The following is a 71,734-nucleotide window of genomic DNA, read 5'->3' as shown; positions in this document are numbered from 1 at the left end:
CGCGTCCGGAGCCTGTGTTCTCAGCAACGGGAGAGGCCACAACAGTGAGAGGCCCGCGTACCGCAAAACAAATAAATAAATAAATAAAAGACGGCTGCTGCGTGTCCTTTGGAACTACTGCCATCTTGGATTATGAGAATCAGGGTTCCACCCTTGGGATGGAGCTGGAAGGAATCTAAGACCCTGAGGTCCTCAAGCAGCAGAGCTCCCCTAACAACCCAGGACTGCATACCTCTGGACATTTTCATGGGAGCAAAATAAACCTCTCTATATTTTTAAGCTACTTATTTTAAATTTTCTGTCACTTGCAGCCAAATCTACTTTAACTAGAATAGTTTTTTCCCCAAGGAAGATGAGGTTGGAATACTGGGGGGTGGCGGAGGGGGAGTCTTCGCATATCTCTGTTTGATTTGTTTGATTTTCTACAATGTGAATATATTCCTTCTATAATTAAAAAAAAAAAATCCCTGAAATTATGGCCAGAAGACCTAGAGTCTAATTACAGCTCCAGTATTAACTGGTTATGGCCTTAGGCAAATCATTAAGTTTCTCAATATCTCAATTAAAAAATTTTTCCAAATGAGAGAAAGTAATTCAAATATTCTCTTAAAGTAGTGGAAAAAGACAAAAGCAATATTCTGTATTACATGTAAAGTTTTGCAAAATTTCAGCTAAGAAAATTCCTTGAGATGCTCCATGAAAAATTAGTCCAGTGGTCAAATAAGTTGAGGAAATGGTGTATATTATATCCCCTTTCCACTATAGAAGAGTTTTAATGTACGCCTGGAAGTTAAACATCTGAGACTTCCCACAGGAGAAACTTGTTTTGTTTCACTTATCCAATCAGATTAAATGAGGGCCCGAGATTTCAGATTTTAGGGTCTGGACTTTCAGGAACAGGTCAGTTTGGGAGTTTGAAAACTGGTTCTGCAACTTACTGGCTGTGCATCTTGGACAAATTATTTAACCTTCCTATGTTTTAGTTTTCTCATATATAAAATGTACTAATATTATTCTCATTTTACAAGGGGCTATTGCAAAAATAAGTTTAAAAACTTTGGCTTTACTTTAATTGCTCAAAAAATTTTGATAATTGTGAGAATAAAAACTCTGATCTAGACTTTTTAGGAAATTACTGACTGTGCCTTATTTCTGACAAACAAAGAAGGAGAGGGTAAAATTTGGGAGTAGTCTGAGGCAATATGTTCTCAGAGAAGAGGTATGAATGATGATTGAGTGATTTATGTATGTAACAAGGAGGGACACAGAACTCTGGAGAGCTCTGGTGTTCCTCTTGGTACTTGTTAAAATGAGACATGAGATCTTATCCTAGCATCATTCATCGGTACCTATTTTCATTACTTGGCAGTCTTCAGTGAAGTTCACATTACACAACAAATTTTTTTTTTCTTATTGTGGTAAAATACATATAAAATTTACCATCTTAACCCTTTTTAAGTGTACAGTTCAGTCATATTAAGTACATTCATATTGTTGTATGACCAACACCCTTATCTATTTCCAGAATTTTTTTCATCTTGCAAAACTGAAACTCTGTACCTATTAAACAATAACTCCCCATCTCCCCCCCCACCCCCAGTAGAATTCTACTTTCTGCCTCTATGATGTTTGATCACTCTAAGTACAGGTACCTCATATAAATAAATCATTCAGTATTTGTCTTTTTGTAACAGGCTTATTTCATTTAGCATAATGTCTTCAAGGTTCATCCAAATGTTGTAGCATGTCAGAATTTCATGCTTTTTTAAGGCTGATAATATTTCATTGTATGACGTTCACATTACTTCTTGTTATATTAAGAACTTTGGCCTTTAGCAACATGTTTCTTATATTTTGCCCACAGGAAGTGTCACCACACCTAGTTAGGACAATTTTTTCCATCTAGGATTTCAATTCACCTTTTAAAGGGAGGAAGTGAAGGCAGAACAAAGAAAGGTGTGGGAATTGGCTGAAATAGTCATTCAAATGAGTAATTTCCTGGACAGTATTCTTAGGCTAGATATGTAGAAGAGCAGGCCCCCAGAACTGAATTAAGGAGTTAGATCTGGCGGGGGTAGGGGGGGACATTTACTTATTTATTTATTTAGTAACAGATTTATTGAGATATAATTTATAGACCATACAATTCACTCATTTCAAGGGCACACTTCATTGACTTTTAGTATATTCACAGAGTTGTGCAAATATCACCACAACCTTAGAAAATTTTCCTCGTCCCTGAAAGAAATCCTGTAGCAAGTTGCCATCACCCTCAGGTCCCTCCCTCAGCCTTATGCAACCACTAATGTGGGCCAGTCTCTGACTCTCCTCTCCCTACCAGGAACTGAAGAGACCGTGCCAGTACCTTTCCCCATGATCAGTTTCCAAGGAGGCAAAGCTTTCATGCATCTGACCTCAAGGGTCAGTGGGACTCTGGGAGAGTCCTGAGGCATGGGAGAGATGCCTGGAATTGACTCCCATCACTCTTTATCTGGCTCAAGAGAATCACTCTTCATCTACTCACCACTATTTCTCACCCAGGTTTCTCCCTAAAGCAATGCCTTAGGGGGAGCTATTTCCCTGAGTACACAGCGACACTGACATATTAATCAAATCTTTCTGCGCAGAGGTGGTGGCAATCCTCCAACAACAGGAAGTTGGAGTTCCTTCCTCATTCTGGGTTGAATAACCAAATTTTCTTGGCTCTTAGAGTCTCTCCTCCACCCCACTTCTTTTTAAAACTTGACTCTGTCACTGACTCTTTGCTATCCCATTGCTCAATATCTTCCACCACATCCTCCTCCTCATGACTCTACACTTATGTAATTTAAGGATTTGGTGGCAGGAGACAATGGGCAAAAGATTTCTTCCTTTGTAGTGTAGGGGGTAGGGGACTGGTTGTAAAACTAATCTCCACTAGAGGGAGACTTAGTCTTAAGAAAGAAAACTGGTTATGAAATTTGTGACGTTTAGTAGTAGAGGTATTAACTCATTTATATAGCTGTTGTATTTAGCCAATTATCTCTTTAAAAAAAAACTGTTGTGAAAATAATGAGAATTCATTTGTTTTTTATTTTAGGAATTACCTTTTTTTAATCTTAATTTTATAATTATGTAAAATATTTACAAGGTTCTAAAATCAACTCTGCAAAACAAGGTATATTCAAAGAAGTTTATCTTCTACCCCTATCTTTTCTGCATTATTTCTCCTCTCTACCTAAAGGTAATCACTAATCATACCACTTATTTTTCCATCATTTTTCTATTAGAAACACATATAATTTATATCTCCTTTTTAATATAAACAATAGCACACTATTCACATGTCCTACACCTTGCTTTATTCACTTTAAAGTATTTCCTGGAGATCATTCCACAGCAGCATCTTCCTCACTGCTTTTCACAGCTGTGTAGTACTCCACTGTGTGGAGATACCATATTACTGACAGTTGAGTTGTTTCCAGTCTGTAGTTATTACAAATAATGCTGCATATAATAGTTGATACTTTTCATATTTTTACTAGAGTATCTTTGGGATAGATTTCTAAAAATGGAATTGCTTAATCAAAAGGCATTGATAACTGTGCTAGCTAGATACTGCCAAAGTCTCCATCGTGGAGGTTGTACCATTTTACATTTCCATACTCAACATATTAGAATGCCTGTTTCCTCATAGACTGACCAACAGAGTACATTATCAAACTTTTAGATTTATGCAGTCTCGTGGGTAAGATGTGGTATCTCCATGCAGTTTTAATTTCAATATTTCTAAAATTATGAGCAATACTGAACAATTTTCATATGGTTAACAGCAATTTGTATGTCTTTCTCTGTGACATGCCCCATTATAACCAGTTTTCTATAGGGTTATTAGTCTTTTTCTTCTGTATTTTAAGAAGTTTTGTTGTTGTTTGTTTTAACATTTATTTATTTATTTTGGCTGTGCCGGGTCTTAGTTGTGGCACGCAGGATCTTCGTTGTGGTGTTTGGGCTTCTTAGTTCTGGCATGCGGACTCTTAGTTGTGACATGTGGGATCTAGTTCCCTGACCAGGGATCGAACCTGGGCCCCCTGCATTGGGAGCGTGGAGTCTTACCCACTGGACCACCAGGGAAGTCCCTGTTGTTTTTATCAAGGATGCTAACTCTTTGCCTGTGGTATAACTTTTTCCCCCAGTTGTCTTTTTACTTTTTGGTGGTGTTGTTATGTATTAAAATTTATCAATGCATCTGTGGAGATGAGCATTTTATTTTTTACCTTGGATCAATTAATATGATAAACTATATTAATGGACTTCCTTTGACTCTCCATCTTTGCATCCATAGAGTATTATCCACTTGGTCATGATACAATTTTCTTAACATACTATTGGATTCTGCTTACTAATATTTTATATAAGATTTTTGTATCAATATTAATAAGTGAAGTTGATCTAGAGTGTTTTTTGTTTAGTCTTTGTCATGGTTCCAAAATTCAAGTTTGGGAATCAACGTTACACCCACTTCATAAAGTGAATTTGCGAATTTGCTCTAAAATAGCTTAGAAAGTTAAGGATTTATTTTTTTTAATTTGATAATATATTCTATGAAACTATCTGGATCTGTTTTGTTTTGTGGGGTAACTCTAACCAGTTTCTCTAATTCTTTTATATTAAATGGTATGTTTTTACTCTGTCTCCACAGGGGTCAATTCTGTTAAATTGGGGTTTTATGCAACATTATACATTTAATGTAGATTTTCAAACATATGTACATAGAATAGATAAAAATTTTTCTTTTCTGTGTCTCTTTCTTTCTAACATTATCTATTTGTGCTGTCTTCCCCGCCCCCCTTTATTTTGAGTAGTTTAGTTAAGAAGTTATCAATTTAATTTTTTCAAAGAAACAGTTTTGGATTTTAAAAGTTTTTATTTTAAAAGAGAATTTTAATTTCCAGTTTTAAAAGTTCTACTTTTTGTTGTCGTAGTTTTCAAACCCATTAACACTGCCTTTCTTTTACTAATTTCTTTCCTCTCCTGACATTGGTTTGCCTTTTATTTTTATTTAAAAAAAACACTTTATTATGAAAATTTTCAAACATACATAAAAGTTGAATAGTGTAAATGAATTTGTATATATCCCTGTCCAGATTGAATATTTATCAATATATTACCACAGTTGCTTCATCTATCCTTTTAAAAAAAATTTTCCTGAAGTACTTTAAAGCAAACCTCAGACATCACAATCCTAAACTCTTCATGGTAAATCTCTAAATATAAGATCATTATCCACCTGTATCATCCATCATTATCCATCAGTACCATCCAATAGCCAGTCCATATTCAGATTTCTCTAAATGTCTTTATACATTTAATTAGAATCAGGATCCAGCAATATTCATACTGTGGTTAGTTCTTATATCTCTTTTAATTAAAAACAGTCCTCCTTTTTTTCCCCATGCCATTGTCTTGCTGAAGATACAATCATTTCTCTGTTATTTTCTAGTTCCTTCCTTTGGCCATGTTCAGTTTGATATGACTGATGTCTCTTTTTTTTTACATCTTTATTGGAGTATAATTGCTTTACAGTGGTGTGTTAGCTTGCCTTGTTTTTTTTCTCCCTAGTTTTTTGAGTCATAATGTTCATTTATATTTGCTTTTTAACTCCTATTCATTTAATATTAAATCTCTAATAGCTGTTTTAACTATTTCCCATAGATTCTTATTTTCATTATTAATATTTTCAATTGGTTTTGCATTTCTCCTTTGACCCAGAAGTGGTTAACAGCAAGTTTTTAAATTTCCCATATGGAAATTTAAATTGGAATTTATTGAGATTTTTTCTGTGGCCTAAGATGTGAACATGCCACATTTTTGTGATATTTGTGAATCCTTTATATGCATTTGGGGGGGAGGAAAGCCATATACTCTATCATCAAGGTTCAGAGTTTAATATATATTAAATCCATCTTATTTATTATGTTGTTTACGTTGTCTGTATCTGTACTAATTTCTTGTTCACTTTATCTCTCTAGATCTGATTTGTTAAACTCTCCTATTATTAATGTGCTTCTATTTCTCCCATATTAAGTGTAATTCTTTCTCTTTTTTTAATTGTGGTAAAAATTTCTTTATCTCAAATCCTGCAGCCTGTGGAACAAAAACCACATTCACAGAAAGATAGACAAGATGAAAAGGCAGAGGGCTATGTACCAGATGAAGGAACAAGATAAAACCCCAGAAAAACAACTAAATGAAGTGGAGATAGGCAACCTTCAAGAAAAAGAATTCAGAATAATGATGGTGAAGATGATCCAGGACCTTGGAAAAAGAATGGAGGCAAAGATAGAGAAGATGCAAGAAATGTTTAACAAAGACCTAGAAGAATTAAAGAACAAACAGACAAAAATGAACAATACAATAACTGAAATGAAAAATACACTAGAAGTAATCAATAGCAGAATAACTGAGGCAGAAGAACGGATAAGTGACCTGGAAGACAAAATGGTGGAATTCACTGCTGTGGAATAGAATAAAGAAAAAAGAATGAAAAGAAATGAAGACAGCCTAAGAGACCTCTGGGACAACATTAAACACAACAACATTCATTTTATGGGCTTCCAGAAGGAGAAGAGAGAGAAAAAGGACCCGAGAAAATATTTGAAGAGATTATAGTCGAAAACTTCCCTAACATGAGAAAGGAAATAGCCACCCAAGTCCAGGAAGCACAGAGAGTCCCATACAGGCTAAACCAAAGGAGAAACATGCTGAGACACACAGTAATCAAAATGGCAAAAATTAAAGGCAAAGAAAAAATATTGAATGCAGTGAGGAAAAAACGACAACATACAAGTGAACTCCCATAAGGTTAACAGCTGATTTCTCAGCAGAAACTCTACAAGCCAGAAGGGAGTGGCATGATATATTTAAAGTGATGAAAGGGAAGAACCCACAACCAAGATTACTCTGCCCAGCAAGGATCTCATTCAGATTCGATGGAGAAATCAAAAGCTTTACAGACAAGCAAAAACTCAGAGAATTCAGCACCACCAAATCAGCTCTACAACAAATGCTAAAGGAACTCTTCTAAGTGGGAAACACAAGAGAAGAAAAGGACCTACAAAAACAAACCCATAACAATTAAGAAAATGGTAATAGTAACATACATACCGATAATTACCTTAAACATGAATGGATTAAATGCTCCAACCAAAAGATACAGGCTCGCTGAATGCATACAAAAACAAGACCCATATATATGCTGTCTACAAGAGACCCACTTCAGACTTAGGGACACACATAGACTAAAAGTGAGGGGATGGAAAAAGATATTCCATGCAAATGGAAATCAAAAGAAAGCTGGAGTAGCAATACTCACAGCAGATAAAATAGGCTTTAAAATAAAGAATGTTACAAGAGACAAGAATGGACACTACATAATGATCAAGGGATCAATCCAAGAAGAAGATATAACAATTATAAATATATATGCACCCAACATAGGAGCACCGCAAAACATAAGGCAACTGCTAACAGCTATAAAAGAGGAAATCGACAATAACACAATAATAGTGGGAGACTTTAACACCTCACTTACACTAATGGGCAAATCATCCAAACAGAAAATTAAAAAGGAAACACAAGCTTTAAATGACACAATAGACCAGATAGAGTTAATTGATATTTATAGGACATTCCATCCAAAAACAGCAGATTACACTTTCTTCTCAAGTGCGCATGGAACATTCTCCAGGATGGATCATATCTTGGGTCACAAATCAAGTCTCAGTAAATTTAAGAAAACTGAAATCATATCAAGCATCTTTTCTCACCACAATGCTATAAGATTAGAAATCAATTACAGGGAAAAGACTGTAAAAAACACAAACACATGAAGGCTAAACAATACATTACTAAATAACCAAGAGATCACTGAAGAAATCAGAGGAAATTAAAAAATACCTAGAGACAAATGACAATGAAAACACGACGATCCAAAACCTATGGGATGCAGCAAAAGCAGTTCCAAGAGGGAAGTTTATAGCAATACAAGCCTACCTCAAGAAACAAGAAAAATCTCAAATAAACAATCTAACCTTACACCTAAAGGGACTAGAGAAAGAAGAACAAACAAAACCCAAAGTTAGCAGAAGGAAAGAAATCATAAGGATCAGAGCAAAGGGCTTCACTGGTGGCGCAGTGGTTGGGAGTCCGCCTGCCAGTGCAGGGGATGTGGGTTCGAGCCTTGGTCCAGGAGGATCACACATGCTGCGGAGCAACAAGGACTGTGCACCATGACTGCTGGCCCTGCACTCTGGAGCCTGCAGTCCACAACTACTGAGCCTGCGTGCCACAACTGCTGAAGTCTGTGAGCCTGGAGTCCGTGCTCTGCAGTTGGAGGAGCCACTACAGTGAGAAGCCCGCGCACCACCACAAAGAGTGGCCCCTGCTCAGCGCAGCTAGAGAGGGCCCGCCTGCAGCAATGAAGACCTAACACAGCCAAAAATAAATTAATTAATTAATTTAAAAAAAAAAAGTTCAGAGCAGAAATAAATGAAATAGAAGCAAAGAAAACAATAGCAAAGATCAATAAAACTAAAAGTTGGTTCTTTGAGAAAATAAACAAAATTGATAAACCATTAGCTAGATGCATCAAGAAAAAGAGGGAGAGGACTCAAATCAATAAAATTAGAAATGAAAAAGGAGAAGTTACAACAGACACTGCAGAAATTCAAAGCATCTTAAGAGACTACTACAAGCAACTCTATGCCAATAAAATGGACAACCTGGAAGAAATGGACAAATTCTTAGAAAAGTATAACCTTCCAAGACTGAACCAGGAAGAAATAGAAAGTATGAACAGACCAATCACAAGTAATGAAATTGAAACTGTGATTAAAAATCTTCCAACAAACAAAAGTCCATGACCAGATGGATTCACAGGTGAATTCTATCAAACATTTAGAGAAGAGCTAACACCCATCCTTCTCAAACTCTTCCAAAAAATTGCAGAGGAAGGAACACTCCCAAATTCATTCTATGAGGCCACCATCACCCTGATACCAAAACCAGACAAAGATACTACAAAAAAAGAAAATTACAGACCCATATCACTGATGAACATAGATGCAAAAATCCTCAACAAAATACTAGCAAACAGAATCCAACAACATATTAAAGGATCATACACCATGATCAAGTGGGATTTATCCCAGGGATGCAAGGATTCTTCAATATATGCAAATCAATCAATGTGATATACCATATTAACAAATTGAAGAAAAAAAACATATGATCATCTCAATAGATGCATTAAAAGCTTTTGACAAAATTCAACACCTGTTTATGATAAAAACTCTCCAGAAAGTGGGCATAGAGGAAACCTACCTCAACATAATAAAGGCCATATATGACAAACCCACAGCAAACATCACTCTCAAGGGTGAAAACTGAAAGCATTTCCTCTAAGATCAGGAACAAGACAAGGATGTCCACACTCACCACTATTATTCAGCGTAGTTTTGCAAGTCCTAGCCATGGCAGTCAGAGAAGAAAAAGAAATAAAAGGATTACAAATTGGAAAAGAAGAAGTAAAACTGTCATTCTTTGCAGATGACATGATACTATACATAGAGAATCCTAAAGATGCCACCAGAAAACCACTAGAGCTAATCAATGAATCTGGTAAAGTTGCAGGATACAAAATTAATGCACAGAAATCTCTTGCATTCCTATACACTAATGATGGAAAATCTGAAAGAAAAATTAAGGAAACACTCCCATTTACCACTGCAACAAAAAGAATAAAATACCTAGGAATAAACCTACCTAGGGAGACAAAAGACCTGTATGCAGAATACTGTAAGACACTGATGAAAGACATTAAAGATGATACAAACAGATGGAGAGATATACCATGTTCTTGGATTGGAAGAAACAATATTGTGAAAATGACTATACTACCCAAAGCAATCTACAGATTCAGTGCAATCCCTATCAAATTACCAACGGCATTTTTTACAGAACTAGAACAAAAAGTCTTAAAATTTGTATGGAAACACAAAAGACCCCGAATAGCCAAAGCAGTTTTGAAGGAAAATAAATGGAGCTGGAGCAACCAGATTCCCTGACTTCAGACTATACTACAAATCTATAGTAATCAAGACAATATGGTACTGGCACAAAAACAGAAATATAGATCAATGGAACAGGATAGAAAGCCCAGAGATAAACCCATGCACTTATGGTCAACTAATCTATGACAAAGGAGGCAAGGATATACAATGGAGAAAAGACCATCTCTTCAATAAGTGGTGCTGGGAAAACTGGACAGCTACATGTAAAAGAATGAAATTAGAACATTCTCTAACACCATACACAAAAATAAACTCAAAATGGATTAGAGACCTAAATGTAAGACTGGACACTATAAAACTTTTGGAGGAAAATATAGGAAGAACACTCTTTGACATAAATCACAGCAAGATCTTTTTTGACCAGCCTCCTAGAGTAAAAACAAAAATAAATAAGTGAAAAAATAAAAATAAACAAGTGGGACCTAATGAAACTTAAAAGCTTTTGCACAGCAAAAGAAACTATAAACAAGATGCAAAGACAACCCTCAGAATGGGAGAAAATATTTGCAAATAAATCAGTGGACAAAGGATTAATCTCCAAAATATATAAACAGCTCATGCAGCTCAATATTAAAAAACAAACAGCCCAATCCAAAAATGGGCAGAAGACCTAAATAGACATTTCTCCAAAGAAGACATACAGATGGCCAAGAAGCACATGAAAAGCTGCTCAACATCACTAATTATTAGAGAAATGCAAATCAAAACTACAATGAGGTATCACCTCACACCGGTTAGAATGGGCTTCATCAGAAAATCCATAAACAACAAATGCTGGAGAGGGTGTGGAGAAAAGGGAACCCTCTTGCACTGTTGGTGGGAATGTAAATTGATACAGCCACTATGGAGAATAGTATGGAGGTTCCTTAAAAAACTAAAAATAGAATTACCATATGATCCAGCAATCCCACTACTGGGCATATACCCAGAGAAAACCATAATTCAAAAAGACACATGCACCCCAATGTTCATTGCAGCACTATTTACAGAGCTAGGACACAGAAGCAACCTAAATGCCCATTGACAGACGAATGGATAAAGAAGATGTGGTACAACGGAGTATTACTCACTCATAAAAAGGAACAAAATTGGGTCATGTGTAGAGACGTGGATGAATCTAGAGAGTGTCATACAGAGTGAAGTAAGTCAGGAAGAGAAAAACAAATATCATATATTAACGCATATATGTGCAACCTAGAAAAATCGTACAGATGAACGGGTTTGCCGGGCAGAAATTGAGACACAGACGTAGAGAACAAACATATGGACACCAAGGGGGCAAGAGGCCAGGGGGAGGGGTTGGTGGAATGAATTGGGAGATCGGGATTGACATATATACACTAATGTTTAAAATGGATAACTAATAAGAACTTTCTGTATAAATAAATTAATTTAAAAAATTATTTATCTCTTTTAAACCATTTTGTCAGAATTCTACTTTCTTGGATAATTACAATTGCAACCCCTGCTTTAATTTAAGAAAATAATTCTGGTACTTTTTTAGTCATTTATTTTTAGGCTTCCTGAATCTCTTCAATTTAGATATATTTCTTTTATACAGCATAGTGTTGGAATTTGCTTTTGTAGTCAATGTGAAAATCATTTTAACAGGTGTGGTAAGCCCATTTATATATTTGTTGATGCAATCAATATTTCTGGACTTACAGCTGCCTTACTGATTTAAGTTAACATTTTTTTTTAATATATGTAGGTCTCTCACCATGTGATCTATTTCATATGCTTCCTCCTCTCCCCACCCCAACTTTTTTTTAACATACCTTCTGGTATTTAAAAGAGTTTGTATTTTTGTTCTAATGGTTAACTTTATCCCAATACTTTTATACAATACATAAGTTCTGTCTCTTTTTTGCTATTGTCTATATGAGCACGTGAGATGATAGAAAACACATATATTGGTCTCTGCCCCTTGTTCATGGTACAGAGCTCCTGAAACCCTTGTAAATACCTAAGTGATAAAAGCACTAGGAACATCTTTTGTGCTAACATTTGGTCTTTGACCCTGGTTACTGACACAGTGCTTGGAATTTCCTGGGTAATAGGGTGGGTGTGTCTTTTGTTTTAATGAGGTGATTATTGGTGGGCTCCTGGATGGAAGCTAGTCACCAGAAAGACCAAGTCATGATTAGAAGCTTAGACTTCAACCCCATCCCCCATTCTCTGGAGAGGGGAGAGGGGCTAGAAATGGAATTAACGATCGATCAGGCCTATGTGATGAAGCCTCCAGAAAAATCCCAATAAGATAGGGTTTGGAGAGTGTCCAGGGAGAGTGGCAGACCCAGAGAGGACATGGGAGCTCCACGCCCCTTCCCACATACCTTCCCTAAACATCTCTTCTATCTGTATGTTCATCAGTATTCTTTATCATATCCTCACAGATATCCTCAAGTATTTTGTTGAGTTCTGTGAGCCATTCTAGCAAATTAATTAAACTCAAGGAGGGGGTCATGGGAACCTCTGACTTACAGCTGATTGATCAGAAGCACAAGTAACAACCTGGACATGCAATTGGCATCTGAAGGGTAGGGGGGCAGGCAGTCTTGTGGGACTGAGCCCTTAACCTGTGGGATCTGATCCTATCTCCAGGTAGATAGCATTAGAATTGAGCTAAATTATAGAACACCCAGCTGGTGTCATGGAATTACCTGATGTGGGGAAAACCCCCTTGTCTGGTGTCAGAAGTGTTGTTAATGAGACAGTAGTGTGAGAGTAAAGGAGAAACACAGGAGGACTGGAGTTTTTCCTAATATAGAGCAACAATGAAACTATCTAGGAATCTCTTAATCAGTCACTCCCCCCACCAGCCCCCATTGCTTTCCCCTAGCACCTAACTTGAGGCAAATCCTTTATTTTTAGTTAATATCTGTATATGATAATCAGGGCTTATTCTATTGATACTTCTCACATACTACCTAATCTACCTCACATATCTAATCTCTCATTGTTATCTGTACTATATTTACAGGGTTGCCAAGAAATCTGGAAACATAAATGAATACATATTAATGGTTTGTTGGTATTATATTTCAATACAGAACAAAATAGTATCTTTTCCCAGACTTTATGGCCACTGTGTATATCATCAAAGCACATAGCTATCACATAACTACACTCTTTCCATTAAAACCATCGTTTATTCTTGGATATTCAAGTAAACATAAATTTAATTCTCTCCACTAGTGAGAGATACTGATGTCTCCTCAGTAACTGTGGTTGTCTACAGCTTGTTCTCTAGATTCCTCAGGAAGTGTTCTTATCAACAATATTCTTCTTTTATGGGGTATGGGAGGGGAGACATAATAGCAGTCTCCAATAGAGGGAGCCTTAGGTTCCTCCAAGGAAAGAAAATAGGATAAAAAATTTGTAATATATAGAGAAATTTTGAAATAGTGTCTATATATGCAGCCATCCATTTCTTCAGTGCTTACTGTGTACAGAACTGTCTTCAGTTCCTATAAAGGAATACAGAAAACAGGGGGGTGTAAAGTTCAAAGTTGGTCCAGTAGCTTGGTTGTATAAGATCCTGTTAACTCAGGAAAACAGGCAAAAGCCAGGTCTCCAATCCAAGACCCACTACCACCTGCCCCAGTGAACTAGTATGCAGGGTACTTTGGAACTATCTGGAAGAAAACATGGAGAGCTGTTGGTCAAACTATGTAATAGATGAGATGCTCAAGTTTTTACTAATGAGGTTACTAATGATTTTTCTGGTTTTAAAATTGCCATGGGGGGGAATTCTCTGGCGGTCAAGGGGTTAGGACTCTGCGCTTTCACTGCCGAGGACCTGGGTTCATTCCCTGGTTGGGGAACTAAGATCCTGTAAGCTGCATGGTGAAAAAGAAAAAAAAATTGCCATGGGAAGAAAAATACATTGAAAGTTCAGGTTGCTAACTTTTGGCTATTATAAATTAGAAATCACTAAATGAGGTAGTTTACCTAACAACGCAGATTTTTGAGGGAGAAGTTGCTGTGAATCTCTTTAATGTCTGGGAAGAGATGTGGGATAAAAGCAAACTTGGAGATCTCATCAATCTATCAAGGCTTCAAGTTCTGCCAGAGAACTCTTGATACATGGCTGGAGGGGATATAACCTCTAGAAGGCAATATGGCAGTATCTATCAAACTGCACATATCCTTTGACTTCACAATTTCATTTCTATAAACTTGTCTTACAAATATACTCACACAATGCAAAACAACACATGCAGAAGGTTATCCATTGCTGCACTATGATAGCAAAAGTTTAAAAACAAACTAAATGTTCAACAATAGGGAACTGATTATAATACATCATTAATGTATACTATGCAGCTATAAAAAAAGCAAGGAAGCTCTTTATGCACTAATATTTAATGATATTCAAAATATATTTTTTAATCTTAAAATGAAAGTAGTATGTTATGCTACAATTTGTGTAAAATGTAATGGTGATGAATAAAATATATATTTCTATTTATTATATCTATTCTTGAATATGCACAAAACCTTGGAAAACTGATAACTGATTGTGGGAAAGTTATTACCTATTTTTAAAAAGAAGATCCACTGGTTCAAAGCAAAAGCTTTACCTTCTATGGTCTCTTTCCGCTTAAACTGACCAGCATTCTTTTTGTTCTTCCCATTCCCTCCTATTGTAAGACTCTTACTAGGTTGCAAGAAAGGTACAAGTCCAAGTAATCTCAGGATGGAGGCTGTCAATGAGGAAGCAATCATACTGGCTGACTTGCAGAGAAATAAGAACAAGGCATTGCTGAGAACAATGAGATGGAGAAAAAAAAAAATCCCTCTTCTTGGTCATGTTCTATCTTCCAGATTCTAGTATCCTTTAAGGCCCAAACTATACTTCCGACTTTGGGAATCTGTTATAAATATCCCATAACTTTACAATAAATTCCCCCCTTTTCTGTTCCAGGTAACCTGAATAGGTACTTCTTTTTACTGGGCAGTCTCGAGCTAATACTAATGCTAAAATTATTGAACACTCACTATGCATCACGTACCCTACTAGGCACGTTACATATGTTTAACACTCAAAACTCAGATTATCCGCGTTTCACACCACAAGGGTTCTCAGACCCAGAAAGACCAAGTAACTTGTCCAAGGTCACACATTTAGGCAGAACCAGAAGTTAATCCAGGCAATCTGACTCCAGTGCTCAGGTTGGTAGTTGCCCTCAATTAGGTAGTTTATACACTTCCTATAGACACAAAGTAAACTTGTAGTCCAATGGCAGATGATCTCAACCCAAAAAAAAGATTTCCTAATGGTCTAATTTCAGGCATCAGAGAACTGAATCAAATGATGAAAATATCGTGAGGCATATTTTTTGAGTGGGGCCTTTATGAGCCCTTCCAACTTTGAAAGAGTTAAATCTGGTTCGATGAAAGAACAACAGCTGTACCTAAAGTCAACCAGTCAATCTGAAGAAAGGCTAATATTCAATACAATTTTGTTAGAAGCTCGAAATTGCCTGTTACTATTTATATTAAATTTCCTAGTGTCTGTGAAATTCTAATTGGAGAATTCACACAGGACCCAGCCAGGATTGAACCATGGATTTTAAAAAGACACAAATAACCTAAAATGGTCACCTCTACCTGCAGAACAATGGGTTAGAGGATCCAGAAACAGACCCAAATATATTAGGGAATACAATAAAGGTGGCAATTCAAATCAGTAGGGAAAAGATGGCTTATTCAATAAATGATGCCAAGACAACTAGTTAGGTATCTGGAGATTGACTTCAGTTTAGTCACCAAAATAAATTCCAACAGAATAAAAATTTAAATATAAAAACTGAAACCAGGGGTGAATTATTTTTCAAATATTGGAATTTACAAAAAGCCTTCAAAGTATAAGATCCAGAAGTACAGAAAGAAAAGGGTGATAAGTTGGACTACATAAATTTAAATGACAAACTGGGGGAAAATGTTTGCAACATAACTGACAAAAGGGCTGATTTCCTTAATACATAAAGTTCAAATAGATTAATAAAAGTGATCAACAGCTCAATAACAAATGGCAAAAAACATGAAAGGCTATTTTCAGGGGGGAAAAAAAACATAAAGAAAAAACCTTGTAATTAAAGAAAGTTTAAAACAAGGATACACCATGTTTCACCTACAGCTTAAGAAGCAATACAGTGTAATGGTTAAAACTGATCACTCGGGCTTCCCTGGTGGCGCAGTGGTTGAGCGTCCGCCTGCCGATGCAGGGGACACGGGTTCGTGCCCCGGTCCGGGAAGATCCCACATGCCGCGGAGCGGCTGGGCCCGTGAGCCATGGCCGCTAAGCCTGCGCGTCCGGGGCCTGTGCTCCGCAATGGGAGAGGCCACAACAGTGAGAGGCCCGTGTACCGCAAAAAAAAAAAAAAACTGATCACTCAAAAAAAAAAAAAAAAACTGATCACTCTAGAGTCAGAATACTTGGGATTAAATACTGGTTCTACCCCTTACTGTGCATGCCCCAGTTTCCTAGGCTGGGGTTCTTGTGAGAACCAAATGAGAAAATATAATAAAAAGCAATTAGGACTGCGCCTGGCATATAGTAACTACATTAGTTTTTATTATTAGATTGACAAAAACAGGAAAAACATTGGTAAGGGAGTGGAGAACTAAGCACTCTCATACACCGTTGGCAGATGTATAAACTGGTACAATGTCTCTGAGTGGCAATTTGACATTGTCTACTAATGTTCTAAATTCATAAACCCTTTGACTTTACACTTCACTTTTAGAAATTTATCCTACTAATCACATATGTTCCTAAAGATATATACACATATTTCTCTCTATATATCTTTATATTCATAAAGATATATATGTAGATATAGATTTTCATTGCAGCAATGTATGTAACAGCAAAAGTCTGGAAATAACCTAAATGGTCATCCAAATGAGACTAAATACATGATGGTACACCCTAAAATGAAATAATATACTATCATGAAAAAAAAAATCCCCAAGATAGTCAAAAAAGCAAATCACAAAACAGTGTGAACGGCTTGCTCCCATTAATCTTAGAATGTATAGAATATTTCTGGAAGGAGACACAAGAAAATAATAACAGTAGTTGCCTCTGAGGAGCAAGACTGGGAGTTGAAGTCAAATGGAGATTTGCTTTTCAGTAAATACCTTTCCGTAAACGTGAAATTTTTTTCCCGTGTACACTTTTTTCAATTAAACAAAAACTAGTTAATTAAAAAAATAAAATTGAAGCCATCATATAACATTACATCTCTATCAGAAAAGCATACTAGCTAAAGACAGAAGTTCCAAGAGATATGATGCTTGCTTAAATATCACTGTGGCTTTAGGAACCAAAATGTTATCACTCTAGAGACTAATGAGAACCACAGGGACTAAGCACATGAGTCCCCTTTCCAGACCTCACATAAGCACATCTGTTAACTGCCAGAGTCTGTAAAACAAGAGCTGTTTTTTACCTCCATCTCTAGAAGTGTAGGAGTGTTCTTGTACTTGGTGTGTTGGTTGGGATGAGGACTTTGGAAGAAGGAAGGGAGAAGGGATTGACAATCATCCATTAAAATGCTCTCCTGGTTCTCAATGATCTATTTCTTTGGACAACTTATTTCTTAGTTTTTTCCTTTCATTTTAATGCCTTATGTATAAACTTTATAATTCAGAAAACACAATTCCACTTTCTCCCTAACAACCCAGTAGATGGTTCTGATAATACCATTCTAGATTAGTCTCAGAGAGGTTTCCTAGTCCAACAAATATTAGGTTTGTGTCATAGCACCACCACTAAATTTTCTAAATCTGATGCTTTCCACACTACAGCTTTCTTTCATCATCCCTGCTCAATCTCCTGGCACCAGCTCCTGATTCCACCTCATCCCAGCCAACATCAAGCACCTTTGTTTTTAGGCTCTGTGATTCTAGAGAGTGATGGAAGAGACAGGAGTCATTTAAGGACTAAGGACATGTTTTTCTTTCTGGGGACAAATCTGAATCAGCTGCTTTTAAAAACATCATTCCTGGATTTCCCTAGTGGCGCAGTGGTTAAGAATCCGCCTGCCAATGCAGGGGACACGGGTTCGAGCCCTGGTTCTGGGAAGATCCCACATGCCGCAGAGCAACTAAGCTTGTGCGCCACAACTACTGAGCCTGTGCTCTAAGAGAGCCCGTGAGCCACAACAACTAAATCCCACACGCCTAGAGCCCATGCTCTGCAACAAGAGAAGCCATCACAGTGAGAAGCCCGCACACCACAACGAAGAGTAGCTCCCGCTCGCCGCAACTAGAGAAAGCCCACACACAGCAACAAAGACCCAACGCAGCCAAAAATAAATAAATAAATTTATTTTTAAAATAAATAAAAACATCATTCCTTTGTTATTCTGAGAAAATGAAGTAGTGGACCCTGTAAACAGGGTCTTGGCAGTACTGAGTACCTACCATGGTATGACATTATCTAGATACTTTATTCACCTCACCTCATTTACCCTGTAGTTGTTCTATTATTTCCACAATACAAATGACTATAGAAATTCAGTGGAGGGACATCAGTTATTTAATGCCATACAGCTCCTATGTTCCTGTGTTTAGTAAGGACTCAAACCCCAGTGTCTGGCTCTAAAGTCTATGATACATTACACCACACTGCCCAATGAACACAGCTCTTGGGGCTCCATGGTTTGGTATGGTGGTTAAAGACCCCAGTCAAAGACAACCTGGAAGTTCTTAAGCAGGGGAAGTTATGCTAGAAAAAAGTCTGGGCCACTATTCAACCAATTTTCTCACATTTATTTACTCTGTCCCTCACATCTCTAAAATGAAAATGAACCTAAGTTTCAAGGGGAAAGATTGGGGGCAGTGTCAGCCAAGAAAGTGATTAACAAGAAGGAAAAGGCAGCCCCTGCTAATTAGGAGGTAGTCGAGGTCTGCCTTCTTGCGGTTGCCAGGCAACACAGGTAAACAGAGGAAGTGGCAGGATCATGGCCACTAACTACAGCGCCAACCAAGTAAGTACTCTTTTCCATTTCTTTAACGTTAAATGTTGCGTTCCAGATTCCACCTTTGGTCTGACCCCTCCCGTAGGATTCTGATGACTGAATATATGGCTGAGAGTGGGGTGAGAATATTTTTTTACCTCCTCAGCTCCTCAGGGGAGGGAGGGCCCAAGGACAAGAAATAGGTATCTCTGGGTTAAGTTTGTAGGCCCTAACCCAGAGGTCAGCAAACTTTTTCTGAAAAGGGCCAGAGAGTAAATATTTTAGGCTTTGTGAGTCGAGTGACAAAATCAGAGATATATACGTATGAGACAAAACACTTTTCCATAAAATTTTGCCAAAATTCAAAATACAGTAACTAAGTGCAATTTTTTGTAATATTAATGAAAAGCATGAAATTCTTATAGGATGAGAAAATATTTTGGTTAATTGGGGTACAAAGTTAGTGTTCCCCTTCATCAAATCAAGTGCAAATGTTCATCTATAAAAACAATTCTTAGCTTTCTCAGGCCATCCCAAAACAGACAGGAGGATGGATTTGGCCCAGGCCAGAGTTTGCTGACCGCTGGTCTAGACCAGCACTGCAATAAAAAGATAATGTGAGTCACAAATGTAACTTTAAAATTTCTAGTAGCTACGTGAAAAAAATTAAAAAGAAATAGTTAATTTTAATAATTTAGCCCCAAATATTATTTCCAACACTTAATATTTTAAGTTATAATCAGATGTTTCATTCGTTTTTGTACTAAGTCTTCAAAATCCATTGTATTTTATATAGTTGACCCTTGAACAAGGCAGGGATTAGGGTACAGATCCCCACACAGCTGAAAATCTACATATAACTTTAGAGTCGGCCCTCCATAACCAGTTCCACATCCACAGATTCAACCACCTACTGATCATGTAGTACTGTAATACATATTTATTGAAAAGTACATATTTATTTATTGTAAGTTAACCTGCACAGTTCAAACCCCTGTTGTTCAAGGGTCAACTGTACTTACAAAGCACCTCAATCTGGACTAGTCACATTTCCAACGCTCAACAGCCACATGTGGCTAGTGGCTCCATGTTGGACAGCACACAGATGAAACAAATCACATCCTCTCTAAAGTGAGTTAAAGCTTACTTAGCATGGTTGTTCATGCCTTTGGTCTTCAAATCTGAAGAACTGTGCCTGGCTATCATTTCCTGGGCTTGGGGCCTTTGAGTCTCATAGGGATTCTCATCTTTTTCTCCACAGTATGAAAAAGCTTTCTCACCCAAGTATCTGCAGAACTGGTCTCTCGCCAAGCCAACAAAAGAGGTATTCCACATTCAGCACACCACAATGCCAGTTTCTGGTTCTTTATGTCACACTGTGTAATTCACTGGTACCTAACTTCTTTCAGCCTTCTTGGAATTCCCACATCCTCCTCTCCCTCAGTCCTTAATTCAAGCCCTTCAGATACTTTCTTCTACTTTTCCACTCCATGTTCACAAGCACTTCTGTCCCCACCTCTACCCCAGAGGATTTCTTCCCATGAAGGCTACACTCAGATTATCGCCAATGATCGTGGTCATCTGTTGCCTTCAGTGCCCCGTTCCGAGGTGAGATACTCATCTCCATTCTCATCTTGAAAGGTAAAGAACTGAGGCACAGAACTGGAGTTACAGAGCAGGGAGACTTGCAATCTCCTGCAGCTACTATTTAGAAAATTAAAGTGCAATCTAATTCACGTTGTAACACGAGTGCCCCCAAACTTCCAGCCAGCTTATCCAACAGAACAGGGTCGTGTTTAACACCCAGAATTCCTTAAGCGGATGAATGATCTGTATAAAATGAACACCTTCAGGTGATAACATTTATGCAGTGGGTACGCTGCCAAACTTAACCTAAGGATGTGGAATTTAAGCCAGCAGAGATAAGCAGATGAAAAAATTAGGGTAGCCTAAATGAGAGAGGGGGAAAAGGAAGAGTGGGGAAATTATGCTTTCATTCTTGTTTCATGACCATGCATTCCCAAAGGTAAAGGATGGAAATAAGACAAACGGCCCACCAATAGGTCAGTTACTGGGAGTGAGAAGCCCTGTTGAGGAATCCCATTTTTCCTTTTAGGCAAGTCCTTGGGGTTCCTTCATGGGCACCTGGCAAATGCCTCTGAAGGTACCCCCTGCTCGGGTGACCCTGACCTCCCGTACAGCTGCTGGTGCTGCCTCCCTTACCAAATGGATACAGAAAAATCCTGATTTACTCAAGGCCTCCAATGGGCTACATCCTGAAATCTTAGGCAAGGTATCTATCTGTTCCTCCCATCTAACTTCAGTCCTGTTGTCTTCACTTCTTTTCAATCTCAAAAATGCCTAATGTTATACTACCACAATCCCAGCAGGGGGCTAACCAATTCTGTCTTACCCTATCTAGTCCTTAAACAACCTCTGAGGCCTGAAGGGATAAGCTAAGGGGATCTTATCCATACCCTCCCACTCACACCCTGTCCACACAGTACAGAATGAGCTGATCTCAAGGGGAAGTTAACAGTATCAAATTTAACTCTTCTTATTTGAAACCTGACCTTTTGTTCATGGAATGGGGAGAAAGGGATCTAGAATTCTGAGATGGATTGGGAATGACCTAGGCCTAACCTGAAACATAACTGTCTCTTCTATTCCACCCCTGACAGCCCCATGATCCAGACAGTCAGAAGAAACTTGGGAAGTCTATCACACAGACTGTACAGCAAGCAGCACCATGTGCAACCATAATCCCAAGCTCCCCAGCACCAAATCTCAATTCCCTAGATCAACTCCAAAGCTCACACCCCCCTGAAGGTCACACTCCAGGTCCCCAAAGCCCACCCAACTCTCCAAAGAGTCCACCTGGAAGCCCATGTAAGCTAGAACACTGTGCAGGTCCTAATTTAGCTGAGGTCCAGAAATGCAAACCTGGAACTCCATAAGGGACTAAGGGACCACACTGAGAAAACCTGTCTAGAGATTGAGTGATGTAAGCAAGACCCCCCAGTCAGGGAAATTATGGATGGGAATAAAGGCAAATTTGGAAAATAAACATTGTTTGTTGAATCTTTTACTGATTTGGATTTTTCCCTCCTGCTATATCTGCCTCTTTTAACCCATAACTAGGAGAAGGGTTGGAGGAAATAGAGCAGGGAAAAGAACATGACAGTGGCTTGGGGGTAGAACACATTTTTACAAGGACTGAGTCATTTCCAGAAATGACCAGGAGGAAGTTGTTCTGAATCACAGCAAAAGAAACCTCAAATAACCAGTCTGTCACCCCTACTCGCTCACTTTTCATCCTGAGCATGAACTACAACTTCAAAGTCAGAAGTACAATCATTTAGAGTGTGTATATGTGCATTTGGAGAAGGTGGGAAAGAAAAGGTACAGGAAGCCAGAGTAGAAGACACAATCCTTGTCTAACACTTCATTATCTGATGACAGAACACACAGGGAAAGCAAATTAGAGTTATAAAAGCAAAACTCAAGCAAAAATACAAATATAATTTGAAAACTGAAGATAAAGAAGTGATTAGAAGACAGAGAAGAGAAATAAAGGGAGACAACAAGTAGAAATTTAGGACAGAATAACATACATGATGACCACACTGCCACTCCCCTCACCCCAATCACCTGAATGATAAGAAGCCACCAAAAAAGTCCCTTATCTATTTCCCAGCCTCCAATTTCTGTTTATCATTATCCCCATTCTGCATCTTCCTGGCACTGGCGGTTAAATTTAATGCCCTTGCCAAACCTTTCCCAGTTCCATTGCCCAATTGTTCCCTCATGAACATGTATGCCTAACTCCAAGGACAAGTACAGAGGACATTTGTATATGCTGGAGGAAGGCTACAAAGACTTCCCAGGGCCAGTGTAGCAAAAAGGGAGAAGTGATCATCACTTAAAGCCAAAGACTACTTGGGAGCTGGGATGAAGACTGTTGAGGCAACTAAATAAGGTCTTCCTCTCTAACTGACACCAATTACAGCCACTGTTACTTCTCTCCAACCCACAGCTTTAACTGGTTGGCAAAAAACTCAAGAGTGATAGACAAGATAGACCTGTCACCCCAGAGTTTCCAAATACTATCAAAACAGCACTCCTGTCAAGGCAGTTAGGGACCCAAAAGCCTGGCCTACATGGATTATAAAAAGTAGCAAGTTTTCTCATTAAACTATAAATGTTTGCCAGGTTTCCAACAATCTCCCCTTTCTAACCTCTACTCTCCTTTCTCCCCAAATGGAATACTTAGTTCATATTCATAGTCCGTTGGCTGTCCCCTCCATTGTTCCACTGGATCATAATTTGCTGAACTGTACCTTAAGGCTTATAATAATCAGTTCTCAGTGGGATTTTGGAGCCTGTAATAACCAAAAAGCTCTCCACATGCTTAACTTCCTCTCTCTTGCTCCTTCCTTCTCTGAGGTTTCGGCAAAATGTTAAATCCATGGCTACTTGCATTTGATTCCCTGAAAATTTTTCCAGTGGTCACTTGTAGGACAAACTGTTTCCCTCCTGAGAAAGGTCAGATTGGGGGATGTAATCGCCTGAGACCAGAGGGAGGGGGAGGAAATTGGCTCCTCCCCAATCACCATTGTCTTGGTTTCTCAAGATATCAAGGAGAGTCAAAGACAAAATAATAATTTTAATTCTGTTTCAGAAAAAGCTGTCACATGAATTTGGATTAGAAAACATGACAATAAGAGGCTTGGTTTTTCTGGAAATGCAAGGAAGAGAAATAATCCTTAATAGGTTCAGTGATAGTTTTCTGGATCTTCCTCTTGCATCAAAAGCTATATATCTTCTTCTCCCCAAAGCATGTGCTCCAAGAGCCAACTTACTCTCTTCATCTCCCTCTAGCCAGGACAGGCTAATTCCCCTCCACCCCCACCCCTCTTCTTTCAGTCACGTTGTGTGGGTGTTAAAGACCCTGGGCTCTGACCAATTAACAGAATTGTCCTTTAAGCCAGCAACCCACAGGCAGTGGCAACCCAAGCCCCACTCCCAGTCCCCATGGCAGAGGCCACAGAGTGGCATTGTTTCCACTGTCTTAGGAAGAAGCCAAAAGCTGACCCTCAGCACAAATCAAGGCCTAATATGGAGAGAGAATGAGGGCTCCCAGGCCCAGAGTAGGCTGCAAGCTGGGGGCAGGAAAAGGGAGTCTTTAGAGTCATTCCATCTTTAGAAATCAGGGGAAAACTGGATCCTTTTCCACTACTCTGGTTCTATACGGTACTCTTACTGCTGAGCTCCAAGGGGATCTGCAAGCACAAAAGGGTCTAAACAAATCAAGATAACTTTGCCCTGGCTTAAGATAAGAGTAACAAACAGGAAGATGGGTCAATGCAATAACTGGTAGGAAGATGATGCTGGGAACGTCGGCTCTTCACATGGCTGCCAGCCCTACAGAGGACAACACGGTAAGAACCAAGACAATCACTCCAGACTGGTATAGCTGGGAAATCGTCAGGCCTTTTCCTAGGTCCCACATCTGTAGAAATAAGAAAAAAAAAATTTCTTTTCAGCAATCAGGGTCCTGGTCACTCTCACAGCTCCTTTCTCAGAAAGGAACTCCACCTAGGAACAGGCAATTTCTCTCAGCATGATTCTAGAGAAAAGCTCTTCTCCCCTTATTCCTGACCTTCACTTTCCTCAAAACCCACAATACAGTAACGACCACCCACTTATCCCAATGACAGTAAAGGGATCCATCCTCAGCCCATAAGATCTTCCAGAATGAATAAAAAGTTCTCTCGTGACAAAAAAACTGATCAGTGTTTCCCAGAGTGTGTTTCTCCAAAAACTAGTTCCTCAGAATGTTAAAAGGCATTACACAGGGGAAAAAAGTTCTGTAATCAAATTAATTTGGTAAAAGTTTAACTACACGACTTCTCAAACTATTAATGCACACTGTTAATCTCCAAAATGGGGATATAATATACATGGTTTCCTAGCTATAGCCAACCACAGAATCCCCTTTGAGAAGGAACATTTGTCCATCAGAGGACTAGTTTTTTTTTTAATAAATTATTTATTTTTGGCTGCATTGGGTCTTCATTGCTGCGCACGGGCTTTTCTCTAGTTGCAGCAAGTGGGGGTTTCTCTTGTTGTGGAGCACGGGCTCTAGGCACGCAGGCTTCAGTAGCTGTGGCACAAGGGCTCAGTAGTTGTGGCTCATGGGCTCTAGAGCACAGGCTCAGTAGTTGTGGCACTTGGGCTTAGTTGCTCCGTGGCATGTGGGATCTTCCCAGACCAGGGTTCAAACCTGTGTCTCCTGCATTAGCAGGTGGATTCTTAACCACTGTGCCACCAGGGAAGTCCAGGACTAATATTTTTTAAAAATACTCTTTGGGGTCTAGAACACTATTTCTCAATTTTGTTTTGACTGTGACCCACACCCCCAACTAAGAAATATCTTTTTAATTAGTATCCAATGTGTGTGTGCGTGTGTGTGTGTGTGTGTGTGTATAAAATATATAATATATAAAAGTTCATGAAACAATAAGCAATATTTATCATTACCATGTGTGTTATATTCTATATGTTGTATTCTATTTAAATTTCTTTTTTTTGTTGGTAGCAACCCACTGTATTGATTTTCTACCCATTGAGTCTAAAAAACACAATTTAAAAAATACTGATCTAGACTCTCTTGTGCTCTAGGGACATTAACATATTGTACTCTAAAAGATCCCCTAGGGCAAAAGTAGAGTCTTCAGGTTTCACACTTTCCACATATGACTGTCTCAACACACACATATACCTATACCCTGAATGTAAAACTGAATAAATTAGGATTGTTTCAGAGAAAAATTAGATAGCCCCCAAAATAATCAAGATGAGAAGATGCCCCTACCTCAGCTGCCAAAGAGCTTCTACCTAGATAAGATTAGGAGTCAAACAGATTCCACAAAAAGCTGTTTTGCTTATAAAGGCACAGTGTTTTACCAAAAAATCGAGTCCTACTGGGTGGTGGTGATGGGGGAATATTCTCTAGCATACCAGAGACCTTGTCACTTCCTACTCTCTTAATATCAATTCCACCCTCCACTCCCCCACTAGATCTTCTGGCAAGGCAATTATCAAGCTGAGAGTGCAAGAACTATGGACTGTCACAGAGAACAGATAAAAATCCTGTCCCACACTCAGAGCCAGGACTTGCTAAAAGAACAAACAAAAGCAAATTTAAGGGATTAAGAAAAGCCTTGACTTAGTTCTGACATTTTATAAAATCTCTTCCCCTTCCCTCCCCCCCATACTGAGACAAAAGCAAATATATGGCAACTCCCTGCCTGAGCCAGGATGCCAACAAAGGAAGCTGATCAGCTGATTCCATTGGAAAGCTTTGTTCTGTGGAATAAGAAGTCATTAATGGAAATGCCCTCCCTCTCCATCCCCTCCTCCTGAGGGAAGTGAAGTCATTTTGAATCAAACTGAACACTGCCCCAGGGAACAGTTGATAGATGCACTTAATTTAATAGATCATTTAGTCTCTCACTCTTCTGATTCCATTAAACTGTCTATTGGACCAGAATACAATTCAGAAAGTGCTTATCTCTAGGCTCTGATGTGGAAGTTATGAAAGGTCAAATTAAGGCAAGAGCATCCAACTGACCGATGGCTTAGGTTGAGAAAGTATGGAAAACCAGAAAGAATAAAGCTGTAATTATCTTCCTGGGAAAGGAAGCAAGACTAGGGGTAGGGAGACCACGAAATATAAATCTTAAAATGCTGTAGGAGAGATTCATCTCTGACCTGGGGCAGGTTTGATTAAGCTTTAATTCCTTAATAAATAGAAGGAGACACCAGTTTGAACTGACCCCAAGGTCATGTAGGAGGCAAAATGGTCAGATTTCAGGCTATCAAAAGATTCCTAAACTCAATATTGGGATCCTAGCACCCAGTTGCTTGTTAAAGTTGGCCCTATTCTCTCTAATGGTTCAAAACAAACAAAAAACAAAAGCAGTTAACACAATCCAATATCAAGATAATAAACGTCAGAATATTTGACTCCAGCCAAATTTGTCACTCTGTGTTGACAGGAAGTTTAGACTGAAAGCAGTAACTATTATTTGTCTGATAAATATGCCTTCTATGCCAGATGTATGGCCTGGCTTCATGGGTCTCTTTTAGTAACATCCCTCTTGAAACTAAAAGAGTTCACTGAGACCCTGCAAGAATCTGCCAGACCTACATCCAGTCTCAGCTATATCACCAGCTGGGCTACCTGGGCTAAACAGAGCATCTAGTTTAGCTTTCCCCAAGAGGCCCCTGAACAAAGGTCCAGCACAACTAACTTTAAGAACAGCACTAAACCCAGACCAGGAAAGAGAAAATCCTTCCAGGCTCTCCATTCCTTTCACCCAGAAAATGTACAAGCCTACAATTAACTTACCAAGTGTCGGATCCCATTCCAGGTGTGATACGTGAGAGGGAAGACAAGTGCAAATTTGGCTGTGTGGATCAGCGCTGGCCCCAAATACAGGGACTTTACAAGTTCCAAATGAGACTCAAAACTCCCAGGGACCAAGAGGGCTGACAAGCCAAAAAGAGAGACCCCTGCGGAGAAACAAAGTAAGCCCGTCACAGCTACACACCAGCTACAACCAATGTAACACATAAAACTGGGTTCTATGACAGCCCCTAGGACTTCACACAATTCTAAACCATTTTAAAATAGGGAAGATTTAAACTAATGTTCACATTCACAGTGGAAGATACGTTATTTGGAATCTGACCCTAATCTCTTAAATTTGCCATATATTTTAGCATATTGCTCCTTCTTTCAACATCTCTCTATAAAAACTCTATAAAAACTTCACCCATCATTTTAGAAGCCACCTCTGGCTGCATCTATATCATCATCTCAGTAAGAAAAAATAATAACAGTACATTCAGTCCAAGGAGAAGAATGGGAAAAAATTTTAAATCACTCAAATCTCTACCATACAAAAATTTAACTCAATATGGATCAGAGACCTAAATGTAAGAACTAAAACCATAAAACCAAGAAAACATAGGAGTAAATCTTTACGACCTTGGATTAGCAGTGGTTTCTTAGATATGACAGCAAACCAGAAGCAACAAAATAATAAATTGGACTTCATCAAAATTAAAAACTTTTGGGTGCCGTCCATTTCTCCATCAGTCTGGAAGAATGCTGGTGCTGAGAATAACTACCATGGCTTGCAGCTCTTTGACGAAACCTCAGATGCGTCAGAATTTTATAGCATTCATAGGAGAAGCAAAGGCTGAAGGAAGACATGCTGTTCACACCCTAGGATGAGGCAGCCACGTCAGAGTCTGGTCTCCTAGAGGTTAGTGTTGCTGAGTGGCTATTCCTAGGACTCAGTTGGTAGACTGCTGTCACATTTGCTGCACAGATCAAAGCTGAGCCTGGTATCTGAGGCATATGTGTGGCTGTCGAGGTTTCGGAACTTCAGGTTTGCACTGAAATTCAGAGGATAGTGGGGAGCTCCTGTGATCGTCTAGCTTCCTATCTATCCAGGCTGTCAAAGATCCTTGAACGCTCTTGGGTCATATCTTCCTCCCAAACCTTCTCAAACTATCTCAGTTCCATGGTACCTCAGTGTTTTCAGGAATTTTTTTCATGATGCCCCCAAGCCAAAAGAAAAACCTAACAGTTCTGTTTATTAAGTAGTTAGATTCAAACAACTCAAATATTTATGTCCTAACAATTTAGTAGCTATGTGAAAAAAATTATCCTTGTAAACGGAAAGAAAAAACTTTTATTCTTAAATAACCAGAATTACCTACTAATATGTTGTTGGATATTGTACATCTCAAACCTCAGAAATTAAATTGGACATTACCATGCTCATTTCCTGTTCCACACTGATATTCACACAAGTCGGATTAGAGAATCAGACCTTCAGTGAGAGACCAGGCAAACCTAGTGCTCAGGCAGTCAGCTTTGTTTCTAGAAAAGCCAAAGGACTTACAGATTTATAAAGTAATTAACGGAACTCTGAAATTACTGTTTTATTCTCTTGGGCTTCCTGTGAGATGGGACATGAATTATTGATTCTCAAATGTGATATGTCACATGTTAGGAATCCCAGTCATTCCAGACAGAGGCAGTATAGAGAGAGTGAAAAGTGCACAAACTTTGGTTAAGACAGATCTGAGTTCAGTTCTGTCACTAACTAGCTACTATATCATCACTTCCTTCTCTGCTTATAATAATGCCTAGTTAGGACTGTGAGAATTAAATTAAATACATATATATAAAGTTCCTAATACAGGCCTGGTAGTGATTATTATTTACATTAATAGTTGGAATATTTAATCTTTTACCTCTCAGAAAATGTCTGATCATTTGTAGCTAAAAATCTCATTCTCAGCCCTTCCTACTCCATGTCTTAGTCCTTGAATTGTCAAGAGGGGATGACCTGGAAAAACTGATTGTCACCAGAAGAGAAAATGCTTCTCAGAAATGCTTTGTTTTCCCTCAATGCATGAATACTCCTGCCTGCCACGTGCCGCCCCCCCCCACAAGGCTGCAGGGAAGCAGACAGGCAGAATATATGAGATTAGTTTGACAACACTTTAGCTAGGACAGCAATCAGGTACTGCCAACCTGAGTTTTAATCATCATTTGGACAGGTCCACCAAGTCCCTTTTAGATGTTTTCATTTTCTTTGGCAGTGACATCTGCAGAGGCTTGCTGGGAAAGTGTCTGAAAGAACTTATGATGGCTTCTGGAAGTGGCAACAGGACTTACTGACAATCCGCACAGTTCTGTATGTAGCACTTAACTGCAGAGGAGCAGGCTGAAGTTGGTCTTGGCAGCCAAGTGAAAGCACCATTTAGTTTTTCTTAGTGATTAGATGGGACAGCTTCAGTGGCTTTGTTTTCATAATTTAAATTGTTTGGCTGTTAGAGGAGTCCCTCCTCAGGCACTCAGATTCTAGGAGGAGAGGCTACTTCCTACCTTCCAGTACACTAGACATCAGAGGAGGATTTAGGAAATTTCATATTTAATTTCTTCTCATATACTTTTCATTTGTAAAGAGGAAAGCTTTGGCCAAAATCTCTTCTGATTAACTTACTGATACTGATATTCCTTGTTTGAAGATGTGATACAATAAGAAATACGTATTTGGTCTTTTTCCCCCAATTCCTGGCACACAGCTCCTAAAACCCTTGTAATCTCTGGAGTGAAAGGAAAGGTTTTTTTGTATGCTAATGAGATAATTAGTAGCTGGGGGGGAGGGGGAGCGGGCGGCTAGACAGCTTCAGGATGGGGTCTAGCTGCCAGAAAGACCAAGGCATGATTTGAGGATTGGGACTTTTAGTCCCATACCTCCCTCCCCTCCCCTGTCCACCTCCCTCCCCCAACCCCACCACACCTGGGAGTGGCTGGTGATTGAGCTAATCACCAATGGCCAATGATTTAATCAACCTTGCCTAGGCAATGAAGCCACCATAAAACCCCCTAAACTACAGGACTTGGACAGCTTCCAGGTCACTGAACACAAAGATGTACTGGGAGAGTGGTGTGCCCAGAGAGGGCATGGAAGCTCCATACATACTCCCCTCTCTGCTCCCCCATACCTTGCCCTGTGTATCTCCTCTGTTTGCTTTTTTTTTTTTTTTTTTTTTTTGCAGTACGTGGGCCTCTCACTGTCGTGGCCTCTCCCATTGCGGAGCACAGGCTCCAGACGCGCAGGCTCAGCGGCCATGGCTCACGGGCCTAGCTGCTCTGCGGCATGTGGGATCTTCCCAGACCGGGGCACGAACCCGTGTCCCCTGCATCGGCAGGCGGACTCTCAACCACTGTGCCACCAGGGAAGACTCGTTTGGTTTTTTAAATAAAGGAGTTGAGGACTTCCCTGGTGGCACAGTGGTTAAGAATCCACCTGCCAATGCAGGGGACACGGGTTCGAGCCCTGGTCCAGGAAGATCCCACATGTCACGGAGCAACTAAGCCCGTGCACCACAACTACTGAGCCTGTGCTCCTAGAGCCCGAGCTCCACAACAAGAAAAGCCACCGCGATGAGAAGCACATGCACTGCAACGAAGAGCAGCCACAACTAGAGAAAGCCTGAGTGCAGCAATGAAGACCCAATGCAGCCAGAAAAAAAAGTTCTGAAGCAAGTTTAAAAAAAATAATAAAATAAAGAAGTTGATCCTTTATTTTAAAAACCAGTATGTCTTGGGACTTCACTGGCGGTCCAGTGGTTAGGACTCCACACTTCCAATGCAGGGGGCACAGGTTCAATCCCTGGTCATGGAACTAAGGTCCCACAAGCCACATGGCAAAAAAAAAAAAAAAGAAACAAAACAGTATGTCTAAATAAAGTGTCTTCCTGAGTTATGGTGAGCTCTTCTGTAGCAAATTATCAAACCTTAGGAAGGGGTCATGGGAACCCTGATTTACAGCTCAAATTCTATATATTTAATTCTCACAGTCCTAACTAGGCATTATTATAACCAGAAAAGATAGTGATGATACAGTAGCTAGCTAGTGACAGAGCTGGAACTGAACTCAGATCTAACTCCAAAGTTTATGCTCTTTTCTCTTTCTCTAAACTGCCTCAGTCGGGAATGACAAGGGTATAACACAGCACATTGGAGAATCGATGACGCCGGTCCCATCTCATGAAAAGCCCAGATGAAAAACACAGTCATTTCAGAGTTCCATTAGTTACTTTATATATCTGTAAGTCCTTTGGCTTTTCTAGAAAAGAAACGACTGCCTGAGCAGTAGGTTTGCCTATACAGTCAAGTGACCTTTCACTGAAGTTCTGATTCTCCAATCTAACCTGTTTTTAAAGACTATCCAAAACATTCAGGACCATTCTTCTACCCATTCAAGTTAATTGTACAATTTATTTATAGTTGTATTCCTCTAAAATATCTGTTGTTTGGCACTCATATTTTCTTTTTTGAATCTCATTCTTTTTATTGTTGTATGTTGCATCTTGATTACCCTTTCCCAGTCTCATTCACATTGCAGCTTCAGGTACCTGTCACTCTCAAGCATTTACCTAATTTCACCTAGATTTTTATACTGTCTATCACTATGAAAAATCACGAGTATTTTAATCCCTACAGAATCTAAGCAATGAAAGAGTGTTACTAGCCTTCTCTCTCCATCTTTTAAAGGACTGCTTGTAAAGGTCTTCCTCAATAAATTCTATATAAAGTCAAACTAGTGTCATCATGCTTTTCTAGTTCAACATGCTTTTCATAATTTATATATTGGCCACAAAATCTCTATAGTCTGAATAAATACCTAATCATGGACTTGTCTAGGCCAAACAAATGAGAACATGAACCTTTTATGACTTCCCATGGTCAATGGGATCAAGTTCCAACTTCTCAGCACAGCAGTCAAAGTCCTTTACTGTCTGGCGCACTTTCCAGCCTTATCTTTTGCTGCTTCTCCCATAACACAACTCTTAAACAAGCAGATCTAGTTATCATTATCCAGGACTCTGGATGCTTTCCAAACCCTGTGCCTTTGTATAAGGTAGTCTATCCATTGGAAAGTCCTCCTCTACCTCCTTTTCATGAATTCTCCTACTCATCCTTCTTTCAAGTTCTCAAATTCCTGAAGAGTTGTTCTCTCCTCTGGGATCTCATATCTCTATTAAAAAGTTATCACAGTGCATTATAAATATTTATTTGTCTTACTCCTTAGACTCTTTCACCCTTGAGGGTAGAGGCTATTATTATCACTAACCAATTTCTAATGCATAACAGGAGATTAATTAGAAGTTAGAAGGAACGAACATATCTGAAATGACCACTATGAGCAAAGTGATTTACATGGTTGTACTCATTTAGTAAATAAAGATTAACTAAGCACCTACTGAGTGCTAGAGGATATGAAAGGTAAATAAGATAGATGCAGTTCCTACTTTATGAAGAGTTTACAGCCTAATAAAAGAGATTTATAAAAACTAAGCAAATAAAATAATTACAAGTTATATAATAACCTAAGGAACGGTAACATAGGAATGATAATATCGGATCTTAGATAGGAATTCCTATCTTTACTTGCTTACCAACAAAACTAATCTAATTGTGAATAGCAGAGACTTAGTTTTGGATAATTTCTCCAATGTCTCAGCAGCTGCTCCCTAAATACAGGATCCCTATATTTGAGCCACTAGTCCTGTTGATGACCACTTCAGTGAAAACACACTCTACGGAAGCCTAGGAGGGGCCCCCAAAGGATATTATGAAAAACAAAAATATGTCCATGTCTCCAGCACTAGCCAGAAAATACAGCTGATCCTCTTATAAAGTACCTCCCTACTGTGGAAAGATCCATCAGACTCCAGAAACCTGACTATAATCTGTACATCCTACCTGTAATAAACCTTACTACCTGAAAAGGATGCACTAAGACCAGCATACGACTCACTCTGCAGCTGTATTTCATATCATATAAATAAATAAATAAGACATTCTGACTTTTAACCAAGAATTTTTGAGATTGGAGAATGAGTTAATGTTTTTGCACCTGATCAATTCTAGGTGATGAAAACTGGGTGCTAAAACTGAGTTTCTGAAAGAATAAGGTTGATGGTTAATCTTGGACTATGTTTGGTCAGTCAGCCAATCTATCTCCATTATATTTCTGTATCTGTTCTCTGTAATGACAAACATACTATCAGGACATGCTAGGGATGATTTAAAAATTGGCTAAGAAAAGAACCTGAGCATTGTGTGAACTCATAATTAATTGTTAAAGAAATGAACAAACAATAAGCTTAAATGACTTATCATTTTCTCTAAATCAAGTTTCTGAGTAGGCATTGCCAAGAGCCAAAGAAACAGCAAAGTTTTTCAAAGCAGTATGTGTGTGTGTGTTTGTGTTCACGTGCGCATAAAAACATACATACATACCTGCACTCAAGGCAATACCAGTGCCACGGTGGCAAATGGACATCACCATGGGAAGAGACCATCTGAAAAGAAACACACAAAAGCAATTTAAAAAAAAGGAATAGGGCTTCCCTGGTGGCGCAGTGGTTGAGAGTCCGCCTGCCAATGCAGGGGACACGTGTTTGTGCCCTGGTCCGAGAAGATCCCACATGCCGCGGAGCGGCTGGGCCCATGAGCCATGGCCGCTGAGCCTGCACGTCCGGAGCCTGTGCTCTGCAACAGGAGAAGCCACAACAGTGAGAGGCCCGCGTAATGCAAAAAAAAAAAAAAAAGGAATAGACGACACCATAGTAGAGAGTCCGTCTTGGCAAAGAGAATATAAACCACTTCGGAAATAGGCAACCATTTATCACAAAACAAAAACAAACAGCTTTCACATTCCTGTGTTTCCACTCTCTAATTTGAAAATAAGAACAATGATTTATTTAAGGAGATGCATTACTCCCTTTTCCAGACTGCATCACTAACAGAGCTGAGAGGAGGAATCAATTAAAACTCAAACTCCTCCTTTCATAAGAAGAAGGAACATGGGTCAAAAACATCAATAAAAGTTGCATACAGTTAGAAAATAAACACTAGATTACAACCACCTGGGTCCTTCCATTTCTCCAGTCATAAGACAGAAGTAGAAGAAAACCTGAGTTTTATTTATCCACTGCTTCATATAACATACAGTCATCCATGATCTTTCTTATTATATACCCCAAAATATCCAAATTGAGCATATCAGTCATTCCCTAATAAATTACCTATCCCAAATTTAAAATCCCATTTTGCTGGATTTAGTATATGTTCTTAATCCACAGTAGTTTTAAAATACTTTGTCATCAAACCACTTTTTAAAGCATGTTCTGGGACTTCCCTGGTGGCGCAGTGGTTACGAATCCTCCTGCCAATGCAGGGGACACGGGTTCAATCCCTGGTCCAGGAAGATTCCCACATACCGTGGAGCAACTAAGCCCATGGGCCACAGCTACTGAGCCTGCGCTCTAGAGCCTGTGAGCCACAGCTACCGAAGCCCGTGCACCCAGAGCCCGTGCTCCACAACAAGAGAAGCCACCACAATGAGAAGCCCGCACACCACAACGAAGAGTAGTCCCCACTCGCCACAGCTAGAGAAAGCCCGCGTGCAGCAAAGAGGACCCAACATGGTCAAAAGTAAATTAATTAATTAATATAAATAAATAAATCATGTTCTGATTTGTCTGTCTGCCAAAGCATTTCCATTGAAGGACAACCAACACTGCTACATTCTGGACCTAGTGCTCATGCTCAAGAGGGAACTGGTTAGTGAAATGGAAAGAACAGGCATCTTTGGATAAAGTTAACATTCATCCTGGAAAGTTAGCTTAGATAGAGAATGCTGAGCATAATCAGACCACGTACTCCATACTCTAAAGGGAAGCAACTCAAGTAGGTTGAAAGGACCACAAAAGGAAATTCTATGTATTAAAAATGGTCACAGTAAGAAAGGAGTAATGTCTAAAGAAACCAAAAAAACTGGCTAGACACCACTCTCATTAACTCAGACTAACAAGATAAATATAAAAGGCAGAAGAAGAGCCTCATAACAAAGGACAAGCGGAGAACAGTGGCATAATTTGATTAGAAGAATCAGGAGACTAAAACCCAGAATGAGCTGAGGCTTGCAAAGATGTCAAGGACAACAACAAGGGGCTTTTAAAATTGTATTCAGGGAAAGACAGCCTCCTAACTAGGGTTGACAATTTTATGTTAATGGATGACAGAGTGCAAAGCAGATTGCTCAACTATTTTATTTGTCAAAGAGAATGATTATCAGACTGAAAAAGACAGAACAAATATTGATTTGAAAGAAAAAAAAAAAAAGTCGGGAAATTATAAGACATTGCTTAGCATTCCAAGTGCACTTAGGGCTCCTGGCAAGATCAACTAAATCCCGAGAGCTAACACATGGAATATATGCACTGTTCTAGTAATCTTTTAGACATATTGAAATGGAAAATGGGAGTGATAAAGTCAAATGTTACCCTAATTTAAAAAAAATGGTTAGGCTTCCCTGGTGGCGCAGTGGTTAGGAATCTACCTGCCAGTGCAGGGAACACGGGTTCGAGCCCTGGTCCGGGAAGATCCCACACGCCGTGGAGCAACAACTACTCCACGCCCGTGTACCACAACTACTGAAGCCCGTGCACCTAGAGCCCGTGCTCCGCAACAAGAGAAGCCACCACAATGAGAAGCCCACGCACCGCAATGAAGAGTAGCCCCCACTCACTGCAACTAGAGAAAGCCAGCACGCAGCAACGAAGATCCAATGCAGCCAAAAATAAATAAATTAATTAAAAACAAATTTTTTAATTAAAAAAATGGTTAAAACCATAGCCTGGTTAGCCTAGTACTGAGTAGGTAAGGGAGATTTTATTTTCCAAACAACCATGATATTATTTCCAGTCTCACATGATCTTCCAGAATCTTGTCACTCCTCATCAGGCAGCATTTATATTTAGCGCCTTGACTCTGGGCAGGACTTCATGACTGACTGCCTCAAGATACAGAATGCAGCAGAACTGACACTGCACGAGTTCCAAATCACTTGCCCTCCTTCTATCCCTCCATCCCTTCATCCATCCCTCTCTTATGCAATATGGAAGCCCAAAATAGCCTCAGCAGAGAGATCATGTAACAAGACCCATGTAGAGAGAAAAACGAAGTCCCCTCTAAGAGCCAGAATCAACCCAAAACATGTGAGTAAATGGATCTTCAAATTATTTCAGTCCCAGCCTTGTGTTCTCTAGTTGAGGCCTCAGACATCATGGAGCAGAGACAGATCATCCCCACTATTTCCTTTCAAACATAAGAGTCAAGCACAGAAAATCAAGATTGTTTAAATTCACTTACAGAAAAGATGATCACTAGGAGCCAGTATGATTTCCCTTTGGAAAATTTTTTTTCAGGAAATACTGAGATCCTTTTGAACACAGATTATATCTTATTCATCTTTGTATTCCCAACTCCTAAAAAAGTACCAAGCACACTGTGAGCAATTAACAAATATCTACTGATTTGAAGTGTGTTAAATTTCTTTCCTTTTTTGACTGTTAGTAGAATGTTAATCAAGGAAAAGCTAGAGACATAAGATATATGATTTTCAGCAAGTGACCTAACATCACGCTGCAAACAATACCACCAAAAAAGTAAAAAGCAAAGAAGATATATAAGTGGCCAGTAAGTATATGAAAAGATGCTCAGCATCACTAATCATTAGAGAAATGCAAATCAAAACCATAATGAAATACCTCTTCACATCCATTAGGATGGCTATTATTAAAACAACAACAGGGCTTCCCTGGTGGCGCAGTGGTTGAGAGTCCGCCTGCCGATGCAGGGGACACGGGTTCGTGCCCCGGTGTGGGAGGATCCCACATGCCGCGGAGCGGCTGGGCCCGTGAGCCATGGCCACTGAGCCTGCGCGTCCGGAGCCTGTTGCTCCGCAACGGGAGAGGCCACAACAGTGAGAGGCCGGCGTACCGCAAAAAAAAAAAACAACAACAACAACAACAAAAACAGCAAATCACAAATGTTGGCAAGGATGTAGAGAAACTGGAACCCTTGTGCACTGCTGGTGGAAATGTAAACAGTGCAGCCCTTGTGGAAAACAGTATGTTGCTTCCTCAAAAAATTAAATATAGGGACTTCCCTGGTGGTGCAGTGGTTAAGAATCTGCCTGCCAATGCATGCGACACAGGTTTGAGCCCTGGTCTGGGAAGATCCCACATGCTACAGAGCAACTAAGCCCATGCGCCACATCTACTGAGCCTGTGCTCTAGAGCCCGCAAGCCACAACTACTGAGCCCATGCACCTAGAGACCATGCTCTGCAACAAGAGAAGCCACCACAATGAGAAGCTATGCACTGCAACGAAGAGTAGCCCCTGCTTGCCTCAACTAGAGAAAGCCCGCGCACAGCAAAGAAGACCCAACACAGCCAAAAATAAAGAAATAAAATAAATTTATATAAAAAAAAATTAAATATAGAATTACCATATGATCTGGCAATACCACTTTGAGGATATACCCAAAAGAATTGAAATCAGAGATTCAAAGAGATATTCGTACACCCATGCTCATAGCAGCATTATTCACAAGAGCCAAAAGATAGAAACAACACAAAAATCCATGGACGAATTAATGGATAAGCAAAATGTGGTATATACGTAAAATGGGATATTATTCAGCTTTAAAAAGGAATTAAATTCTGACACATTCTTCAACATGGATGAACCTTGAAGACGTTATGCCAGACGAAATAAGCCAGATACAAAAGGACAAACATTATATGATTCTACCTTATGAGGTACCTAGAGTAGTCAAATTTATAGAGACAGAAACTTGAATGGTGGTTGCCAGGGGCTGGGGGCAGAAGGGAATGGTAATTATTGTATACTTTCAGTTTGGGAAGATGAGAGGATTCTGGAGATGAACAGTGGTGATGGTTGTACAACAATGTGAATGTACTTAATGCCACTGAACTATACACTTAAAAATGGCTAAACTGGCAAATTTTATGTTATATACATTTTACCACAACTTAAAAAAAGTAAAAAGACAACCCAACTTAAAAATGAGCATATGGGCCTCCCTGGTGGCGCAGTGGTTGGGAGTCCACCGGCCGATGCAGGGTATACGGGTTCGTGCCCCAGTCTGGGAGGATCCCACATGCCGCGGAGCGGCTGGGCCATGGCCGCTGAGTCATAGCCGCTGGGCCTGCACGTCCGGAGCCTGTGCTCCATGGCGGGAGAGGCCACAGCAGTGAGAGGCCCGCGTACCGCAAATAGACACATAAAAAGATACTCAACGTCAATAAAGGTTGTCAGAAAAAAAAAATGGACTTAGATCTATTTTATATGGTTCAAGGTAGAACTAGAACCACTGTACAGAAGATATAAGTTGTAGTAAGTTCAATAAAATGAGGGTCTTTCTGATAATAAGAGAAATTCCCAAATTGGAAAAAGGTGATAGTGAGTTCCTTTTCTCTGGACGTGTGCAAGCATAGGTAGACATCCATTTATGAAAATACTGCAGAGGAAATTCACTCATTAGGTACAAGAGTGGCTTTTAAATAAATATTTTTATTTTTTTATTATTATTATTTTTTTGAGCAGCACTCTTTCTTCAAATGCAAAATCCTTAAAGTCACGTTGCTTTGGTTATCCAGGACTAAGGGCCTACAGTGCAATTTGCATGTTGGCCAGCCCCACACGACTATCCGCAGAAGCTTAATGGAATATCCAAAGCCCCAAGTAGCAGTCTTAAAACCAATGAGGTTGAAGAATAAATTAAACTAACTCTAAGTTTTAAAACTATTTTCTAATGTCCTTTAGAATGACTTGTTTTCCCAATAATGTAATCCCTATATACACTTTTGCTTTGATAAACTGACTTAATTTATTAAGAGATAAAGAGTACTTCAGGGACTTCCCTGGTGGCACAGTGGTTAAGAATCCGCCTGCCAATGCAGGAGACATGGGTTCGAGCCCTGGTCCTGGAAGATCCCACATGCCACAGCGCAACTAAGCCCGTGCGCCACAACTACTGAGCCTGCGCTCTAGAGCCCATGAGCCACAACTACTGAAGCCCGCATGCCTAGAGCCCGTGCTCCACAATGAAGAGTAGCCCCTGCTCACCACAACTAGAGAAAGCCTGTGTGCAGCAACGAAGCCCCAACGCAGCCAAAAATAGATATTAAATAATTTATTTTTTAAAAAATTTAAAAAAAGAGTACTTCAGAAAGGGCTAACTTAACCATATACTTCCGTGCTACCTCCAAAAATCTATAAAAGTTAGCAACAGAAAATATGATTCCAGATATCTCAGAAATCTTTCCCAGACATTTCACTTTGGAAACAGCTCTATGTTTCCTGTCTAGAGTTTCATAACCAAAGAGCAAACAAGGTAGTTTAAGTCTCATCTCATCAGCTTATTACTGTTTGTTATATGAGCTGTGAAAAAAGGCCAGGGCTTTAAATATAGACTCAAAATAAATTGAGAAGTTCTTCATCATTATAATCCTCCCCCACATCTTTCATCTCTTAAAAATAAGTTTTACCATAAAGTAGCAAGGATTGAGATCACTTATTAATCTTCTGTTTTAGTAGAATGTCCAATTTCTACTGTTCAATCAGAATTATTTCTGGAATCTGGCTTGGAAAAAATCTGAAGGGTTGTGGTATTTGTGGAGGTGGTTAAAATATGATCAGCCTCCCTGGCAGAAACCCAAGTAAAGATGGTAGCTGAGCTCAAGATGATTTGCTGAGTTAACTAGAAAGGAGCAGATCTATAGGGGTTTTTGGGGAAGACACCAGCATAACAGCCATCAATGCTACTTCTGAAGACAACAAATTAACAGAAATAGATGTACGTTATGCATATGTATATACTCACATATACACATGTACATGTGTGTATTCATACATATATCTCATAGATCTATCTACTGAAACAGCCTAGAAGCAATGATATCCTGGTAGCAATGAGCACATCTAGCACCCAGACCTTGATTTCACAGGAGCCATCTTGAAATAACTCCCACTAGCTAAGGCTGGGACAATCTGAACAACAAAATAAATCAGAGTAACAGTGTAACTCTTTGGGCAAAATAGGAATTGTGCAACAATAGGAAAAAAAAAAAAAAAAAAATATATATATATATACACATTTTTTTTTAATTAATTAATTAATTTTTGGCTTTGTTGGGTCCTCGGTGCTGCTCACGGGCTTTCTCTAGTTGCGGCGAGTGGGGGCTACTCTTCATTGTGGTGCGCGGGCTTCTCATTGTGGTGGCTTCTCTTGTTGCGGAGCACGGGCTCTAGGAGCGTGGGCTTCAGTAGCTGTGGCATGCGGGCTCAGTAGTTGTGGCTCATGGGCTCTAGAGCGCAGGCTCAGTAGTCGTGGCTAATGGTCTTAGTTGCTCCGCGGCACGTGGGATCTTGCTGGACCAGGGCTCAAACCTGTATCCCCTGCATTGGCAGGCACCACCAGGGAAGTCCATATATACATAAATATACATATATATATATATATATATATATATATATATATATATAAATATCTGTTCCTAGTTTCTGACACAGTGCTCCTAAAACCCTTATTAATCTCCTGAGTGATAGGGGTGCTAGGAGTATCTTTTTATTTGGTCTTTGACTCTGGTTCCTGACACACAGTTCCTAAATCCCTTGGAATTTCCTGGGTGGTAAGAGCGATCTTTGTTCTAATGAGGTGACTCTGGATGGGGGTTGGTCCCCAGAAAGACCAAACCATGACCAGAAGCTTGGAACTTTCAGCCCCACCCCCACCTCCTTCCGGGAAGGGAAGGGCTAGAGATTAAGTTAATAATTGATCATGCCTACGTGTTGAAGCCTCCATAAAAATCCCCAAAGTACAGGGTTTGGGAAGTTTTCAGGCTGGTAAATACATCCATGACAGGAAGGGAGTGCACCGCAACTCCATGGGGACAGAAGCTCCTGTGCTCAGGATCCTTCCAGACATAGAACTAACTAAAAGGGCACCTGGCTATCCATCTGTATCATTTGTAATATCCTTTATAATAAGCTAGTAAATTTAAGAAAATGTTTCTGAGTTCTTTGAGCCATTCTAACAAATTATTGAATCCACAGAGGGTGTTATGAAAACTCTTGATTTATAGTTGATTAGTCAGAAGTACAGGTGACAACCTGGGACTTGCGATTGGCATCCAAAGTGGCAGGCAGTCAGTCTTGTGGGACTGAGCCCCTAACCTGGGGGGGTCTGTGCTAACTCCAAGTAGTAAGTGTCATAACTGAATTGTTGGACACCCAGTTGGTGCTGGAGAGTTGAAAAATTGGTTGATGTGGGAAAACCCGTACACATTTGGTATCAGAAGTATCGAGAGTAGAGAGGAAACATTAGTGTCTTTCCTTTAGTTGGTGTCATAAGAGTAGAAGAGAAGAGTTTTTCCTGTTAGAAATACTGGAGAAAGAAAGAGAGAGAGAGAGAGAGAGAGAGAGAGAGAGAGAGAGAGAAAGCTTTACCTTATAGTAATAAACAAGGTATGATGGAATTAGAAAAATCACAATTTGCCAACCATCGCGGTAATAACTGATTCAGGCAACTACCATCGAAAGATGCTAATGGGTAAACTTCTGATGAGAAGTAGAATATTATATTCTCAAGTACCCCCCCACAAAATAAGAATAAATACATCATTTTTCATTAACTTTATAGTGGAGAAACCTAGCAGACACACCTTAACCAGTGATAAAAAGTTACATCACCAACCAGGGACTTCCCTGGTGGTCAAGTGGTAAAGAATCCACCTTACAATGCAGGGGACGTGGAATCGATCCCTGGTCAGAGAACTAAGATCCCACATGCCACGGGGCAACTAAGCCCACGCACCACAACTACTGAGCTCGAGTGCCTCAACTAGAGCCTGTGTGCCACAAACTAAAGAGCTCATGTGCTTTGGAAGCCATGCATCACAACTGCAGAGCCCACGCACCCTGGAGCCTGTGCGCCACAACTAGAGAAAACTCGCACACCACAACTAGAGAGCAGCCCGTGCACCACAACGAAGATCCCACGTGCTGCAACTAAAACCCGATGCAGCCAAAGATAAATAAATTAAATAAATAAATAATAAATAAATCTTTAAAAAAAAAGTTACATCACCACCAATGGGATAAATCATCATCCTGTGTCACCCTCTGATAGGATGCACTACGAAGAACATGGCATCACTTCAGAGGTATTCCTGCCAAAAATGCATAAACACAAGAAAACATCAGATATACCCCAAACTGGGAAACATCCTAAAAATGTCAAGATCATAAAAGATACAGAAAGGCTAAAACACTGTTCCATACTGAAGGAGATTAAAGAGACAACTAAATGTAATACATGATCCTGAGTTGGCTCTTGGACCTATAAAGGACATTACTGGGACAACTGGCAAAATCTGAATGGGATCTGAGGATTAGTTGGTAACACTGGGTCAATGTTAATTTTGACTGTGATGGTTGTAGTACGGAGAGTTTCCTTGAATTTAGGAAATACACACTCAAGTATTAAGGGATTGTGGTAGGCAGAAAGATGTCCACGTTCTAATCCCTGAAACCTGTGAGTATTTACCTTAAATGGCAAAGGGGAATTAAGGCTGCAGGTGAAATTAAGGTTGCTATAAGCTCACCTTAAGATAAGGAGACTATCTTGGATTAGCTGGATGGGCCCAATATAATCCTTTTAAAGTCCTTAAAAGTGGAAGGGTCTGGCAGAAGGAGGGAGTTAGAGAAGAAATGTGACAATGAAGCAGGTTCAAAGTGACAGGATGGGAGAACTTGACCCACCATCGCTGGTTTTGAAGATGGAAGAAGACCACAAACCAAAGAATTCAGAACAGCCTTCAGAAGCTGGAAAAGGCAAGGAAACAGATTCTCCCCTAGAGTCTCCAGAAACGAATGCAGCCCTGCTAACACCTTAATTTTAGCCCTGTAAGACATGAGCCAGAGTTTGACCTACAGGACTGTAAGATAATAAATGTGCTGTTTTAAGCTACCAAGTTTGTAGTTAACTTGGGACAGCAGCATTAGAAAACTAATACAGGAATAATGGGGTATCATCATCACTGCACTTGTTCTTAAATCATTCAGACATGTTATAACACATTGGGAATCTGCATAAAGGTATAGAGGAACACCGTGCACTACTTCTGCAACATTTATGTAAATTTGAAATTGTTTCAAAATAATTTTTTTAATTAACAGGAATTACATTTTGACTTACCAGAATTTTCCAAATAGTAGTTTTGCAGGCTAGATTACCCTTCTAAGGCCAGAAGAGAGAATTTAGTCATCTTGTTATAAAAAAGGCCTAAGGGAAATACTCAGGGAGGCTATGGGCCAACCTCTAGAACTTTTATCCCCTACTACTAAATTCCCTGGTTCCAGAGCCCTTACCTGTAGATAGTGACATGGGGAGACAAAGGACGGTTTGAACCAGTGTTCTTATTCCAGAACCTCTCCATCTCTTCTTTGGCTGTTGTTCCCAAAGGAACAGCACTAAAATAAAACCAAAAGGTTTTAAAATGATTAAAAGTAAACTTGGTTTAAATTTTCACATAACAAAAAGTTAAAATATAAAATGGTAAGCTGGGCTAGATGAACCTATGTATTAGGAAAACATGTTTGTCCACTCACCTTACCTTTCTGCCAAGGTTGACACAGTTATTAATAACCTCAATCACCCAATGAGGTCATATCAGAGGATAACTCTTCTTTCCCATCCCCCAACACACAGGTCCAGTAATGGAGGCTAAACTTCTTGTTGGGCGGCAGGGCAAATATAATATTTCAAAACCATTTACATAAATGGATTACCCTTTTCCCAGGCCATGAGTGATATCTCATACATTACCACCTGCTCTCATCTGGCTCTTCAAGACTCCTTTTTAGGTTCTCAAAAATCAAGAACTGGATTCAGCTCAGTACCTCTGAATAGCTTCTTGGTTTTCCTTGTCACTGGGCTAGGCTGAATCCAACTGTTTTATTCTTTTTCTTTTCTTTTTACTTTTTTTTTTTTTTTGGCTGCACTGTGGGGCATATGGGATCTTAGTTCCCCCACCAGGATCAAACCTGCGCCCCCTGCAGTGGAAGTGCAGAGTCTTAACCACTGGACCGCCAGGGAAGTCCCTGAAGCCAATTGTTAAACAGCTGTGTTCAACAGTTTAACTTTCTAGGTGCCTATATTAAACATGATCTATCCCCCTCAAGAAAATATTTCCCCATAGATTACTTATTAATTGCAAAAGTTAAAAACAGTAACTCCATACTGGGAAAAAACTTAGCAGACATTTCTGTATTCAAATGATCAAAGTTAAAATCACTAATGGGACAAATGACATCATATGCCCCTGATGTGATGTACTGAGGATACAACATCATTTATGTATTACACTTGCCAAAAATGGATAACCTGAATCTAGTCATTAGAAAACAATCAGACAAACCTAACTTAAGAGACACTCTACAAAATAACTGACCTGTATTCTTCAAAAATGTCAATGTCATAAAAGACACAGGAAGGCTAAGAAATAGTTCCAGGTTAAAGGATACTACAGAAATATGACAACTAAATATAATATGTGAGCCTAATTAGATCCTGGATGGGGGACAGGTGGACTGTACTTCTATAAAGTACATTATTTGGGACAAATGGAAAATCTGAAAAACAACTGTATATCAGATAAGATTACATCAATGTTAAGTTTGCCAAATTTGATAATTGCATTTGTATAATTTTACTGTGCTTTATAACATAATGCTCTTGTTCTTAGGAGAAGTTTTTTTTTTTTTGGCCACATCACACGGCATTTAGGATCTTAGTTCCCCAACCAGGAATAGAACTGGTAGCCCCTGCAGTAGAAGCTCGGAGTCCCAACCACTGGATCGCCAGGGAATTCCCTTAGGAGAAGTTTTTAGAAGTAAAAGGTCATGATGTCTGCAACTTAATCTCAAAGAATTCAGAGAAAATAATCACAATAATTAAATTGTGCTGAATCACACTAAATTGTCAATACTAGGCCACAAAAATGGCAATTTCATATAGCACAACCTAAAATATATAGAGTGATAGGTAAACACAGCAAAATGTTAACAACTGATGAATGTAGGTGAAAGGTATACAGAACCTCCTTGTACTATTCTTCCAACTTTTCTGAAAGTACAAATTATCAAAATATTTCTACTATCTCTCTTTTTTTTTCTTCCGGCAGTACCACACAGCTTGCGGGACCTCAGTTCCCCGACCAGGGATTGAGCCCGGGCCGTGGCAGTGAAAGCACTGAATCCTAACCATTGGACTACTAGGGAACTCCCTGGAAGTACAAAATATTTCTAAAATTAAACGTTAAAAAAAAAAGGACCACAAAGAGACAATTGTTGAAGTCAGTAGACTAGAAATGAATATAGCAGAAAGAAAGAGATATAAAGACTAAGGCCTGGGAGCTGCCCAAAATGCAAATCAATAAAGTTAGATATAGCAGAAAAGCTTAAGGTGAGGAAAATTGAGAAAAAAACCAAAGATATATTCTTATTCTTCCTTCTTCTACTACCAGATGAGAAAAATAAGGACCACAATCACTAAATTTTCAGCCAGCCATCTACAATTACCTGCTTCCGTACATATCCCCAAAATATCAGTCAACAACCTACTGCTTTTCCCTGATTAAAAAAAGGTTAAATAATAATCATCTCCATATTTAGAAACTTACTTTCTGATACAGAGCAGAGGACTAAGGTGGGCACGGAGGCAATGATGGCCAGCACGTCTGAAAGATAAGAGAACCAACAGTATTACACATTTAGAGATGTACTTCAGTATATCAACTTCTCTATTTTTGTACTGTATTAGACTCTGGGTGGAGGGGAAAATTAGGAATAAGATAAAAACAATGACAGTATCAGGATCTTTGAGATTTTTTCTAGTTGGAAAGCTGCAACTTTAAATAACTTGAGAATAATCACAAATGTTACTCACAAATGCAAAATAAGGTTTTAGCTGAACACAAATAATACAAGGTAAAAGAATAACCAGAGTTGGTAATGTTCAACAAAGAAATACAGAAAGCAAATTTTTTCAAGCTAGATCTTAAAGGACGTGATGTTTAAAAGACAGGGGTTTAAAAAAAAGAGAGGGGGACTTCCTTGGCGGTCCAGTGGTTAGCACTCCTCGCTTGCACTGCAGGGGGCAAGTGTTCAATCCCTGGTCAGGGAACTAAGATCCTGCATGCCATGAGGTATGGCCAAAAATAAAATAAAAAATAAAATAAAAAATAAAATAAAATAAAATTTTAAAAGGGGGGTGGGTACAAATTAAGCCAGTGGCAACACCAAGTACTATACAACTTAGCAAAAGCAGACACCTGATGCAAATGGATGAATTTAAAAGGTTTAAAGAACAACGGGTTTGAGGAGGCAGGGTCCTAAGTATTAAGCTGTCACTCTAGGAACTACCAACAAGTTCCAGACAACCTGGATGAACTTTAAGTGAAAAAAGCTGTCATATAACAGTGCAAAAAATATGAGAATGTAGATTTCTTTACTACCCACATGAAAAGGTACTTGAAGAAGGTAACACAAGTTTTCTACTAAAAAGTTGCTATTTTTGAAATGTATATATCAATACCGGAACTGCTTTTCAAGTCTGAGACTAAAATGTACCCAGGCATTCTATCTAAAGAGAATTTAACTGATCCAGCATTTACATGGTATTATGAAAAACACATGATCACTACACCCCTTTAACTCACTTATATCGAATCTTTCCAAAGGTATTTGAGAAAGTTATCAGAGTGAAGCTCTGGGACCAAATACATTGAGATTCTACAAAAGTTTATTGTATATACACTATGTGCAAGGCACTGTGGGGATACAAGATCACATTAAGATCCAATGATCTTCTAAAAAAGCTCATGATGTCCCCTCATACCATTGATATTAGATGCATAAATATTTCAAGAACCTTACACTCTACACTAGAACACTAGAAGGGCCCACTATTTGAAGGAAAAATAATCCAACCAACACTTCCTTCAGCTCTTCCCTCTTTCCAGCTTTGGAGGCAAGAGATGAATACAGACATTATGTACCCAAGGCTCCCAGAAAGAAAGAAGTGGGAACAAATCTCTTTAAATCAATTGTGACTCTGAAGTTGCAGGGCATGCATTCCTCACACCAGGCTACGTCCAGTCACTCAGCTACCCAGCAAGAGTTTGCAGATGTGGGTTGGAATCTACAGCACACTCTGTCTAGTGCTATTGTCTCCCAGACAAATACCAATGTAAACTTTCCACAAGGCCCTAACAGAAACTAGTTGCACAACTGCATAACCTTATTTGAAATATGACAAGAGTAGATATCTAATCTATCCTTGCCTTTCATGTGAAACCAGGAACCCTGAAAAGATTTCTTTTTCCACCCAGGAAGAGTGCTTTATATGTTATAGCTAGAAAGTAACAGTACTTTGTTTTATTTTTAATTAACAAGCCAGAACTGATTTCTAGTTAGTGCCTGTCCCTTTCTAAATGTCTCCCCCAAAATGTAATCATGGCTTAAATTGTTTTTGAAACTCTTCTCTGTACTGAGGCAACAACAGTAATGTAACAAGAACACTGGACAAAGTAAAAAAGCCAGACTGGAGGTCTAGATCTGCATAAGTTGTGTAACTTAGTGAGTCACTGAGCTTCAGCTTTTTCATTTATAAAATAGGATTGATAATACCTACATTATTGGTTGTTGGGAGGACTGCAAGAGAAAATGTATAGGAAAGCACTCTCTAAACTGCAATATACCACATACATGTAATTTAGTAATATTTCACTGGTCTCCCAAAGGTCTTTAGAATTCATATCACATTCTTTTTAAAACTCTGCAGTGTAAAAATATTCATCTGCTGAAAATGGATTTGACTTTTGGAAAAAACCAAAAGTTATTCAAAGCCAAGTCTATGTGATCAAATTGAATAAGATCCATTTTTGGTCCAAAACAAGATGTGACTATAATATAATGAATTTCTCTTGTATGCCCTCTAAACTTGATCTGATGGCATGTCAAAATTTAGTTTCATAAATGTCTGAGGTAACAGGAACATTAAAGTATTTACATAACCTTGAAGGACACAATGAAGAGCAGTCATTTATATACAGAATTTCTGATTAATTGTATGAGCACCCAACTAACTCTAAAGATACAATGTTAAGTCATTCTTGATTTCTTTTCTCTTACATCTCCCCATATATATGCAAGGCATCACCCAATCCTACCAATACTATCTAGAAAACTTCAGTCCATTGTTTTAGTCTGTATTCTCTTCATTTCTCACTAGGACTGTAACAGGAGCTCCTGAATTGATCTCCTAGCACCAATCTCTTCCCTATCATTCAATATTAGCAGAGTTAAATTACTGAAAAATAAAGCTGACTTCATCAATCATCTGCCTGCAAGTCTTTAACAGTTCCCCACTACTTATAAGGTTCACACTGCAGTCAAACAAGGCCCTTCTCCACATGACCTGATCCAATTCTCCAGAGCTATTCTCCCACAAGCTCCCTTCAGCCCTCTATACTTCTACCACACTAAATGTTACATTACCCCCAGACAGAGCATAGTTTCTTTTGACCACATGCCTTTGCTCAGGCTATTCTCTGAGTGGACCTCCCTAGCAGCCTGATAAACTCATCCTTCAAGATCCAACAACTCCCAAATGGCAACTTCACCACTCCTTTAGCCCTACCTGCTGCACCTGTCATGCTCCCACATCACTTGTTCATATCCCTAAATCAACATTATGTTGCTTATTAATTAATCCATTTATCTCCTTTGCTAAATTTTGAGCTCCTCAAGAATAGAACTGGAATACTCTGCATCTATAGCACCTATAACAATATGACAGAAGAGGCTCAAAAAAATGATTTGTGAATTAGTATGCTTATTTTAAAAGGCAGTCTTAAGAATTTAGACTTTAAATAAATTAAACCTTGTTTTTGGAGGTGCTTCACACGTAGCATTTAATATGATGAGCAACATTCAGAGGGTTAATGACTTGGTGGCTTTGTGCTTAAACTGCATGAACATTACTAGATAGAAGCCTAGCTGTTCTTAGCTTAGTTCTCTATCTCAGTCTTGGCTTTGGCAAGTCATTCCCTGACTGACTGACTGCCAATGGAGTCTGTGCTACTTAGCTGGTTATTCCTCCCTAGCTAGCCCATGAACTTTAGGGAGTATACAAAATATAGAGCACTATTCAAAAGCCATGACATACAATACTGTGATAACTAATAATTTTTAGTTAACCAAGCATTAAAAATGTTTAGCCAATATTTCTCTTAAGTGAGTTCAAGTTATCACTATTTTCATTCACAAGTGAAGAAACCACAATCATTCAATCAATGACCTTGACTTGTCCCAAATAAATGGAATTAGTGACACTACTAGAACTAGAAACTAGCTCCTAGAATTTAAGGTGCCCTTTCCATAAGAGTTTTGTACTACCACTAATGAATCCTAGTGATGACAGTCCTACACAGCTCAAAATAATACAGACTGGACATACTCAATGTGTACAGTGATCCTTGGTTTCTAAGCGCTAATCATGAAACTCCTAAAATGAACTGTTTAGACCCAATATGATCATTACAAGCTAAACGTTAATTCCACCAAAAAGCCTGTGACATCTTCTAAAATATGATATATCAAAGAATTCAAAAGCATTCAATTATGGTCAAACTACTTGTAACAAAGGAGGCAATCTGGCAAGACTAGCCCTGACACGCTTTAGAAAAAAAGACACAATTGTAAATAAGAGTCAGGGAGAAAAACGAAGGATTAAGATAAACCATTCCTGATCTCAGCTCCAAGAGGAATCATTTTGTCACAGAGAAAAACTAAATAAAGTCCGTCTATTTTTACACTGGGTGATTGAAGTGGAAAGAGAAATGAGAAGACATTTGGGGAAATCAGGAATTAAATCTCAACTGCATTAAAACTAACTTTCCTTAACAAATAGTTTCCAAAAATAGTGCTGGCACGAAACTATGCTGGGATTTGTACCAAGAGCGTCAAAAATCGCTATGGCTAGAAAGGCTCTGAGCAAAGAACGAGGCCTTGTCGACAATGGACAGTTCATAATGGAAGACAATCTAGGGTATTTCTCAGGACAAGGAGTTGACACTACAGAGAAAAACTGGGGCATCTATTCTCCTCACCCACCAAGTAAAAAAATAAACAAACTGAAGTTCCTGGCTGCTCTGAGGCAGCAGAGCAACCACTATGGGCGCTACTGCTAATCGTCACCCCGATAGGGGTCTAGGCCTCCTGCACTCTCTACGAGGGGCCCGTTAGGAACTGGGACAGTGCCCACTCATTGCCAGCAGCTGGTGTTTGCAGGAGTAAAACGCAAAGGTAAAGTACACCAAGATCCTTCTCCTCGAGGCCCAAGCCCTAAATAAGAGAAGTTAGACCTACTTATTTTCTTGGAGCTCGGCTCTCGCTGCAGCCACAAGAGCAATCTGGGGAAGAACTATTTTAGAAGTGGGGAAAAACTATTTTTAAAGTGGGAAAGCTGGGCTTCCCTGGTGGCGCAGTGGTGAGAGTCCACCTGCCGATGCAGGGGACACAGGTTCGTGCCCCGGTCCGGGAAGATCCCACATGCCGCGGAGCGGCTGGGCCCGTGAGCCATGGCCGCTGAGCCTGCGCGTCCGGAGCCTGTGCTCCGCAACGGGAGAGGCCACAGCAGTGAGAGGCCCGCGTACCGCAAAAAAAAAAGTGGGAAAACAGAAGCGGCGAGAGCCCCGCGACCCATCCGCAAGGAGTAAGGAAAAGATAATCGGCCAGGGACCCCCGAAGCCCTACATGGTGCACAGGAGACGCTAAAGAAGGGGAAGGGTCTCTAGGTTTCCAAAGCGCGTGGCCTCCACCCACAGGTCCTTTCCCTGCCGAGGCACGGGGTAAACAGCTGTTAGCAAGACGTGAGTGGCCAGTGCAGCTCTCCCGAGAGCCGCCAGCACCGACTCCCACCCCACACTAAAGTCACCTCAACCAGATCGCAGCCATCTTGGGTTCCGGCCTGGACGGAAGTGACGCCGCGGGCCCCCCCACCTCTGGGCGAGGGGAGGGGCGGGGCTTCTGTCACGTGACGACACCAGCTCTTTCAGAGGATTGGGAGGCTCTCCGGATCAGCCCTAGTTCCGACTCTTCGCCTATCTTCTGTGCGCGGTTAGTCTCTGACCCCGCCTCTCTCAGCTGACTTCTAAAAAGTGGTAAGTTTTCCGCAGTGGCGCAGTCTGCGTTTTACCGTTTTGTTTTTAGAGGTGCTTCACAGGTAGCACCTCTAAAAACACTCATTTTGTTTAGCACCACAAAGCAGAGGGCTTGCCCAGATTCTTCACTGAGGACTTCTCAGTCTAGTTTCACGCCTTCCCCCTCCCAGGTGGGACTAAAAAGTATTATAGGGTGACTGAGACATGCAGGGAAAAACATACTTTCGGCTTGCAGCAACATGGATGAACCAAAAGATTATCATACTAAAGTAAGTCAGAAAGAAAAAGAAAAATAACATATCACATATATGTGGACTCTAAAATATGGTACAACTGAATTTATTTACAGAACAGAAACAGACATAGAAAACAAACATAGTTACCAAAGGGGAAAGGGGGAGGGATAAATTAGGAGTTTGGGATTAGCAGATACAAACTACTATGTATAGAATAGGTAACCAACAAGGTCCTACTGTATGGCACGGGGAACTATATTCAATATCCTGTAATGAACCATAATGGAAAAGAATATGAAAAAGAATATATATATGACTGAATCACTTTGCTGTACACCAGAAATTAACACAACTTCGTAAATCAACTATACTTCAATTAAAAAAAAATTTTTTTGTAAAGATACTTCGGACTCCTTCCCATTCTTATGTGAACCGTCTTCACCAATACAGAGATAGTGCACAAGTTGAGATCCGTCGGGGAGAGAACCTCTCAGAGCACCATCCGAGGATGGGGAGCGTCCTCTAACCACCTCGATTAGCTTTATGTCTCACAATTTCTGGGCTTGAGCCGCTGCATGAGCTAGATGCCCACTAACCGAAGACAACGCTCCCTTGTTCCTTGTTTCAGGGCTGTGTGGGTGACACCCACTGCCAGAAGAACCTGGGGTAGGGGTGGGGGAGAACTTGCTTTGATTTATATACATAAAAACAGTTTTGAGGAACCCAAGCACAGCAATCACTTCCAGAGCACTTATAAGGGAGAAAACAAGCAAGTGGAAAGGAACGGAAAAGCGCAAAAGTTCTTGAGCCTCTTTTGAGGAGGAAGCGTGAGGAAAAGTGAAGCAGACAGCCAAAGCAACTCCTGTTCAGCAATAAAAACATATTCGTTACATAAATATTCAGATCTTATTTATATTTAGCGCTTATGTACTTTTCCTTTCAGGACTTAAATAGCACAGATTCATTTATTTCTACATCAAATGAATATACTATTTTGCATTTCTATAATGCTGGCAAAGAAAGCACTATAATAAACTTCTGGACTGGAAGGGACCTTACAGGCTCTCCAGCCCGATTTTCTCTCCAGTGTAGGAATCTCCTCTGTAGCGCTGCTGACAGTTGATTTTCAAGAGTGCGTTCTAACACATTCGATAATGGGTACCTCAAAAAACAAGTTTCATTTAGTAAACAATTTAGTCATTAGGAAGTTGTTACATTAAAATACAGTTTTCTGCGATTGATCTTCCAGTCATTGATCTTGCTTTGGCCCTCGGAAGCTTCACATGAACAAATCCAATGAACGCCTCTTTCACTTAGTTCTTCAAATGTTTCATGTAACGTATTTGTCTTAAAACTCAGCTCTGACCATGTAGACACTCCCATTCCTAACCCCAAATACCATCCCAAAACCATCAGCAAAATTCTTATGATGTACCAGATTAAATCCACCCCCTTTGCTCTGTCATTTAAGGCCATCCACAAACTGGCTTCAACTTTCCTGTACAGACTCCCTTCCTCTGATGCCTGTTCAAGATACCCCAAATCGAGTAAAAATGGAGGACACCAGATCTGCCCTGAATATTCCCAAAACTTCACAAACCTACCCACCACACACACACACACACACACACACATACACATACACACTTTCTTATCTCTTTGTCTTTGCTTTTGTTGTTCTATCTGCCTAGATACCCTCACTGCCAATTTCTCCTTTTCAAAATGGCATGGATCCTTAAAGGTCGGTCCACATCTAATATTGCCTTCTAGACATGACTCCCTCTTCCTCTGAACTTCATTTATTAAATGAAAGTTATTGATATTTTTGTGTTTAATCTCTGTTACATAACTTGATTTTCCTAATGTAGCTCTATGTGCCCTCACTTATACTCTCAGCACTTTGTTCATCAGTCTACTGCATCATGGTTTATTATATTTCATTGTTAACGGGTTTGTCCTCTGATTCTCCCCTCTGCCTCCCCAAACTAAATTTTGAACTCCTTGAAGGAGGATCTTAATTTTTATTCCTCTTTCTATTGCTCACATACCCACATATTCACATACTCATATATGTAGCTGGCTGGCACTCAATATAATTTTGTTGCCTTGCTTTTAACTGAAATGGACTTAAACTGCAGCATGAGGCAGTGAAGGACTTCCTGAAAAAAAGGGAAAGATCAAGGGATTCTTCCCTGGGTATTTTCCCACAGAAAAAAAGTTTTTTATCTGGAAAGAATGACCCAAGATGCAGAGAGATAGGAAAATAAAAAAAAGACACCTAAAGGACTTAGTCATCTCAAGAAGCCTGTAATGTAGCCCACAGTAGTGAAGATAACAGGGATATCCTGTTTTGAAAGTTCTCTGGGGGAAACCCACCTCTAACTCCTAGAGCTCTAGGGGAGCCGCTCTCAGGCATGGAGGCTAGGGAGGAATCCCTTTTCATAGCCTTAGGATTCAGGTTCCTCCACCCATCTGTCCCTCAGAGAAATGTGTTTGTGTCCCTTTTTCTGTCCCTCTCCCTCACCCACCCCCCCGACATTCCAGCCTGGGGCAGGGGGAGGCCAGCAGACACAAAGCCCTCAGTGTATGGGGTGGGATGTGTCCCCCCCACCCCTCTACCCAGAGGACACAATGCCCCTTCTGCTCCCTGTGCTCTGCCCCCCTCCTCACCACCTCTCAACTGCACATGCCAGGCTGCAATTGGCTACTGGCTCAGGACAGCCCCCTCATACCGGGACCCTGGGGGATTTTAAGCGGGTTCCAGGAACCCCCGCTCAGTTCCTTGTCCCCCACTCTCCCAACCCCGCAGACGCTCCGGGCCCTAGCCCTGCCCCAGCTATGGCTCCTGGGGCTCCCTCTTCCAACCCCAGTCCTATCCTGGCTGCGCTACTCTTCTCCTCTTTGGGTAAGTTGAGCCACCCCAGTCTGGGGGCCCCGGGGCTCAGGTTGTCTCTCAGCAACCTTCCCCCTGCCTTCGCTGTGCTCCTCACTGCAATCAAAGAAACAGGCAGCAACAGCAGGAAGGTGATATTCTATGCAGAGAAAAAATATATATATATAGTCTGGAGGGAGGCTGTAAAGGTAAAGGTATTCTGTGAAGGGAAAAGGGAAAAGAGTGTAGAGAGCTTCCCTGAGGTGGACCTGACTGGACCCGGGTTGGAAACCAGTAACATGCCCCCAAAGCAGTGGTGAAGGCCTAGTAGGAAGCAATGTTAGAGCTTGGTAAGGAACATGTTCAGACATCTGGGTTCTGGTCCCTACTCATTCCCTAGTCGTGCAGAAGTTACCTTAACCTTAGTTTCCCTGAAGAGAAAAGTCAGGGAATGTGATCTAAGGAAGGAGCCCAAGGTTTGTGGTCCCAACTCCTCCGATCCTTTGTCTCTTGGTATCTCAGTTTCTCTTTGTGGATCTGTTGTCCATTATGTGGGTGAACAGAGTAGAAGGGAGGTTCTGTGAGATTCTAGGGTCTTGTCTCATCTAAAGCTATCTTCCACATAAGTTGACCTGCCCCTTCCTTGCCCCACGGCAGATGTTGGGTGAGGAAGAGAAGTTCAAAGCAGGGTTATCTGAATGGATTGTTCCCTTCTCCAAACTGCCCTGAAGCCTAGTGTAGTGGGTGAGAAGTAGGGCAAATGAGGGGAGGGGAGGGAGGGCTGGTTAGAATGTCTGAGATTCTCTGCGGTCAGCTCCTTGAGTCCTAAACCTAGCAGCTAGACTCTTCTGGACTGTACTGGACTATTCAGAGCTATCCTGAGAAAATGTTAAGGATAGGGAGTTGGAGAAGGGCGTGGTGAGGGAAATGGGGAGAGGGAATCTTGGAGTATAAGAGGGAGAGAAAGTTCTGTTCCACTCGTAGCACCATTGAACAGAGCTGAAGGGCAGTGGTTGATGTTTGAACAGGAGGAATAGAAGTTAGATCCAATGAATAACCTTCCTTGTTACATTTGGGATACCCAAGAAGGCTCGAAGGCTGAGTCCCAGGAGGTGAGTCATTGGTGTTGCATGCTGAGGTGGGAGATTTGGGACTATGGACCACGGGCAGGGGTGCGGGGGGCAGTGAGGGGAGGGGAGGCATGAGCCCCCAACACTGGTCAGTGGTCAGACAATGGGTCTCTATTTATTTGATTGCTTCCTCCCTCTCCCATAGAACAAAAGGGTCTACAGTTGCCCCCTGCCAGGGCCAGCCCACACACATAATCTCCCTGGAATGGCCTTGTGTGGGTGAGTCTTGGGAGTGACACTGGGCCAAAAGGGCCAAGAGGAGGGTGAGGAGGGTCAAAGCAGAACCACAAGGGGCTCAAATGCAGAGTCATCTGAGCTTTGGGCTTGGGGGTCCTGCTCTGAATCTAGCTTCCCCTGAGAGGGATATGAGGTCCTTCCCCCCGTGACCCCCCAGTCAAGAGCAGCTGTATGGCAATCAGGGATTCAGCACTGAAGACAGCTGGGTCAGGGAAGAAGACTTACATTCTCTAGTTATCTTCAATTTTTCTGCAAGACATTTGAGTTTGTTGTACTGTGAAATACTATGTAGCTGTTAAAAATAATACTGATCTGTACGCATCAAAGTGGAACACTCCCAACAGATACATATATTCTTTTTATACATATATTCTTAAGCAAAAAAAAAAAGACTATAATGCAATGTATGTTAAAAAAGAAAAGAAAGCTCCACAGAAAAACTATTTCTTATAAGTATATGTGTATCTTGAGTTTATGTTGAGTCTGACACATAGAAAATGGTTACACATTAAACTGATAACGTTGGTAATATCTGGGAGGGGACTACAGGAAAGGAATTGGTCAAGAGAGACTTTAGCTCTCTTTATCTCTATTGCTTGAATAGTTATAAGAACAATGCACTATGTGTTACCTGTATAATTTATAATAAGTTTTAAAAATTGTAGAGCCTGCATCTAAGGGATAGCTTAAGAATTAGATACTGATCCAAAGGGAAAGTTAGACTTGGAGACAGAATTCAACTTCTGGAAGTCCTCAGGGGAATTCTGGTACTGCTGATTTCATTTCCTCTATGAACATGCCGAAGAGCTTGAACCAACACAGCATTTCCACTCATCTATTCAATTAGGCGAGAGAGACCTGGACCGCAGAATTCGTCACTTCTGTCCCAGTCTTTGCTTTGGCCTCTGACTCAGGCTTGACTTCCTATTGATCTCACTCCCTCTATATCCCTTTTTGGACCCACATGTGCATCTGATTCCCCCTCTATGTTTGCAGTGCTTTCCCCAGCCCAGGCCATTGTGGTTTACACGGACAAGGAGGTCCACGGTGCCGTGGGCTCCCGGGTGACCCTGCACTGCTCCTTCTGGTCCAGTGAGTGGGTCTCAGATGACATCTCCTTCACCTGGCGCTACCAGCCAGAAGGAGGCCGCGATGCCATCTCGGTGAGTGCCTGGGGGGAATACTGAGATTGCATAACAGAAAGGGTGCTTCAAAGAACCACAGAAAAGAGAACTTGGGCTAAGGAAGGGGAAATCCTTTATGAGCCATAACCCCATCTTTGGCAAGGTAAGTGGCAATCTTTGTCACACTGACTAGGGCTGAACCCCCTCCCCAGCATTACCCTCACCAGCCCAAAATCCCTCACCCTGAAGCTAGAAATACATGCTTCCCCTCATTCCTCATAGATCTTCCACTATGCCAAGGGACAACCCTACATCGATGAGGTGGGGACCTTCAAAGAGCGCATTCAGTGGGTAGGGGACCCTCTCTGGAAGGATGGCTCCATTGTCATACACAACCTGGACTATAGTGACAACGGCACTTTCACCTGTGACGTCAAAAACCCACCAGACATAGTGGGCAAGACCTCTCAGGTCACGCTCTATGTCTTTGAAAAAGGTGTGAGAGGAGGTGGGATGTGGGTATGGGAGGGAGTTCAGAGAGGGGATCGGGCCTCCCTGAGAGGCCGGGGGAAGGGGCAAAATGCCGGGGCTAATGCCCCTCAGGCTCTGGGAGAGTGGGCAGAAGACAGCCTTGGTTGGGATGTCTTACAACCCAAACCGCAGGGAATAAGTGTGGGGCTAGGAACCAAAGATACTTGTCCCTGCTCATTCCGCCACTTCTTTTCCTTCCCCTTTTAGTGCCTACTAGGTACGGGGTGGTGCTGGGAGCCGTGATCGGGGGTGTTTTGGGGGGTGTTCTATTGCTGCTGCTGCTTTTCTACCTGATTCGGTACTGCTGGCTACGCAGGCAGGCGGCCCTGCAGAGGAGACTCAGGTAAGGCGCGGAGCCGACTCCCCTTCCCCAACCCACTACTCCCCATTGGGCGGAGGGCCAAAGGGAAAAGGAAGCCTTGACCCCTCCGTGAGGGGCTCCAACAGGGCCAAATCCATAGCACCCCCTTTCCCTGCAGTGCCATGGAGAAGGGGAAATTGCACAAGTCTGTGAAGGACTCGTCGAAGCGCGGCCGGCAGGTTAGCGGGACTTGGGGTGCCTCCAGGCAGCAGTCGGGGGCAGGATGGGAACAGTCAAGCCCCACCAGACCAGTGACTGATGCGTGCACTCCTCCCCACAGACGCCAGTGCTGTACGCCATGCTGGACCACAGCAGAAGCACCAAAGCTGCCAGTGAGAAGAAGACTAAAGGGTTGGGGGAGTCTCGCAAGGATAAGAAATAGCGGTTAGCGGGCCGGGCGGGGGGTAAGGGGTCAGGGGCGGAGGCTACGAAAGGCTCTCAGATGGTGGTCATAGAGATGGAGCTACGAAAGGATGAGCAGAGCTCGGAGCTCCGGCCTGCTGTCAAGTCCCCCAGCAGAACCAGCCTCAAGAACGCCCTCAAGAACATGATGGGCCTGGACTCAGAAAAGTGATCACCCCCCTCCCCCCACCAAGGCCCTGCCAGAAAAGGGGGACCTAGGCTCCTCTATCCCCCGTCTAGGTGCTTTCCTCCTTAGCTCCCCAGCCCTGCCCTGCCCTCACTTCCCTTTGAGATGTAAGTTTCATTCCAAAATTCATTCCCCAGGCACTTCATATTCTCCCCCGCCTTCACCCCCTGGCTTTCTGGAAGCCCAGGGCTCCATCCTTCACTTCACCTGCCCCAGGGACTGTGTGTTTGGTGCCCGTTCCTCTGGCGCTGAAAAGAAAGGGACCTTGCTACCCACTGCCTCAACTCCAGGCCACCTGATATTCTCATCCCCTGTACCACCTAGCCTGTCCCTCTGACCCTCTTCTCTCTGACCCTCCCTCCCCTCCATCAGGTGGCCCAGCTCCAGACTCTGCCCTCCCAGCTAACACCCAGGTCACCCAGATCAGATTCTCCTTCAGGTTTTATTTAGGTTGTTAGTTATTTTTTATTTTTTAATCCATTCTTGTTTGTTTGTTTATCTGATCTGTGCCCATGCTCTACCCTCCCCCCATGACTGAGTACCAATGACGTCATGTGGCTTTGGCAATTCCCCACCCCCCATTAAATCCTTAATGGAGAGCCAGCCCAAGCAGAGGGGCCCCCGATCCTCAAACCTCAGCTACAGGAATGGTGCCCCCTGACCACTTTGGAGCACTGTTCTGGGACTCAAGGTCACAGGAAAGGAGAGCAAGAGACAAAGGATCTTCATAGGTGAGGGGGCTGAGGAGGGGACAAATGAGCCTTAAGAAATAGCTTTTAAATAACCACAGAAAAAGCAGGATAAACAAATGGGAAACGGGGGAAAGGGAAGAGGCTGCACTCCTAGCCACAGGGGATTCTTAGGATTTTTCTACATTCTGTATATTTCTTCTCAAACCCCCAAATCTCCTTAAATGTTTAATAAACACTGACATTTCCAGAAGCTGTTGCCTCCATCTCCAATTTCCTCATTCTTCTGGGAATAATCCCTGCCCCTTATCCCATCCCCAACCTCCCACCTTCCCCAAACCCTCTCCTCCCCAACTCCTTCTTCTCCCCAACCGGTTTCAGTTGTTAAGAATTTGATTTCATGGCATGGGTTACATAGTATTATGGAAAGAACTCTGAAATAAGCTCATAAGACACATTCATACATTCAACAAATATTCAGTGAGTTTGTACTATAGTACACAGAGTTCGTACTATGTGCTAAACTGTGTATCAGGCTCTGCGTTTACATGGGTTATAACAGATTCCCTCTTCACCAAGATCTATATTTTTAAAATATCCCAGCCACTCACAAGCTGACCCAGGGCTAGTCACTTGGCTTAGGTAAGCCTGTTTCTGCATTTGTAAACAACTGAGATAATGATACCTGCCCTACTGAATTCCCAGGATTTTTGTAAGAATCACATGATTCCATCCCGTGTATGGAAACCTTTGTAAACTATAAATTGATATACAACTAAGATATTGAGGATCAGTCCTTTAAAGATGTTTCTCAGTCTTGCCTAAAGGATTACACTTTACAAACTAGCACTGATCTCATTCACCCCTACAAACTCATGCACACACAACTTTGTTTTGTTGGTGCATTTTAGGTATAATATTAACAGCTCATTAGCTGGTTTGTTGGTATGCTAGTGGTACACCATTAATATCCTGGAATCCTTAAATAATTATGGAAAAACATATATATCTTTTTCCCTTGGCGGTTACTGATGGCAAAAAACCTAAGATTCTCACAAGTCAATTCTTCACCTTGTTAAGAGGTTAAAGATAAGATTTTTAACAGCAGCTTTGCCAAAACCCAGAGTGCTTCCATTTATTTCAAGGGCTGTCTTCCACTTCTCTGAAAAGAAAAATTAACCCAAATTCATGTTAATAGAAAAGCTAATAGATTCCATTAGGTAAATACAAATGAAAACTACAATGAGATACCACCTCATACCCATGAGGATAGCTACTATCAAAAACAAAACAAAGTGTTGACAAGGGTGTGGAGAAGTTGGAACCCTTGTGCACTGTTGGTGGGAATGTAAAATGGTACAGCCCCTGTGGAAAGTATGGAGGTTCCTCAAAAAAATTAAATACAAAATTACCATGTGATACAGCAGTTCCATTTCTGGGAATATATCCAAAAAAAATTAAAATCAGGGTCTTGAAAATATATTAGTACACTCATGTTCATAGCAGCATTATTCACAATAGCTGATATGTGGAAGCAACCCAAAGGTCCCTGGACAATTGATGACTGGATAAGAAAATGTGGTATAGCTATACATACAATGGGGTATTATTCAGCTGTAAAAAGAAAGAAAATTGTAACATATGCTACAACATGAATGAACTGAGAACATTACGCTAAGTGAAATAGGCCAGGCATAAAAAGACAAATACTTTGATTCCACTTATATGAGGTACTTAGAGTAGTCACAATCATAGAGACAGAATGTAGAATGGTGGTTGCCAGCCGCTGGGGAAATGGGAGAATGGGCAGTTATTGTTTAATTGGGATAGAGTCTCAGTTTTACAAGATGAAGAGTTACGGAGATGGATGATGGTGAGGCTGCAAAACATTATGAATGTACTTAATACCACTGAACTATACATTTAAAAATGGTTGAGAGGTAAATTTTATGTTAATTGTATTTTACCACATTTTTTTAAATTGGAAAATAGAAGCTAATAGAGTCTATATAGCTTTTTCAGGGCGGGAGAGGAAGCTGAGTCACAGCTCAATGAAGTTGGGAATATCTAAGCTAAAGAGTCTTTATCAGTAGACCAGAATACGGAGCCCAGAAATGCAAATAAGTGTGGGAACATATTATAAAAATAACATTCTAGTTCAGTGGTAAATTAATGGATTATTTAACAAAAGGTATTGGTGCAATTGACATATGTATAGAAGAAAACAAGGTAAGATCTTTATCTCATGCCATATATAAAAATAAAATCTAAATATTAAGAAATAAAATACAAGTATCTGAAGGAAATAAGCATATTCATTTAATCCTTAAATGGAGAAGGCCTTTAAACAAGACAGGAAGTCCAGAAATCTTAAGATTTCTTCTCAAGAAATCATAAAATCTTGAACCTCTTTAATGGCAGAATATATTATAAATGAAACCAAAAGACACTTGGTAATTGTGGAGAAAAATACAACACAAATGAAATATCTTCCTACACATAACAATTAAATATCTCCCTTATTCGCATCTTCAACTACTGTCCCATTTCTCTGCTTCCCTCTACAGCAAAACTTCTTGAACAAGTCTAGGGCACTATCTCCTTCCTCCCATTCTCCCTTCAACACACTGTCCCCATCACTCTACTGAAACTGCTCCTGTCCAAGGGCATTAATGATGTCCATTTCGCCAAATTCGATGGTCATTTTTCAGTCCTCCTCACCCTTTCAGCTGCATTTAACATTAATGGCCACTTCCTCTTTCTGATAACACATTATCTCTTGGCTTCCTTGAAACACGCTAATGGTTTTTCTCCTACGTATTTGAAAACTGCATGACTTTTTTTTTTTTTTTTTTTTTTTTTTTTGCGGTACGCGGGCCTCTCACTGTTGTGGCCGCTCCCGTTGCGGAGCACGGGCTCCGGACGCGCAGGCTCAGCGGCCACGGCTCACGGGCCCAGCCGTTCTGTGGCATGTGGGACCTTCCCGGACCGGGGCACAAACCCGTGTCCCCTGCATCGGCAGGCGGACTCTCAACCACTGCGCCACCAGGGAAGCTCTGCATGACTTTTTTAAAGTAGAGATTGAAACAACCAGGAAGACATCTTTTGTTCGTCCCACACGAAGTGTGTTTGTTTATTTAAATTAAGGCTACATTTGAGCGTCACAGGGCAACAATCATCTTGAACTGAATATAGTTTTTTTCCTCTAGATAGGGCCTGAATTCTCACTACTCTCATTTCCTTACCTGCCCAGCCACCCTTAACATGAATTTGCTGCTCTGCCTTAAAACATCTAAGAAATTGGACAAATATTTATGTGTGAGAGTGAAGTTGGAGAAGGGAGGTAAAGTCAGACTACAACACAGAGCTTTTCACAGTTCCTCAAACAGGCCACCAGTCATCATGTCCATCTCTGGCTATATTAGCTACTCCTTAAACCCACAGTTCCACTGAATTTTTTGTTACCTAAAGATTAAATTGTGAAGTTCACTTCCAACAGCTAGTATAATAACATAAAAATGGGAAGAAAGGGAGAGATGCATAAAATGGTTAACTTAGACAAACACATATCTAAAACAAGCAAACAGAAAATATGCCAAGTCACCACAGTCCTCATTTCTGTAATTGGTCAAGAAGCCATAATTAATATCTATGAACTGCTTCAACTACTCATTCCATATTTCCTATGTCTTCAGCCAGAACTTCAGATAGTCAGGGTTCTTTACCTAGTAGAGTGATCCAAACTTCCATTTCTGACTCAAGGTCTGTCCTGTCTTTTTTTTTTTTTTTTTTTGGCTGCTATGTTAACATTTACTCTTAGGCAAGGAAGTACTAAGTGGTGCCCCAGAGAATCTCCTGGGTTCCAGAAATAGCTCTCCTTGCTACCATTGTGTAGCAGCATCCCAACTTCCCCTAGGTCATCAGGATATATCACACCAGCCAGCCAAGTAATCATTTTTTTTTTTGCCTCTTGGTTCAGTGATGTATAGAGCCCAAAATGACCAGGTGGCAGTCTCCTCTTCTAATTCAATGGAACCATTGTGTCTAATGGTAGAAGCATTCTCCTTTTGGAGACTAAGTCCTCCAAACCAGTAGAGCTCAAATTTGCCAGGAGAAACAAAAATTCTGTGAGTTGGTTATTAGGTGTAATAGTGAAAAAGCCACCCGCACTTTTACCCCTTGACTCTGGAACCCTTGTATTCTGGTCATGGAGGAGAAAACACCATGTAATGGTCTCTGATTCAAAGCATATATTGCATCCCGTAAGCCAGAACTTCATTCTTTCAGGGTATTGTCTCCCAATTGCTGCTGTGAATCTTCAGTAAACCATTCCACCTTTCAAATAAGCTTCTGCTTTCAGATGATGGGGTACATGGTAAGACCACTTAATTCCATGAGCACAAGCCCATTACTAAACTTCCTTTGCTATGAAATAAGCTCCTTGATTAGACATAATACTATGGGGAATGCCATAACTATGAATAGGCATTCTGTGAATTCCCCCAGTGTTGGTGCTGGCAGGAGCATTATGAGCAAAGAAGGCAAATTCATGTCCAAAACATCTACTCCAGGAAAGACAAATCTATGCCCCCTCCATGATGAAAGAAATCCAATGTAATTACCTTGACATCAAGCGTCTGGCTGGTCCCCCCAGGGAGTAGTACATATTAGGGACTCAGTGTTGGTCTCTGCTGTTGACATATTAGGCACTCAGCTATGGAGTCATCTAGAAGATTTTTTTGTTTGTTTGTTTAAAGCATTTTAAAATTTTATTTATTTATTTATGGCTGCGTTGGGTCTTGGTTGCTGAGCGCAGGCTTTCTCTAGTTGCGGCGAGCGGGGGCTACTCTTCCTTGCGGTGCGCGGGTCTCTCATTGCGGTGGCTCCTCTTGTCGCGGAGCACGGGCTCTAGGCGCACGGGCTTCAGTAGTTGTGGCGCTCGGGCTTAGTTGCTCCGCCGCACGTGGGATCTTCCCGGACCAGAGCTCAAACCCGTGTCCCCTGCACTGGCAGGTGGATTCTTAACCACTGCGCCACCAGGGAAGTCCCTCTTTGCTTACTCTAAAAGAATCAAAAATTAGGAATGGTCTAAAGAAGGAACTCACCCCTGTTTTTGGCAACCTAAAACACGGATCAAACCAGTCCTGCTTTAATTCCTGTTGAAGCTCTCTGTGACCTGGGACAAATCACGTGACTGGAACCTTGAGTTTTGTTAAGTTGATATCTATCCTATGGTGCACTTAAAAGAAGAAATTGAGAATATATGTAAACCATGTCACTAAGTACTTGGCATAGAGTAGAAGCCCCATCCATGTTAGTTCCTAGTCATCCTCTTCCTCCCTTTTTTTCCTCTGTTCAGTTGAAGCAAGTGGGGAACCTCTCCCCCAATACACATTAAGGCAGGAGGGCCTAACTTGCCCACAGGTCAGATCTCCGTCTACTACTGTCTGCTTCACAATTCAGACATCATCACAACACAAACATGATCCTTTTGTCTTGCAAAGGCTTTTCTTTCTAGGCATTAAGTGTGGCTTCCAGCTGAGTCCCCATTGTTTATCCTGTGGTCCCTCTCTGAGTGTCCAGCTCATGGTAAAGACTTACAGCTTGGCAGTAAGGTTTGGGGGCCTCTTTTAGAGAAAAAAGGGGTGGAGGCAGGGGAAACATGAATTCCTGAATCTTCAGGCTAGTGCTGGGCATGGCTTTCCAAAAGCTTAGAGCAACAGTTCCCAAAGCCCTCAGACACAGTGCCCGTTTTACTATCCAGGAATGATATTCATATGTAATATAAACTATAAACATAATTTCAGAAAGTAAATATAATACTCTAACCATATATTATAAAGGTGAAATAAAAGATTAATTTATAATAAAATTGTCTGTATTTTAATATGTAATGTTCAGGCATAACTACACTGGAAGCATATAACATAGTAGAGACTTGAACCTACACGTAGAATCATTGTAAATACAACAGCAACAAATGCAAACTGAGAGGGGCATATGTATCAGTGACTCAAATACCATAAGCAGTATTGTCATCGGTGATGTGGATTTCTGAAACGGTAAGCAACTCATGATAAAGTTCTGAACAAAACACATTATAAGTTCCTTCAATCTACATGTTAGTTGCATTTCTGAAAATCCAGTGTTTAAAATGGTGCAAAAAGTACTTTGTGGGGCTTCCCTGGTGGCGCAGTGGTTGAGAGTCCGCCTGCCGATGCAGGGGACACGGGTTCGTGCCCCGGTTCGGGAAGATCCCACATGCCGCGGAGCGGCTGGGCCCGTGAGCCATGGCCGCCGAGCCTGCGCGTCCGGAGCCTGTGCTCCGCAACGGGAGAGGCCACAACAGTGAGAGGCCCGTGTACCGCAAAAAAAAAAAAAAAAAAAAAAAAAAAGTACTTTGTGTTCATATGTAAAATGAAGTTGGGTTCCAGGTACCCTCAGATTATAACAGGTTTTTCACATTAATACACAATGGTATTTTTAAAAGACATGTGGGATGTGGGACAATTTTATTTTGTGCAGCACTATTCTGGTCATTGCAGTATGGTTAGCATCTTTCACCCCTGAATGCTCAATACCAGGAAACCCTCCCTCATCCCCACCCCACCCCCCTACATATCATGACAACAAAAAAAATACCCCCATGGACTTCCAAAACATCCCCTAGAGGGCAGTACATCCTCCCGTTGAGAACTGGCTTGGGGAATCAGTGAGACTTGGAGCCCTCCCGGGAGTTAGAGAAGAGTTTGGTTTCATTTCATGATGCCTGCATCTCTTCACCTTTATACCCTAATGTGAGTCTGTTGACCCTTCTTCCTTTTCTGGGCATGCGTATCAGCCCTACCCGCCAAGTTCTGTGCCCCATTTCTCTAGCCATTTCACTTCAAACCACCTTTAATTCCAGAGGGCCTGCCCCTGTGTTCCTTGGAGCACCAGGGGAGGCAGCTGGATGCGATCAAGCCACTGATAGAATTCTGGGAGGAGTCTAGCAGTACAATCAGGTAAAGCCAGAGCTGGTGGTCCCCTAGAGATATGGGGGACCACAGAGGGTCTAGGTCTTACTTGTGTGGGCCATGAGGGACCAAGTAGATATGCCTGGGCTCGGCTAAGGGAAGCTTGGCCCTCTCTGCCCTCTAAACTAGGCTGAACGACGTCCTCGACAACAAAGCTCTCTACTCTTCAGTCATCCAGTCCCTTATCAAGGTGGTACAAACAGCCCAGATTCTAGAGGCAGACTACCTGAGCTCTGATACTAACTCACCAATTCACTTGCTTTGGGAAGGTTATTTAATCTCTCTGCGCCTCAGTTTCTTCATATGTAAAAAGGAAATAATATGTCATAGGGTTGTAAGAATTAAATGAGTTTACATATGTAAAACTGCTTGGAACGTGGTCTGGCACACAGTACTTTACAAATCTAGATATTACCATTGTCATCACCATTCATGCCCTGCAGGTAGCATAAGGCTAGGGAGTTACCCCAACTTGGGGGATGAACATGATGAAACCTATGTCAACAGAACATTATGTACAGGTAATACTCAAGTGATCTAGGGGATATGACCCTCTTGCTTTATTCTTGAAGATCTAGGTGATTAGGGAACAAGAAAGGCCTATTAGTAGTAGCAGTAGTGTTATACCAAGGGAAGACTAGAATCCTGAGAGCAGGAGGGAGAGCGGTCAATGCGACCCTAACCCAATGGCTGGAGGAGGGAAGTAGTCAGGGAGGGAATGAAGAAGCCTCTGCTGAAGCCTTGGGAACAGGCTGACCTTCTGAACATCCGTGGATTGTGAGTTTCTGCCTTTGCAGATCTGGACTCAGGGCTACCAGCCAAACAACCAGAACAGTAGGCACCAGTGATGTCCATCTTAACAAACCACCTGACCCACAAATCCTCGGTTTTCAGAGGCACAGACAGCAGACGATTAAAACTGGAAGACAGCAGCTCACTGGAGAGTGATTCCAGTGAGAACTTGTTCTCAGGGATGAGTACAGCCCCTGCTCAAAGAAGCTGCCGGAGTCACTCCCACTGAAAACAACTCCAGAAATAAGGGAAACACAGCAAGGGTAGACAGAGAGAGGCAGAGGTGGACAGGAAGGGAAGCTCCCAAAAAGGACATTAGGACAGGGGTTAAGTGTAAGAGTAAAAGATGGAAGAGATCAAAGTGGAAAAAGATGGCTCTATATTGGGGCAAGTTCAAGGAGAGGTCAAGAGCCCTACCCAGCAATGACACCAAGTCCCTGAAAGTAGGTTGTCCAGGGAAGCAGGATCCTTGTCCTTTTAGCCGCCTGAATTTCTCCCAAGACTTTCACCTCCAAGTTTGGGCTTTGGGAACATATTTCAAAGTATCCCCCCCTCAGATCTCCAGACCTCTTTCACTTTTGACGAGACTCTACTCCCAGCTCTGCCACTCCTACACAGAGAAAAAAGTACCAAAAGAGTTATCAGTGATATAGATGTGACAACTGCATTTGTTTTCTTCCTCGACTGTTTCTAATGCGTGTGTCTTCTGCTAAACCACTTATTGTGAGAGTATTCACCGATCCCTCAAAGACTTGTGGTTTTTGCTCCACAGAACAAAGCACTCAGGAATAATTTCTCAGTGATCAGTACTCAAGGATCGTGTCTCTGGCAGAGAGACAGAATTCTAGGGCCCCAAGGAGGAGTTACAGATATGCCAGAGAGGAAAGCCTCAGTTTGAGTGCCCTATGGTAGAAGTAAGTAGCCTGGGCAGAGAGAAACCAGCTTTCAGAACTTTTACTGAGAACTACTACTGGTCCAGCAAGAGATGCCTAAACCTTTCTTTCCGGTTCAAACTATCTTTCCCAAAGCAACAGACTATGTTTTTGCTACCATGCCCTTTCTTTAAAATACACATGAGGACAAGCATAATAGCCTGGAGCTAGTAGTAGTGAAGGGGAAAAAATCATGCTCCAGATCAGGGTGGCAAAAAACAAATCAGCAGGTATCCTCCAAGCAGCAGAGTCTATAGGAGACGGCTGGTGACAGAGAATGCCACTATTGCCCTAGCACCAGCCAACTCTCAGAAGCTCATATCACCAGGAACAGGAAGTACCTATTTTACTTTAGTGTTAATAGGGGCAGACCAAGGTGCAGTACAGTTAATCCCCATCTTGTGTCCACGGAACCAGAGAACAGGGAATCCTCCTGTTCTACCGGGACATACTGGACACACCCTAGTGTGGCAATGAGGTTATCCTTTTATTTGCTCCTGAGTCCAGGACTGAAAGCCACCATCATTACTATACTGCACTCAGAACAGATTTCAAATGTAAAATTTCCTTCTCGTCTCTGGCAACAGGAGAAGAGGGCCTTCCCGTGAATTACTGTTTAATTCTCCTGATAGTCTATAGCCATGGCTTGTTAGGCATGGACGAACTTTGTAATATAGGTTGCTTCCAGGGATATTGTTCCTTGCTTCCTATTCAGAGCTGCTGCATGGTTCCAGCTTCTGTATTCTTAAATCAGTACTAAGAAGTGAGGAGAATGGGGGAGAGAAAGCGTTCCTTGTTCGACCTTCAAGCATTTGGCTTCCGGTTTCAATGTATAGAAATCATTTCTCAGCAATGTAAGCCATCATTTTATTCATGGTTTAAAATCTTCAGTGTGACAGTGGTGCTCTCTATTGACCCAGAGTCATCTGCTTCTTCTCCTGTTTGATAAAACAGTGGGAGGGGAGGAGGGTCGTGGGAGGAAGACAAAGCAGGAGGGACAGCTAACACAGGTCATTCGGGGAGAGGGAGGAAGGGAAGATGGGGTTTGTTTTCAGAGGCAGATCCACCAAGCGTGTGCTCGCTGGAAGGGGAAAGAGAAGGAGATGAACAGCATCGGGGGTGGAAATAGCAGCAGGTAGAGACAATGTGGGTGGTGAATCAAGGTGAGCACAAGGTCAGGGAAGGAAGGTAGGAGAGGGCTTTGGTCTGTGTTAGTTTCCTGAGCCATCATGTAATCCGTGCAGTTGCTCTACCACCCTCCCTGAGGCCAGCTCAGGCTTATATTCATATTCCTCCCAAGAAAAAACAGAAGTAGAGGTCAAAAGGCCCCACTTGAGGATTTTGTTTATTGTTTTCATAATTATTAAACATGCTAAAATCACATAGAGTGGCTGTTCCACTTCTGCTCTGACTCCACAGTGGGGCAGGTAGGAACTACAAGGGTCACTTGGTTTTTGTGGCCTCTGGGGGTGGCTAGGCATGAGGGGTTAGAGGTAGGCAGGTTAAAAAAGCCCCAAGAATCCTTCATATGGTACATCTTTACCAGCAGTAACTTGTGTCCTTAGAGATCTCCTCCTCCTTCACTTTTCTTTTCTTCCCAAATCAACTGGCGATTTCCTTCCCAAATCTTCCCATTTCCCTGCCTGTGGCCCCTTGAACCTCTTCCACTTCTGCCCCTTACGGTTCTAGACTAGACGATGAAGGAAACTTTCCCTTGTCTCTCTACCAGTCCCAGTCTCCCTTCCTTGGACCTAATCTACTGAGCATGCACTAACATGGGAGCAGTTTGATTTAGGTCTGCCCAGGGGAAAGGGAGGCTCCAGTCCCCACTGTGGCTTAGCTCATAGGAGGGAAGTTGAGGTTCTGATGAGAAGGATGGGAAGGTAAAAAATGCTACCTGAAGTGTGAATGTTGTAACCAGTGGAACAGGGCATATGCCCCACCCTCGGGCACCCTACTCTGAAGGCTTTTCCCTCCCTCCCACATTGTCAGGGTCCCTCTCTCAACCTCAAATCCTCTTGCTCTTCAGCCTCATAGGGCAGGCACAGGTACTGGTCAAGAAGCTGTATCCCAAGGAGAAAATGTTCCACCCTTAAGCAAGTGGCTGCCTGTTGAATTCTTCATCTTCCCTGTGTTCCTTGTGCCTCTGCGGCTGCGATGGCTTGAGAGGCCAGAGAAAATAATGTAGAAGTGTTGAACTTGCCTCAACAAGAAGCTTGAGGGACAAAGAGACAAAGATACACGGGAGTCAGAGCTGTGGAGAAGGGGAGGGAAGGGAGTAAGGTGAAGGGTAAGGCTGGTTATTCAGGAACTGGAATCCTTTTTCTTTTTCTGGAATCGCCGGAACTTGCCCTGAATAGCAAGGGCAGCCTTCTCTGTTTCTGGTGCCGTCAGATCAATGTCAATCTCCTCCTCCTCCTCAGCCTTCTTGGCATTGCCAGCTCTCCCTGCAGATAGTGGAGAGATTCATTAATGAGTAAACCTGAATTGCCCCAGCCCCTTTCCCAGGCCCCAAATACAGTGGTTAAAGTCCACTTTCTACTGGACTCTGTGAGGTCCCCCAATCTTTGCTAGGACCCGGAATGCCTAATAACTCTCCCAGAAGCTTGAGTCAGGGTACTTGGCTGAGAATTAGTTATAGTAGGTACTCAGAAGCTTTGCAACTCTTGAACCAAGATGACAAATGTCTTCTATCACCACTTATTCCTAAATCCTACAGTTCAGAGTCCCACAGCACACTCACTTTCCCCTGTTTTCCCTAAAGTTCTGATGGAGACAGGGGCTGGGATCATTTGATGAGTTTCTTCCTATCACTGTACGTGTTTCCAAGCATTCCAGAGCCAGTGTCTAAAATCAAAGAGTAAATTCTAGTCGGTTTACTTCTTAGGAAAAAGTGGAAGGAAGTTTATAGATATAGTAGTCCTAACCTAGTGCTTTGTTTCACTTATCACATTCTTATTCCTGTTACATCTGACTTTAGGAGCTTCCAGGCTTACAGCCCTACTTGTCTTCATGTCCCTATATTTACCTGCCCTACAAACTGCTTAGCCCACCCCCACTCACCCTTTTCCTCTGGGTCAGCTGCCTGGTTGGTTGCTGGGGATGTTTTGGTGTTAAGCTGGAAAAGAAAAATCAGAATATTAGATATTCACAGAAGTATTAAGGTGCCATCCCCATAGACTCACCATCATCATTTTCAAGCCCTCCTACTACCAGGTCCATCCCTTAGTCTTTTGAAGAAGTGGGTCTTGAGATCAGAGAGAGGGAGAAAAGTCATCAAAATTTATTCAACAAGTATTGATTGGTGCTAGGGAAATTGTAGAGGACAAAACAGAAAAAACCCTGCCCTCATGGAGTTTACATTCTAGGAT

The 71,734-nt window shown here is 41.1% G+C and overlaps 4 protein-coding genes across 6 annotated transcripts; 2 read left to right on the top strand and 2 right to left on the bottom strand.

Moving 5' to 3' along the window:
- Positions 1-19,090: 19,090 nt before the first annotated feature.
- Positions 19,091-22,044, top strand: CFAP126 (cilia and flagella associated protein 126). Its single transcript, XM_065899672.1, has 5 exons — positions 19,091-19,117; positions 20,349-20,411; positions 20,615-20,695; positions 21,204-21,380; positions 21,769-22,044. Exons 1-5 carry the CDS (start codon positions 19,091-19,093, stop codon positions 22,042-22,044), a joined length of 624 nt encoding a protein of 207 aa, XP_065755744.1.
- Positions 22,045-23,733: 1,689 nt separating this feature from the next.
- On the bottom strand, positions 23,734-51,673 carry SDHC (succinate dehydrogenase complex subunit C). 3 transcript variants are annotated; one of them, XM_065877057.1, is made up of 6 exons: positions 51,629-51,673; positions 46,311-46,367; positions 43,999-44,100; positions 33,993-34,054; positions 27,504-27,667; positions 23,734-24,599 (listed from the first exon to the last, which is right to left on the bottom strand). In XM_065877057.1, the coding sequence occupies exons 1-6, from the start codon at positions 51,646-51,648 to the stop codon at positions 24,495-24,497; spliced, it is 510 nt and encodes a 169-aa protein (XP_065733129.1). In that variant the 5' UTR covers positions 51,649-51,673; the 3' UTR covers positions 23,734-24,494. The 3 variants fall into 3 exon arrangements, with proteins under 3 accessions (XP_065733129.1, XP_065733138.1, XP_065733145.1); XM_065877066.1 differs by lacking the exon at positions 46,311-46,367 and having other exon boundaries at positions 23,999-24,599; positions 51,629-51,648; XM_065877073.1 differs by lacking the exon at positions 46,311-46,367 and having other exon boundaries at positions 24,495-24,599; positions 33,999-34,054; positions 51,629-51,648.
- A 3,211-nt stretch (positions 51,674-54,884) lies between these two features.
- On the top strand, positions 54,885-59,876 carry MPZ (myelin protein zero). The gene is made up of 6 exons (XM_065885232.1): positions 54,885-54,995; positions 57,326-57,492; positions 57,736-57,949; positions 58,192-58,327; positions 58,464-58,524; positions 58,626-59,876. The coding sequence occupies exons 1-6, from the start codon at positions 54,929-54,931 to the stop codon at positions 58,725-58,727; spliced, it is 747 nt and encodes a 248-aa protein (XP_065741304.1). The 5' UTR covers positions 54,885-54,928; the 3' UTR covers positions 58,728-59,876.
- A 10,791-nt stretch (positions 59,877-70,667) lies between these two features.
- PCP4L1 (Purkinje cell protein 4 like 1) lies at positions 70,668-71,487 on the bottom strand (the record flags this gene model as incomplete). The annotated part of the gene is made up of 2 exons (XM_065899570.1): positions 70,668-70,810; positions 71,427-71,487. Coding segments are annotated over 2 exons (204 nt in total), but the record flags the coding sequence as incomplete, so codon positions are not given.
- Between the last annotated feature and the right edge of the window lie 247 nt (positions 71,488-71,734).

The sequence above is a fragment of the Phocoena phocoena genome, chromosome 1, assembly GCF_963924675.1.
Source record: "Phocoena phocoena chromosome 1, mPhoPho1.1, whole genome shotgun sequence".
Taxonomy (NCBI): domain Eukaryota; kingdom Metazoa; phylum Chordata; class Mammalia; order Artiodactyla; family Phocoenidae; genus Phocoena; species Phocoena phocoena.
This window is presented reverse-complemented; position numbering and strand designations above follow the sequence as displayed.

What these genes read in the sequence shown, in the direction of transcription:
- CFAP126 (XM_065899672.1), top strand. Translation starts at nt 19,091, where the DNA reads ATGGCCACTAACTACAGCGCCAACCAA. An exon ending in CTAACTACAGCGCCAACCAA is followed by an intron (nt 19,118 to 20,348) that starts GTAAGTACTCTT and finishes TTTTCTCCACAG; the next exon opens with TATGAAAAAGCTTTCTCACC. An exon ending in CTTCAGTGCCCCGTTCCGAG is followed by an intron (nt 20,696 to 21,203) that starts GTGAGATACTCA and finishes TTTTCCTTTTAG; the next exon opens with GCAAGTCCTTGGGGTTCCTT.
- SDHC (XM_065877057.1), bottom strand. Translation starts at nt 51,648, where the DNA reads ATGGCTGCGATCTGGTTGAG. An exon ending in CCTCTGCTCTGTATCAGAAA is followed by an intron (nt 44,101 to 46,310) that starts GTAAGTTTCTAA and finishes GTTTTATTTTAG; the next exon opens with TGCTGTTCCTTTGGGAACAA. An exon ending in GGAATGGGATCCGACACTTG is followed by an intron (nt 24,600 to 27,503) that starts GTAAGTTAATTG and finishes TTATTTCTACAG; the next exon opens with ATGTGGGACCTAGGAAAAGG.
- MPZ (XM_065885232.1), top strand. Translation starts at nt 54,929, where the DNA reads ATGGCTCCTGGGGCTCCCTCTTCCAACCCCAGTCCTATCCTGGCTGCG. An exon ending in GCCCTGCAGAGGAGACTCAG is followed by an intron (nt 58,328 to 58,463) that starts GTAAGGCGCGGA and finishes CTTTCCCTGCAG; the next exon opens with TGCCATGGAGAAGGGGAAAT. An exon ending in CGTCGAAGCGCGGCCGGCAG is followed by an intron (nt 58,525 to 58,625) that starts GTTAGCGGGACT and finishes TCCTCCCCACAG; the next exon opens with ACGCCAGTGCTGTACGCCAT.